Source organism: Ranitomeya variabilis, chromosome 4, assembly GCF_051348905.1.
Source record: "Ranitomeya variabilis isolate aRanVar5 chromosome 4, aRanVar5.hap1, whole genome shotgun sequence".
Taxonomy (NCBI): domain Eukaryota; kingdom Metazoa; phylum Chordata; class Amphibia; order Anura; family Dendrobatidae; genus Ranitomeya; species Ranitomeya variabilis.
Window position 1 is genome coordinate 247,968,109 of NC_135235.1, and position 72,089 is coordinate 248,040,197.

Below are 72,089 nucleotides of genomic sequence, written 5' to 3' on the forward strand. Positions count from 1 at the left end.
TCTCAATCTTCGAATGCAGAGGAGAAAACTGCTAAAATGTCATATAATGGCCGGTGGTTCCTCATGTACACAGACAAGGACGGGCTCTTACTCCTCATAGAATCTGTTGTGTGTTTCTCAATTTGTCACTCCCCATTTAGAAGAAAAAAAACAACACAAAATCCTGTGTTTTCCTGTGTCCTATCTTGTCCATTATCCTGGATGTCTTCATGCAGCTCCGAGGTTTATTTAAGAATATAACATTTACTGCTGATTATTCTTATTACTGTCATTAGTCATTTTTATAGCTAAAATGTGTAAATGGCGGCTCAGAGCTTAAACTTGCACGTTCCTGCAAAAGCAGCATAAAGCCCCCAACAAGTCTATGAAGCCCCCCTGGAGTTACGTCTCCGCGGTGCCGAGGCTCAGCAGCGTTTCTGCACCAATTCGCTCATTTACGTTACTTACCATTTTAATGCTTTTTCAGTTCCAATAAGTTTTATTAAATATATAGTATTGAAAATATACAACTGCTTAAAATTATTCCTCTGCACAGGAGAGCTGCAGAATTTCCATAGCAATTAACAAATATAAATTTGACAGGGGAAGACAAGACCTAGATAAAGGAAGGGTAATACAAAAGGAAGACAAATAGGTAATCCACAGTACATTATGTACACGGTATATAGAAAATAATCCACATTTGTCAATTATCTACAGTGTCAACTATATAATGTATTTGTGTCAGGACAAACATAAGATGCAATATTAAAATAATCAAAAGGATGATACAATATTACAAGTAGGACCACTCTATCGAAAATATGTATTTAAGTCCCCAGTTTCGTGTGTTGATCCACCTCCCATAGATCATTAGGCCTCGTTCCATCAAGGAGACCAATGTAGGAACTGAGTTAGTTGTGTGTTCGGATCTAGCTCCATCCATGGATTCCAAATCTTAAAAACGGAGTCCCACATGTCTGCTCTAGTAGCTTCAATACATCCATAAAGCATTATAGGATCCATCCTCTCTTACCAGGGGCATCAAAAGTGGAGGAGATTTCCATTTTGCCGCAATGTGGATCCTGGTGGCCATAAATAAAAAATTTACCAATTTATGAGAATTATTAAGGGAATCCCGAATGTTTCGCACCCAATAGAAAAATAGAGGGCTCTAAATAAATTGCTCCACCAAACATTGGTTCCACTTTTAATGCTTTTTTCAGCTGCTAGATTTTCCTTTTTGATAGGTCAAGTTTTAAATACAACTACCGTAGTTTGTTTTGTAACCGCAGGTTTATTCAGTTTCACAACTTTCATTACAACTTTAGTGATAGTCATGTGCGGATTACATTCGTTTAATCTGCATTTCCACAATGGGATGCAACAAAAATGCATTTTTATTTTTATCTGTCGAATTTCCGTATCTTATCTAAGTCTATGGTGAAAACTCACAATGTTATAATTGTACTGCAGCGATTGAATATTTCTCAGATTTTATTCCTATTCAGTGTGATATTTGCACGGAATTCTCGGTGATGTATGGTGTAGAATGAGGTCGGTGGTGATGTGTGAGGCGTCCAGGCCGCTCCTGTAGTCATAGACCGATCCCTGCTCCTAAATCTGTAATTGTGATCACCTTGTACTGAACGGAAGGTTAATATTGTGCCGCGCGGACTCTTGTTTAGTGTTCTTCTGCCTCTGGGGAAATGCTTACATGGAGTATAAGACTCACTAATTAGCTGGGAAAACAATAGCGCATTGTCCGCTTGTGTTCTTCTGTCTTGTCCTGTGCGGCTTGTGTTACATCGAGAGCCATAAAATAGTTTCAGAAATAAATGGCGCAGTTGTCACCATTGTTAAGGCCTCTATTTTTAAAACACAGAGATTAGTGAAAACCTCCTGATGAAAGCTTCGCTTCGCCAACCACTTCTATTTGGTTTTTATTTTCCTCTTCCAGGCTCAGCTAATCCATTAGGTTAGAGGTGATAAAAAGTGTCATTGCCGAGAAATGCAAATAGAAATTGCTGCTTATTGGCGTAATTATAGAAAATGGTGAACAAGTAATTTACCATATTGCTTACTCCGGGCCGATGTCATATCCTGCATCTCTGAATAATAGTGCTGACGCACGTATTCAAGACTGCTGCCAGATCTGGATTATCAGATATTCTGGATTATCAAGTCATGGGAGAAAAGCATTGATGGTGGGGAAGGGACCTGATGGGAAAACAACCAAAATATGTATTGAATACAACAGATACCCCTATAGGCACACACTCATATAGAATGGAATTAAAAATATAAATATATAACACACCAATATAGTGACTGCCCCAGGTGCTCAGTGATGGGGAGCGGTAACCACTCAAAAGAGGAGACTAATATATACTGGTAGCCTTGGGATAATCTGCCGCGTCGGTCACAACAGCACAGTCTCCGTTCTGGTGCCGTAGTCTTATGGTTCTGGCAACTTGTGACTTTCTAGATATTCTTGCAGCTTGAAGTAATTCTGTATTTTCTGTTTGCTGTATTGAATTTCAGACCTGGCATTGACGCCAAGTAATTTGTACGACAGCGACGTGCGATGTGTTATATAAAGAAGCGATTATGCCTGTATGTCGGGATGGTGCTGTCAGGCTCCTAAAAGTAGATAAGCGGAAAGCAATGGGGGAACGGAGTCTACCCTGCCCAATATCATATACAAAATCAGATTGCCAGCTCTACCCTCACCTAGTGTATCCTCACCCATCCCCTGTAGACTGTGAGCCCTCGTGGGCAGGGTCCTCTCTCCTTCTGTATCCTCACCTATCCCCTGCAGACTGTGAGCCCTCGCGGGCAGGGTCCTCTCCTCCTGTATCCTCACCCATCCCACTGTAGACTGTGAGCCCTCATGGGCAGGGTCCTCTCTCCTCCTGTATCCTCACCCATCCCCTGCAGACTGTGAGCCCACGTTTTCAGGGTCCTCTCTCCTACTGTATCCTCACCCATCCCCTGCAGACTGTGAGCCCTCGTGGGCAGGGTCCTCTCTCTTTCTGTATCCTCACCCCCATTCCTGCAGACTGTGAGCCCTCACGGGCAGGGTCCTCTCTCCTTCGGTATCTTCACCTATCCCCTGCAGACTGTGAGCCCACGTGGTCAGGGTCCTCTCTCCTTCTGTATCCTCACCCATCCACTGCAGACTGTGAGCCCTCGTGGGCAGGGTCCTCTCTCTTTCTGTATCCTCACCCATCCCCTGCAGACTGTGAGCCCTCACGGGCAGGGTCCTCTCTCCTTCGGTATCTTCACCTATCCCCTGCAGACTGTGAGCCCTCGCGGGCAGGGTCCTCTCTCCTTCTGTATCCTCACCCATCCCCTGCAGACTGTGAGCCCTTGCGGGCAGGGTCCTCTCTCCTTCTGTATCCTCACCCATTCCCTGCAGACTGTGAGCCCTCGCGGGCAGGGTCCTCTCTCCCTCTGTATCCTCACCCATCCCCTGCAGACTGAGCCCTCGCGGGCAGGGTCCTCTCTCCTCCTGTATCCTCACCCATCCCCTGCAGATTGTGAGCCCTCGCGGGCAGGGTCCCCTCTCCTCCTGTATCCTCAACCATCACCTGCAGACTGTGAGCCCTCGTGGGCAGGGTCCTCTCTCCTCCTGTATCCTCAACCATCCCCTGCAGATTGTGAGCCCTCGCGGGCAGGGTCCTCTCTCCTTCTGTATCCTCAACCGGCCCCTGCAGACTGTGAGCCCTCACGGGCAGGGTCCTCTCTCCTCCTGTATCCTCACCCTTCCCCTGCAGACTGTGAGCCCTCGCTGGCAGGGTCCTTTCTCCTCCTATATCCTCACCCATCCCACTGTAGACTGTGAGCCCTCATGGGCAGGGTCCTCTCTCCTCCTGTATCCTCAACCATCCCCTGCAGACTGTGAGCCCTCACAGGCAGGGTCCTCTCTCCTCCTGTATCCTCACCCATCCCCTGCAGACTGTGAGCCTTCACGGGCAGGGTCCTCTCTCCTCCTGTATCCTCACTCATCCCCTGCAGACTGTAAGCCCTCGTGGGCAGGGTCCTCCCTCCTCCTGTATCCTCACCTATCCCCTGCAGAATGTGAGCCTTCGCGGGCAGGGTCCTCTCTCCTCCTGTATCCTCACCCATCCCCTGCAGACTGTGAGCCCTCGCGGACAGAGTCCTCTCTCCTCCTGTGTCCTCACCCATCCCGTGTAGATTGTGAGCCTCACCCATCCCGTGTAGACTGTGATCCCTCGCGGGCAGGGTCCTCTCTCCTTCTGCATCCTCAACCGGCCCCTGCAGACTGTGAGCCCTCACGGGCAGGGTCCTCTCTCCTCCTGTATCCTCACCCTTCCCCTGCAGACTGTGAGCCCTCGCTGGCAGGGTCCTTTCTCCTCCTATATCCTCACCCATCCCACTGTAGACTGTGAGCCCTCATGGGCAGGGTCCTCTCTCCTCCTGTATCCTCACCCATCCCCTGCAGAATGTGAGCCTTCGCGGGCAGGGTCCTCTCTCCTCCTGTATCCTCACCCATCCCCTGCAGACTGTGAGCCCTCGCGGACAGAGTCCTCTCTCCTCCTGTGTCCTCACCCATCCCGTGTAGATTGTGAGCCTCACCCATCCCGTGTAGACTGTGATCCCTCGCGGGCAGGGTCCTCTCTCCTTCTGCATCCTCACCTATCCCTTGCAGACTGTGAGCCGTCGCGGGCAGGGTCATCTCTCCTCCTGTATCCTCACCCATCCCACTGTAGACTGTGAGCCCTCGTGGGCAGGGTCCTCTCTCCTTCTGTACTTGTGTGTGCCTTGTATTGTGTAAGATTATTGTACCTGTTTTTATTATGTATACCCCTCCTCACATGTAAAGCGCCATGGAGTAAATGGCGCTATAATAATAATAAATAATAATAATAATAACATATTCCGCACACAAACATATTAAGAGGAACCTGCCCCATAGACCATGTATGGGACAAGTCACAAGGACAAGTGTTCATGACAAAGCTGAAGTAGCAGGTCTCAGTCCCGATCTACCGACCAGACGGTGGAGCAGATTCATGCCAACTAATTCTTACCCACGTACCCTGGACGGCCTCAATCTGCCAGATTTATCCCTGTGCTTCATGCGCTGGACTTTATCCTTTTATTGTCTATTCTAAGGGGGACGTTGTTGTGGGAGGATTTTTGATGACTTTTTTTTACTTGTCTTTTGTTTTTTATCTTTAAAAACATTTATCAAACTATTGCAACATTTGTCGGAATTTTATTTTTCTGCTTGTTTTGAAGAAGTAACTGGAAAAAGCAAACCACACAAATGAGTGAACATTGCCTTTGTTCCAACTATTGTAAATTGTAGTATATAGTGCACAGTGTTACAGAATAAATGATCAAACTTCAAATTGCCTACATTTTATGTAAAATCATAAAAAAGTACAATGTAAGAAAGGCAATTGTAAAAAGATATCTATTCCCTCCTACTTGTATAATGCTAGATATTGTAAATCCCCAATATGATGGCATCTTGAACATTGCATGTAGTGGTCAGAGAAGCCCGGATATATGTAGTCTCATGGTTCAGGATGTTTCTGCTCTGGTTTTTGCACCACCTAGGGAGTGAAATTAAATAATTACCATTTTTTTAATTTTTTTTAGCATTTTACTGTCTCAATTGACATAAAATTGAAATCCGAAAAAACAGACAGAAAAATGCAAAACTGCACCCCCAAAATAATAATAAAATAAAAATGCAGAAATCAATAATACATGTCATTTAACCCCCTAGTGACAGAGCCAATTTGCTGCTTAATGACCGGGCCAATTTTTACAATTCTGAACAGTCGCTTTATGTGGTTATAACTCTGGAGCTTCTCTGGATCCTGCTGATTCTGAGACTGGTTTTTCGTGACATATTGTGCTTCATGTTAGTGGTAAAATTTCTTCAATATGACTTGCGTTTATGAAAACAAAAACGGAATATGGCAAAAATTTTGTAAACGTTGCAATTTTTGAAATTTTGAATTTTTCTGCCATAAATCAGAGTCATATCACATCAAATACTTAATAAGTAACATTTCCCACATGTCTACTTTACATCAGCACAATTTTGGAAACATTTTTTTTGTTAGGACGTTACAAGGGATAAAAGTTGACCAGAGATTTCTCATTTTTCCAACAAAATTTACAAAACCATTTTTTTAGGGACCACCTCACATTTGAAGTAAGTTTGGGGTGGTCAACATAACAGAAAATACCCAAAAGTGACACTATTCTAAAAACTACACCCATCAAGGTGCTCAAAACCACATTCAAGAAGTTTATTAACCCTTCAAGTGGTTCACGAGAACTAAAGCAATGTGGAAGGAAAAAATTAACATTTTAATTTTTCATAAAAAAATTACTTTGGAAACAATTTTTTTTTATTTTCACAATGGTATCAGGAGAAAATGGAACACAAAATTTGTTGTGCAATTTCTCCTGAGTACGCAGATACCCCATATGTGGGGAATATTACTGTTTGGGTGCATGGCAGGGCTCAGAGAAGGGAGGGAGCACGGTTTGACTTTTTGAACATAAAAATGGCTGGAATCAATGGTGGCGTCATGTCGCGTTTGGAGACCCCCTGATGTACCTAAACAGTGGAAACCCCCCAATTCTAACTGCAACCCTAACCCCAACACACCCCTAACCCTAACCACAAACCTAAACCTAACACACCCCTAACCCTAATCCCAACCATAACCCTAGCCCTAACCACAAACCTAACCCCAACACACCCCTAACCCCAATCCCCACCCAACCCTAACCCCAACACACCCCGAACCCCAACCCTCACCCAACTCACTTTAGCCCAACTCTAACCCGAATGGAAAAATGGACATTTATTTTTTTTATTTAATTATTTTTCCCTAACTAAGGGGGGTGATAAAAGGGGTTTTCATTTACTATATTTTTTTTTATTTTGATCACTGTGATAGTTTCTACCACTGTTAGGTGTCGAGTTCCCGCCGCTGCACAGGGGGAATCTCGCACCATGTCCTCTGCGGTCTTCCATTCTTGCCCAGCCACAGAGGAGCCTGCTCAGTGGAGACGTCGGTCCCAGCGTCTTGCTCAAGCTGTTGATGAGTGTCTGGTTATTGCCGAGCGCTAGTGGGTCTAGAGGGACTCTAACCCTGTGTCGTCCGGGCAGAGTCCTGTGACCAAACACTTGCGTTCACTCAGCGGTATTGCGGCCCTGTGACGCAACAGGGTTCGCCTCCATACATACCGGGTGAAGTTAACCTGAGTGTGTTCTCCTTATACCGCCATATACTGTCTGCAATTACCAAGCAGCAAGTGTCATCTCTGCACGGTGGACCCCGGGCTACGAACGCACCTTATATCTTCCTTTATATTATTTGGTGCATTCCGCCAGCCCTAACAATCACGTGATCAAAATTAACCAATAGGAAAAATTTCCTATCGTTGCCGGGTGCCGGCTGGCAGATCTCGGCAGACGCACTGCGCATGTGCCTGCCTTTTTTTCCCGAAAGAAGATGCCGGCAGCCTGGGGGACTTCACGGGGGGATGCCTGGACACCACAGGTACCGGGGGGATCGGGGGACCCCATTTCTCTCCTCTCATGTGCGATCACATCAGAGGAGAGAGAAATTAAATGCAAAATCTGATTTTTTTTGCGGTCACCATTATACAGTTAATAATGGCGAACGCAAAACACCGGGGTCGGTAACAACCAACCCGAATCATGTTCTCTGGGGTCTCAGCTACCCCCAGTAGCCGAGTCCTCAGAGAAATTCCGACTCTGGGGGGCGCTATACATTCATTAACAGCGCTGTGGTATAAGTACCCTTAACTGCCGCCGTTAAAAGGCGTATGGGTGGTTGTTAAGGGGTTAAACGTGACTTAACTTGCCTGACCTCTGCGCCATTAATTACTTATTGGGCTGTTTCCGATGGAGAACGAATAGTGTGGTGGTCCAACCTGCTCCATTTTGTATGGGGTAAAAGTCCCCATTCTGCCGATCAGTGGTCCCGTCCTTCAGACCCCTCTGATAAGCATGCTATCCCCTATCCTGAGGTTATTATTCTCAGTAGATAATGCTTTTAAAGTGCAGGGGGGAAACTTCAAAACTTGCAAATCACTCCAGAAAATGAGTGATTGCCTCTGAAAGGACATCCGTTAATGTCTATTTCCTAAATCAATAGTACACATGAAAGCAAGGAACTCTGTGGTAGATCTCATCAGAGAAGTCTGCTTCCTTCTCTGCCGGAAATGTTCAAAATTCTCAAATCTCGGGCAAATCCTGTATTCAGTGAAGACTTTTCCATTACTGAGCGGTGATGGCGGCAGGAGGAGGAGCTCTGCCTCTAGCCCCGCCTCTAGACACGCCTCTAGCTCCTCCCATCTACAGCCGCCATCTCCGCTCTGATGGGAAAGTCATTGCTGGATACAGATTTTACCTGGGAATTGAGGATTTTCATAGTGACTGACCAATTTAGGCAGCGAAAGGAGCAGATTGTTCTGATAACATTTATTACACAGTTGTTTTCATTTATTATTGGTAGCATTTTGGTGAGTTCTGTAGTGTCCGTCTGCACTGGCCGTTACGTGGCAGCGAGGGGTCCTGTAGATGGAGGCGCTGTGCTATGGGGGCGAGCAGAGATTAATGCACTAATGGTGTTTTGACGTATTGTTTCAGGAACAATTTGTGTGACTCAGGAGATTTAGGAAGCAGCTGCTGCACCTCATCTGCCAGGGAGCGGACATAGCTGGGCACCGGCAGATTTACAGCATTTCGGACGGCTTGTCATATTGCTCTTCACTCTTTGTTAAATTGTTAAGTGGAAAAAGGACAAATGGAAAGTGAACAACAGAAAGGTGTAAATGGACGAGTCAGACGAGTGGCCGGGTATATATAGAAGGCGAGCCGCGAGCGCGGAGAGGCTGCTCACTGTTCTATTGGGTCATGTAAGCGCTGCGGAATATGTTGGTTCTATATAAATAAGGATTATTATTATTATGTACAGTCAGGTGGCTTTATAGAATGTGGATGAAGGGTTATTCCCCAGCTCACCAAGGTGATAACGTGCTGGGGGTCCGGCCATGGGGTCCCCACAATCCTGTGAATGGGACCAGCAAGAAATAGCCGAGCGGAACCACGAAGGCTGGGCATCACAGATACAATCCATCGTAATGGCCGCTAACCGCCCCGTTCTTCCCAATCGTCAGGCTATCCCCTCTTCTGTGATCACTAAGAGCTTACTGGGGTGAAACAACCCTAATCATTGCATCATTATATCATTGTATCATGACTACATGCAATTTGCTATTAGGTTTTATCTTTCTGTCCGTCACCATTTTCACGATCTCTGCATACTGTCAGCGAACGAAAACATTGTTCACATCCAGAAGTAGAAATGCTGTTGTCACCCAATAGTCCTCGCAGATGAGGGTTTGTTACAATGTGTCCAGTTCAGGAAACATGAACCAGTGCCGACACATTGTAGCTGCGACCAGCAGAGATTTGTGGGTTGTGATGTGATCACCGGATGTTCACCTGCTCCACACACATCCACGAAAAAAAAAATCGTTATTTTGCACATGATGCCGTATGTGAAATATCTAATTTTGTCACAAATTTGCATTTTTTTTCAGACGTATCTTTGCATTTCCATGTACATCACTAAAGTCCATTTATTAAAAACAGAAACCGGAATATATTATAATGGAAGTAAATTGTAATTGGTAAATTTCTGGTTTTCTATCTGAGTTCTCTGGTCTGTAAACCAGCGGTGATGTCCTCTGTGAAATAGAAAATGTTAGGCTGCCGTCACACTAGCAGTATTTGGTCAGTATTTTACATCAGTATTTGTAGCCAAAACCAGGAGTGGGACAATTAGATGAAAAGTATAATAGAAACGTATGCACCACTTCTGTATTATCACCCACTCCTGGTTTTGGCTTCCAAATACTGATGTAAAATACTGACCAAATACTGCTAGTATGACGGCAGCCTTAGGGCACGTGCACACTTTGCGGCGTCCTCTGCGGGTTCTCCCACAGCGGAATTGATAAATCTGCAGGGTAAAACCGCTGCGGTTATCCCTGCAGATTTATCGCGGTTTGTTTTGCGGTTTCCGCTGCGGGTTTACTCCTATACTATTGATGCTGCATATGCAGCAATATGCAACATCAATAGTAATGGTAAAAATAATAAAAATTGGTTATACTCACCCTCTGATGTCCCGATCTCCTGGGCGCTGCACGCGGCGGTCCGGTTCCAAAGATGCTGTGCCGAGAAGGACCTTCATGACGTCACGGTCATGTGACTGCGACGTCACGGTCATGTGACCGCGACGTCATCTCAGGCCCTGCTCGCACAGCAACTGAGACCGGACGGCCACGTGCAGCGCTGAGAGGTGAGTATATCATTATTTTTTATTTTAATTCTTTTTTTTACACACAAATATGGTTCCCAGGGCCTGGAGGAGAGTCTCCTCTCCTCCACCCTGGGTACTATCTGCACATTATCCGCTTACTTCCCGCATCGTGGGCACAGCCCCATGCGGGAAGTAAGCGGTTCAATGCATTCCTATGTGTGCAGAATTGCAGCGATTCTGCACAAAGAAGTGACATGTTGCGGGCAGCGTTTCTGCGCGGTTTTTCCCGCAGCATGTGCACAGCGGTTTGCGGTTTCCATAGGGTTTACATGTAAATGTAAACGCAATGGAAACTGCTGCGGACCCGCAGCATCAAAATCGCCGCGGATCCGCGGTAAAAACCGCAAAGTGTGAACATGGCCTTAAAGTCGGATGTTCTCTGTGATGACACCTATGGGAACTACCAAATAACGAGACGTCACCACTCTGGGGCCAGAAAATAAAAAAGATAGATTTCTTGAAATAGATCAAAATAAAAGTGTTAGTGTCTGTTAGTGGAAACATAATAAAGCACGGGAATCTGAATAGCTGTAAATATATTTTTATAATCAGTATCTAGATAGATACAGTGCCTTGCGAAAGTATTCGGCCCCTGGAACTTTTCAACCTTTTCCCACATATCATGCTTCAAACATAAAGATACCAAATGTAATTTTCTGGTGAAGAATCAACAAGTGGAACACAATTGTGAAGTTGATCGAAATTTATTGGTTATTTAAAATTTTTGTGGAAATTCAAAAACTGAAAAGTGGGGAGTGCAATATTATTCGGCCCCTGTTACTTAATAATTTGTTGCACTTCCTTTTGCTGCGATTACAAGTCTCTTGGGGTATGTCTCTATCAGTTTTGTACATCGAGAGACTGAAATTCTTTCCCATTCTTCCTTGGCATACAGCTCGAGCTCAGTGAGGTTTGATGGAGATCGTTTGTGAACAGCAGTTTTCAGCTCTTTCCACAGATTCTCGATTGGATTGAGGTCTGGACTTTGACTTGGCCATTCTAACACCTAGATACGTTTATTTGTGAACCATTCCATTGTAGATTTTGCTTTATGTTTGGGATCATTGTCTTGTTGGAAGACAAATCTCCGTCCCAGTCTCAGGTCTTTTGCAGACTCCAACAGGTTTTCTTCAAGAATGGTCCTGTATTTGGCTCCATCCATCTTTCCATCAATTTTAACCCTCTTTCCTGTCCCTGCTGAAGAAAAGCAGGTCCAAACCATGATGCTGCCACCACCATGTTTGACAGTGGGGATGGTGTGTTCAGGGTGATGAGCTGTGTTGCCTTTACGCCAAACATATCTGTTATGGTTCTCAATGGCAAGAGAACATAGCCCAGCAAACATACGAACTAGCTCTTGGAAGGATGGAAACTAAACTGACCATGAACTAAACCTGCCGCACAACTAACAGTAGCCGGGTAGCGTAGCCTGCGTTTTATCCCTAGACGCCCAGCGCCGGCCGGAGGACTAACTAATCCTGGCAGAGGAAAATATAGTCCTGGCTCACCTCTAGAGAAATTTCCCCGAAAGGCAGACAGAGGCCCCCACAAATATTGGCGGTGATTTTAGATGAAATGACAAACGTAGTATGAAAATAGGTTTAGCAAAATTGAGGTCCGCTTACTAGATAGCAGGAAGACAGAAAGGGCACTTTCATGGTCAGCTGAAAACCCTATCAAAATACCATCCTGAAATTACTTTAAGACTCTAGTATTAACTCATAACATCAGAGTGGCAATTTCAGATCACAAGAGCTTTCCAGACACAGAAACGAAACTACAGCTGTGAACTGGAACAAAATGCAAAAACAAACAAGGACTAAGTCCAACTTAGCTGGGAGTTGTCTAGCAGCAGGAACATGCACAGAAAGACTTCTGATTACAATGTTGACCGGCATGGAAGTGACAGAGGAGCAAGGCTAAATAGCGACTCCCACATCCTGATGGAAACAGGTGAACAGAGAGGATGATGCACACCAGTTCAATTCCACCAGTGGCACCCGGGGGAGCCCAAAATCCAATTTCACAACAGTACCCCCCCCTCAAGGAGGGGGCACCGAACCCTCACCAGAACCACCAGGGCGATCAGGATGAGCCCTATGAAAGGCACGGACCAAATCGGAGGCATGAACATCAGAGGCAGTCACCCAAGAATTATCCTCCTGACCGTATCCCTTCCATTTGACCAGATACTGGAGTTTCCGTCTGGAAACACGGGAGTCCAAGATTTTTTCCACAACGTACTCCAACTCGCCCTCAACCAACACCGGAGCAGGAGGCTCAACGGAAGGCACAACCGGTACCTCATACCTGCGCAATAATGACCGATGAAAAACATTATGAATAGAAAAAGATGCAGGGAGGTCCAAACGGAAGGACACAGGGTTAAGAATCTCCAATATCTTGTACGGGCCGATGAACCGAGGCTTAAACTTGGGAGAAGAAACCCTCATAGGGACAAAACGAGAAGACAACCACACCAAGTCCCCAACACAAAGCCGAGGACCAACCCGACGCCGGCGGTTGGCAAAAAGCTGAGTCTTCTCCTGGGACAACTTCAAATTGTCCACTACCTGCCCCCAAATCTGATGCAACCTCTCCACCACAGCATCCACTCCAGGACAATCCGAAGATTCCACCTGACCAGAAGAAAATCGAGGATGAAACCCCGAATTACAGAAAAAGGGAGACACCAAGGTGGCAGAACTGGCCCGATTATTGAGGGCAAACTCCGCTAAAGGCAAAAAAGCAACCCAATCATCCTGATCTGCAGACACAAAACACCTCAAATATGTCTCCAAGGTCTGATTCGTCCGCTCGGTCTGGCCATTAGTCTGAGGATGGAAAGCAGACGAGAAAGACAAATCTATGCCCATCCTAGCACAGAATGCTCGCCAAAATCTAGACACGAATTGGGTACCTCTGTCAGAAACGATATTCTCCGGAATACCATGCAAACGGACCACATTTTGAAAAAACAGAGGAACCAACTCGGAAGAAGAAGGCAACTTAGGCAGGGGAACCAAATGGACCATCTTAGAGAAACGATCACACACCACCCAGATGACAGACATCTTCTGAGAAACAGGAAGATCCGAAATAAAATCCATCGAGATGTGCGTCCAGGGCCTCTTCGGGATAGGCAAGGGCAACAACAATCCACTAGCCCGAGAACAACAAGGCTTGGCCCGAGCACAAACGTCACAAGACTGCACGAAGCCTCGCACATCTCGAGACAGGGAAGGCCACCAGAAGGACCTTGCCACCAAATCCCTGGTACCAAAGATTCCAGGATGACCTGCCAACGCAGAAGAATGAACCTCAGAAATGACTTTACTGGTCCAATCATCAGGAACAAACAGTCTACCAGGTGGGCAACGATCAGGTCTATCCGCCTGAAACTCCTGCAAGGCCCGCCGCAGGTCTGGAGAAACGGCAGACAATATCACTCCATCCTTAAGGATACCTGTAGGTTCAGAATTACCAGGGGAGTCAGGCTCAAAACTCCTAGAAAGGGCATCCGCCTTAACATTCTTAGAACCCGGCAGGTAGGACACCACAAAATTAAACCGAGAGAAAAACAACGACCAGCGCGCCTGTCTAGGATTCAGGCGTCTGGCGGACTCAAGATAAATTAGATTTTTGTGGTCAGTCAATACCACCACCTGATGTCTAGCCCCCTCAAGCCAATGACGCCACTCCTCAAAAGCCCACTTCATGGCCAAAAGCTCCCGATTCCCAACATCATAATTCCGCTCGGCGGGCGAAAATTTACGCGAGAAAAAAGCACAAGGTCTCATCACGGAGCAATCGGAACTTCTCTGCGACAAAACCGCCCCAGCTCCGATTTCAGAAGCGTCGACCTCAACCTGAAAAGGAAGAGCAACATCAGGCTGACGCAACACAGGGGCGGAAGAAAAGCGGCGCTTAAGCTCCCGAAAGGCCTCCACAGCAGCAGGGGACCAATCAGCAACATCAGCACCCTTCTTAGTCAAATCAGTCAATGGTTTAACAACATCAGAAAAACCAGCAATAAATCGACGATAAAAGTTAGCAAAGCCCAAAAATTTCTGAAGACTCTTAAGAGAAGAGGGTTGCGTCCAATCACAAATAGCCTGAACCTTGACAGGATCCATCTCGATGGAAGAGGGGGAAAAAATATATCCCAAAAAGGAAATCTTTTGAACCCCAAAAACGCACTTAGAACCCTTCACACACAAGGAATTAGACCGCAAAACCTGAAAAACCCTCCTGACCTGCTGGACATGAGAGTCCCAGTCATCCGAAAAAATCAAAATATCATCCAGATACACAATCATAAATTTATCCAAATAATCACGGAAAATGTCATGCATAAAGGACTGAAAGACTGAAGGGGCATTTGAAAGACCAAAAGGCATCACCAAATACTCAAAGTGGCCCTCGGGCGTATTAAATGCGGTTTTCCACTCATCCCCCTGCTTAATTCGCACCAAATTATACGCCCCACGAAGATCTATCTTAGAGAACCACTTGGCCCCCTTTATGCGAGCAAACAAATCAGTCAGCAGTGGCAACGGATATTGATATTTAACCGTGATTTTATTCAAAAGCCGATAATCAATGCACGGCCTCAAAGAGCCATCTTTCTTAGCCACAAAGAAAAAACCGGCTCCTAAGGGAGATGACGAAGGACGAATATGTCCCTTTTCCAAGGACTCCTTTATATATTCTCGCATAGCAGCATGTTCAGGCACAGACAGATTAAATAAACGACCCTTAGGGTATTTACTACCCGGAATCAAATCTATGGCACAATCGCACTCCCGGTGCGGAGGTAATGAACCAAGCTTAGGTTCTTCAAAAACGTCACGATATTCAGTCAAGAATTCAGGAATCTCAGAGGGAATAGATGATGAAATGGAAACCACAGGTACGTCCCCATGCGTCCCCTTACATCCCCAGCTTAACACAGACATAGCTTTCCAGTCAAGGACTGGGTTATGAGATTGCAGCCATGGCAATCCAAGCACCAACACATCATGTAGGTTATACAGCACAAGAAAGCGAATAATCTCCTGGTGATCCGGATTAATCCGCATAGTTACTTGTGTCCAGTATTGTGGTTTATTGCTAGCCAATGGGGTGGAGTCAATCCCCTTCAGGGGTATAGGAGTTTCAAGAGGCTCCAAATCATACCCACAGCGTTTGGCAAAGGACCAATCCATAAGACTCAAAGCGGCGCCAGAGTCGACATAGGCATCCGCGGTAATAGATGATAAAGAACAAATCAGGGTCACAGATAGAATAAACTTAGACTGTAAAGTGCCAATTGAAACAGACTTATCAAGCTTCTTAGTACGCTTAGAGCATGCTGATATAACATGAGTTGAATCACCGCAATAGAAGCACAACCCATTTTTTCGTCTAAAATTCTGCCGTTCACTTCTGGACAGAATTCTATCACATTGCATATTCTCTGGCGTCTTCTCAGTAGACACCGCCAAATGGTGCACAGGTTTGCGCTCCCGCAGACGCCTATCGATCTGGATAGCCATTGTCATGGACTCATTCAGACCCGCAGGCACAGGGAACCCCACCATAACATCCTTAATGGCATCAGAGAGACCCTCTCTGAAATTCGCCGCCAGGGCGCACTCATTCCACTGAGTAAGCACAGCCCATTTACGGAATTTCTGGCAGTATATTTCAGCTTCGTCTTGCCCCTGAGATAGGGACATCAAGGCCTTTTCCGCCTGAAGTTCTAACTGAGGTTCCTCATAAAGCAACCCCAAGGCCAGAAAAAACGCATCCACATTGAGCAACGCAGGATCCCCTGGAGCCAATGCAAAAGCCCAATCCTGAGGGTCGCCCCGGAGCAGAGAAATCACAATCCTGACCTGCTGAGCAGGATCTCCAGCAGAGCGAGATTTCAGGGACAAAAACAACTTGCAATTATTTTTGAAATTTTGAAAGCAAGATCTATTCCCCGAGAAAAATTCAGGCAAAGGAATTCTAGGTTCAGATATAGGAACATGAACAACAAAATCTTGTAAGTTTTGAACTTTCGTGGTGAGATTATTCAAACCTGCAGCTAAACTCTGAATATCCATTTTAAACAGGTGAACACAGAGCCATTCCAGGATTAGAAGGAGAGAAAGGCTGCAATATAGGCAGACTTGCAAGAGATTCAATTACAAGCACACTCAGAACTGAGAAAAAAAAAAAAAAAAAAAAATCTTCAGCAGACTTCTCTTTTCTCTCCTTTCTCTGTCAATTAATTTAACCCTTTTAGGCCGGTCAAACTGTTATGGTTCTCAATGGCAAGAGAACATAGCCCAGCAAACATACGAACTAGCTCTTGGAAGGATGGAAACTAAACTGACCATGAACTAAACCTGCCGCACAACTAACAGTAGCCGGGTAGCGTAGCCTGCGTTTTATCCCTAGACGCCCAGCGCCGGCCGGAGGACTAACTAATCCTGGCAGAGGAAAATATAGTCCTGGCTCACCTCTAGAGAAATTTCCCCGAAAGGCAGACAGAGGCCCCCACAAATATTGGCGGTGATTTTAGATGAAATGACAAACGTAGTATGAAAATAGGTTTAGCAAAATTGAGGTCCGCTTACTAGATAGCAGGAAGACAGAAAGGGCACTTTCATGGTCAGCTGAAAACCCTATCAAAATACCATCCTGAAATTACTTTAAGACTCTAGTATTAACTCATAACATCAGAGTGGCAATTTCAGATCACAAGAGCTTTCCAGACACAGAAACGAAACTACAGCTGTGAACTGGAACAAAATGCAAAAACAAACAAGGACTAAGTCCAACTTAGCTGGGAGTTGTCTAGCAGCAGGAACATGCACAGAAAGGCTTCTGATTACAATGTTGACCGGCATGGAAGTGACAGAGGAGCAAGGCTAAATAGCGACTCCCACATCCTGATGGAAACAGGTGAACAGAGAGGATGATGCACACCAGTTCAATTCCACCAGTGGCCACCGGGGGAGCCCAAAATCCAATTTCACAACACATATCGTTTGGCTTGTTGCAGACTTTAAACAACACTTTTTATAGATATCTTTGAGAAATGGCTTTCTTTATGCCACTCTTCCATAAAGGCCAGATTTGTGCAGTGTACGACTGATTGTTGTCCTATGGACAGACTGTCCTATGGACAGACTGTCCCACCTCAGCTGTAGATCTCTGCAGTTCATCCAGAGTGATCATGGGCCTCTTGGCTGCATCTCTGATCAGTCTTCTCCTTGTTTGAGATGATAGTTTAGAGGGACGGCCGGGTCTTGGTAGATTTGCAGTGGTATGATACTCCTTCCATTTCAATATGATCGCTTGCACAGTGCTCCTTGGGATGTTTAAAGTTTTGGAAATCATTTTGTATCCAAATCCGGCTTTAAACGTCTCCACAACAGTATCACGGACCTGCCTGTTGTGTTCCTTGGTCTTCATGATGCTCTCTGTGCTTCAAACAGAACCCTGAGACTATCACAGAGCAGGTGCATTTATACGGAGACTTGATTACACATAGGTGGATTATGTCTATCATCATTAGGCATTTAGGACAACATTGGATTATTCAGAGATCCACAATGAACTTCTGGAGGGAGTTTGCTGCACTGAAAGTAAAGGGGCCGAATAATATTGCACGCCCCACTTTTCAGTTTTTGAATTTCCACAAAAATTTAAAGGAAACCTGTCACCCCCCAGGCGTTTGAAACTAAAAGAGCCACCTTGTGCAGCAGTAATGCTGCATTCTGACAAGGAGGCTCTTTTAGTTATTGGTGCTGTAACTGCAGAAATAATCTGTTTTGTAATTTGTCCTAAATACCTTTCTTCAGTCCTGGAGGCAGGCCTTTCCCCCCCTGCTGCAGACGCCACACAGCCGGCACTCAAGTCTTCTTGGCGCCGAGCGCCGCCTCCTCGCCGCCTCCTCGCCGCTATTTTGAAATGAGCCGGCGACTGCACTCTTTTCTCCTGCCTTGGGCAGGCGCAGTGAGCGCTGCCCGTCCTCTGTCCTCATATGCAGTCTAGCTGACTGCGCCTGTGCGGCCGCCCTGCCTGTGAATCCCTGCCCCGTAGTGAGAATAAAGAAGAAGACACTGCGGGGCGGGGATTCACAGGCAGGGCGGCCGCACAGGCACAGTCAGCTAGACTGCATATGAGGACAGACGGGCAGCGCTCACTGCGCCTGCCCAAGGCAGGAGAAAAGAGCGCAGGCGCCGGCTCATTTTAAAACAGCGGCGAGGAGGCGGCGCCCGGCGCCAAGAAGATGTGAGTGACGGCTGTGTGGCGTCTGCAGCAGGGGGAAAACGCCTGCCTCCAGGACTGAAGACAAGGTATTTGGAACTAATTACAAAACGGATTATTTCTGCAGTTACAGCACCAATAACTAAAAGAGCCACCTTGTCATAATGCAGCATTACTGCTGCACAAGTTGGCTCTTTTAGTTTCAAACGCCTGGGGGGGGGGGGGGTGACAGGTTCCCTTTAAAATAACCAATACATTTCATTCAACTTCACAATTGTGTTCCACTTGTTGTCGATTCTTCACCAAAAATTTACATTTGGAATCTTTATGTTTGAAGCATGATATGTGGGAAAAGGTTGAAAAGTTCCAGGGGCCGAATACTTTTCAACCTTTTCTATAATACTTTTATATAATACTTGTATATACAGTATATATCTATATATCTATCCCAAATACCTGGGTGAGAGATATAACTCGGCCTACAAAGCACAAACCCTCATATGACTATGATGACTTAAAACATTTCATTTCTTGTAAATGCAAATCTAAATAAAGTATTTCATTACTAAGGCCCAATAGAGCTTGGTTCTTAAATAGATAAGGAAAATATTTACCCAAAATCTTAAAATGGCCAAATATTGAGTCGAGTCCGAGCTGAATCCAAAGGTTTATGTAAAGTTTTCTTCCTTTCATGCTGTCGGCCTTATTCCAGAAGTGGCCATGAGACGTCCGTGACATGTATCTCTGTAAGTGATAAGAACCATGATCCCCACAGTGACCGCTCTAATGTCCGATCATTCGATTAGTCCACATCCCCAGGAGGGGATGAGCTGTGTCAGGGGCTCGTGTTTGTCCGCACTGGATGATATTGTATAGAGCCTATGTGGAATACGAGGAATAGTTCTGCGGATCTCTGCTTACTGTGAATATTTCTTTTTACAGCCGCAGACTGGAATCCTGTGCAGACCCGATGCTTCTACAGCTGAGTGTTTGCTACTGTTGCATGCAGTCTAGATAGAATATGTATGTACTCAGAGGGGCAGTGATGAGATCCTACATCCATCCCCCTGGCACGTGAAGGGTTACTTTCCACTCATAGCCGGCGTAGCCTCCTGACCGTGCACCTGTGCGGCTCTGTGCCATTATATACAGCCGGTGCCATTATAGAGCGCATAGCTTCAGGACCTTTAATGACGGCTTGCTCAGCACGGCGGCTCTTGGCCATTAGTATATTTTAGGTATCACATTTACTCACGGATCCTTTGTAGTTTTGCGCCTTGAAAGAAGGATCACACTTGATACCAAAGGGGTTCGGAAGTGGAGGCTGAAAATAAACCACCGCGATAAATATAGAAAACCATTGATTGGATTCCAAACTGGGAAGTCTCCAGTAATCTTTGGGAAGGTGACTCCAGACATAATTGCTATTGTTTGTTCCTCTTTGTCAGGGTTGCACGTGTTACCATATTGTGTATTTTCTTGAGTGTTTGTCACTACTTATTTCCACAGTTTTTATAAGGGTCACACGTCCTCGACATCTCTCTAAAAGCTGCTGGACTGTGAACGCTTTGTTACCTGCTTGTGGAGTGACGCCCGCGTGCTGGTTCTGTTCATTTCACTAGTCGTGTGTAGGTGGTCGCAGCAGGGGATACCAGAGACAACGCCGGCTAATCCCACAGCTCGTGCTTTAACGTGCACAGTCTGAGAAGACCAGAAATGAATGTCTCTAGAGTGGAGAACTGGTGGTGGGAGTATGGCGCCAAGTATTGCCTTCTTCAGGGGACATCATTGAGTCTATTCTGCTACTTCGCCGTCCAACGTTGATACTCCAGGTGCTCTGACTTCCACTCTGCTCCTTCAGTTGCTTTCCTGCCGCTTCTGTCTATACTGTTCCACATGAGCGCCACCTTTCTGTGCTCTACTAGAACCACCCATGTGCACTAGGAGCACTGAGGACCAACCTCACCTGCTGAGATGCAGCAATTTCTGATCTGGTTATGAAGGCCGGACGTCTGCAAAAAGTGATCAACTTCTCCCCAGAGCAGTTAAGGTGTTTAAAAAAATGTATATGACTGATCTCGGCTCGGATTATGCCATTTGTATATGGATTCTCACGTTTTTGGTGTGCTTGAAACCAATTGTGGAACTAGAGGCAGACGTTTTCTGTGTGCCTTTACTCTTACATTCTTTGCATGGAACATTGAGATTTTTTTTGCATCTTCAGTGTTTTCTTTTTGTCACAATCCGAATATATTCTGTTATCAGTTTTCTATGGAATCCAATATGATCATCACAGCTACAAATACATAAGGAAAGTGGTGTAAGCCTCGGACGGCTCCACAGCTGGCAGACAGTGATGTGAAGCAACAATCTTCACTTTCTCCGCATACTTCTCGGCCTACGTGTGAAGTCTTTCTCCCCTTGTATGAGCAGACGCTTCTCACTGTTTCACCCCAAGGGACCTGCACTTTAAAGAAGGACTTAAGGAAAAGTTCCTATGTTACAGATCCAGGCAGCGCTTGGCCGCCGCTTCCATTCCTCATTCTTCTGAATACAGGGAATCCTCATCTACATATAGACTAATTTATGGCAGCGGGGCCCTTGGGGTTAGGGCCCTTACTGTACAGACTGCAGACACTGCTCCTACCTAGCTAATGTGAGGGATTATGACGGTGCCAAGATAAGGGTTCACATCACCACATTTTAGATTTACTTCAATATCTTCTAAGCTTGAGCTCCATGGATTGGACACAAGACCCCGTCCAGCAGCTATGTAAGGCGGCCGCCCCAATGACCTTGTATTATTATTCTGTGTGTATATTTTGTGTAGATCCAAGAGCTCCTGGCTGATTTTCTGGCTGACTACCTGTCGGTGTAAATGTGCTCCGTCCACATCAGCTGCTAGTCTCAGGTGGCTCTATCCGTGTCGGGTATCTGGATGTGGAAGTCCTGAGGGATCATGAAATTGGAAATGACTCTCCAGTTATGACAGTTGGCAGCTTTACGCTAATGACCTTTGATGACCCCTCTCCTCGCTGCCCCCACGCTGGTCACCTGCTGCAGAGGTGATGTTTGCATGCGACCACTGAGGACCGTGATTGGCTGTGGCAGTCACATGCTACAGATGAGACATCACCGCTGCCGCTGGCCAACATAAGGACCGAGGCAGGGCTGAACCTGCAGGGGTTAAGTAAGGTTCATTCACAGCAAGCCTGTAGGGTACTTCTGGGTGACAATGCAGCGGCGTGGTCAAGGAGCTGGCGGTCAGACACAGCCGCTGCCTGTAGAGAAGGCGGGGACGGTTTATTACCAGGCCTGTCTTCCTGATTGCTGCATACACATGGCTGACCAAGCACAGAACATCTAGGAAGCACTAACGGTGCTCCTACACCTCACAGTACGGGCAGGCGATCTCCGAGTCTCCTGGGCCCGTGGAGACACAGCTCTACTAGGCCGCCAGGAGACTGCATTTCTACTGCAACTAGGGTAATATACCAGTTACATGGGAAATCGGGTAAAAAAAGATTTAAATATTGAGGCACCCACAAAGATCTTTTATGACCACCTGGGGGGCACAATATTTGAAACGTATGAAAAAAATACACAAGTAGATTAAAATGCATGTAAAGGATAATGATTAAAAAAGCCACTGCAAATTAGCTCCTAAAAAATATTATAGAAGGGAGAATAAATTTTAGAATGTATTTAGTGGTCCTCAGATTTAAAGAAAAAAAAAAGTAAAAAACAGACATCAGCAAAAAAATTGAGTATGCAAATGAAGTCCCACATATCATGGAAAAAAGGTGCAAAAGTGTGACTATCTTAACTAGAAAAAATTCCAGCGCTTTAACCCAAATGTAGAAAATACCCAAAATGTCCCGAGTCAGGAATGGAAGCAAAATCAGTGCAAAATGAATGATTGAACCCAATGCAGCGTCGCTTAATGTGAAGGTACCTTAAGTCTTATATTTTGTGTATACGGTGGTGCATTACAGTTTGTAAACCTTTTTAAGAATTTTCTTTTTTTAACATAAATTTGGCATTTTTAAAGGGAACTGGTCAGGTCCCACATGCTCTCCAACTCATCAGCATTCACTTATTTATGAGCACATGCCCTGCCTGACCAGCCCTGTGTAACTTTTTTCTGTGAAAATGAAGATTAAAAAAAGCATTTACATTGCCCCTGTTTGCTATGCTAATGAGGGCCTTGGCTAGTGGATGGGCGTTAGTTGCCCCAGACTAGTCAGCCATGTGATCACACCCCTATGGGTGTGATGACATAATTTGGACATTTGGACATGCGTAGTGCGCGCCTCTGAGACCGGGAAACATGCACTCAGAGATGTGGTGACGCTGAGTGAGCGGACGGAAAGATGCCCCTTAGGCATCATAAATAAGTGAATGTTGCTGGGTAGCAGGGCACGGGGGACCTGACATGTTCCCTTTAAACTGCCTCACTAGTCTCAAAAATAACAAAGAACCAAATCAAACAAATACAGTTATATGAAAAAGTTTGGGCACCCCTATTAATCTTAAACTTAATGTTTTATAAAATTGTTTTTTTTCAACAGCTATTTCAGTTTCATATATCTAATAACTGTTGGACACAGTAATGTTTCTGCCTTGAAATTAGGTTTATTGTACTAACAGAAAATGTGCAATCTGCATTCAAACAAAATTTGACAGGTGCATAAGTATGGGCACCCTTATCATTTTCTTGTTTTAAATACTCCTACCTACTTTTTACTGACTTACTAAAGCACTTTTTTTGGTTTTGTAACCTCATTGAGCCTTGAACTTCATAGCCAGGTGTATGCAATCATGAGAAAAGCTACTTAAAGTGGCCACTTGCAAGTTGTTCTCCTGTTTGAATCTCCTCTGAAGAGTGGCATCATGGGCTCCTCAAAACAACTGTCAAATGACCGGAAAACAAAGATTATTCAACATATTTGTACAGGGGAAGGATACAAAAAGCTGTCTCAGAGATTTAACCTGTCAATTTCCACTGTGAGGAACATAGTAAGGAAATGGAAGAACATAGGTACAGTTCTTGTTAAGGCCAGAAGTGGCAGGCCAAGAAAAACACCAGAAAGGCAGAGAAGAAGAATGGTGAGATCAGTCAAGGACAATCCTCAGACCACCTCCAGAGAGCTGCAGCATCAACTTGCTGCAGATGGTGTCACTGTGCATCGGTCAACTATACAACGCACTTTGCACAAGGAGACGCTGTATGGGAGAGTGATGCGAAAGAAGCCGTTTCTGCAAGCACGCCACAAATAGAGTCGGCTGAGGTATGCAAAAGCACATTTGGAGAAGCCAATTTCTTTTTGGAAGAAGGTCCTGTGGACTGATGAAACCAAGATTGAGTTGTTTGGTCATACAAAAAGGCGTTAATCATGGCGGCAAAAAAACACAGCATTCCAAGAAAAACACTTGCTACCCAGAGTAAAATTTGGTGGAGGTTCCATCATGCTTTGGGGCTGTGTGGCCAATGCCGGCACCGGGAATCTTGTTAAAGTTGAGGGACGTGTGGATTCCTCTCAGGATCAGCAGATTCTTGACAATAATGTTCATGAATCAGTGACAAAGTTGAAGTTACGCAGGGGATGGATCTTTCAGCAAGACAATGATCCAAAACACTGCTCCAAATCTACTCAGGCATTCATGCAGAGGAACAATTACACTGTTCTGGAATGACCATCCCAGTCCCCAGACCTGAATATCATTGAACATCTGTGGCATCATTTGAAGAGGGCTGTCCATGCTCGGCGACCATCAAACTTAACTGAACTGGAATTGTTTTGTAAAGAGGAATGGTCAAAAATACCTTCATCTAGGATCCAGGAACTCATTAAAAGCTACAGGAAGCGACTAGAGGCTGTTAATTTTGCAAAAGGAGGATCTACTAAATATTAATGTCACTTTTCTGGTGAGGTGCCCATACTTATGCACCTGTCAAATTTTGTTTGAATGCAGATTGCACATTTTCTGTTAGTACAATAAACCTCATTTCAAGGCAGAAACATTACTGTGTCCAACAGTTATTAGATATATGAAACTGAAATAGCTGTTGAAAAAAAACAATTTTTATAAAACATTAAGCTTAAGATTAATAGGGGTGCCCAAACTTTTTCATATAACTGTAGGTCGCAGTTATTTATACTTGCATGGTTTTTCTCAATGACTTTCTCTTTTCAGCTCTGCTATGTTCACCTTTCTTGTTCAGTGTCCTCAAGAAGGACTCGTGAGCATTAATGTCAGCTAATGTGAGAGAAACCTTTAGTTGCTTAGGGATTACCTTGAGTTCCTTTGTGACCTCGTATGCCTTGCTCTTGGAGTGACCTTTGTTGGATGACCATACCTGGGGAAAGTAATGATGATTTTGAGTTTCCTCCATTTACATACAACCTGTCTGATTGTGTGCTGGTGAATCCAAACTCTATAGAGATGGTTTTCTAACCCTTTCCAGCCTGATGGGCATCAACAACTCTACTTCTGCAGGCCTCAGAAATCTTTGTTTGACCAATTACACACTTCCACAAATGTGTTGTGAAGATCAGACCTTCATAGTTCTCTAAATAAAACAGGTCGCCCACTCACACCTGATTGTTATTCCATTGATTGAAAATACCAGACTTTAATTTTACGTTCACATTATTTGCTAGTCCTAAATCATCACGTACTTTTGCCATTCACAGATGTGACATTGACAAGTGATTTTCCTTAATAAAAATGAAAGGCAATCTAATATTTCTTGCTTCAGTTTGATTCTTATCTACTTTTAGGATTTGTGTGAACATCTGATGTCATTTTCAGTCCAATTCTTTGCAGATAAATGGAAAATTCTGAAAGGTTCACAAACGTTCACCTTTTTGTTATGTTCAATAGCCCCCCAGTTCTCATAACAAAGAACCATTGTAATAGGTGGCAGGCAAAGAAGTATGTGAGCCCACGTGGCCCCTTCTCTGCAGAGGCTGAAGACCCTTTTTCTGGAATTGTTTGGTGTCGGCAGTCGGCCTCCACTGATCACATGTATAGCATTGATCATTGATGTCCGTCTCACGCAGGGATTACATTCGCCCTTGTAAAAATAATAATTTAAAAAATGTAATATTTCCTACCTGTAATTAAAGGTAAGTGATCAGATGACAGCATTTCCACATTCCTCCATATCCACGTTTGTAACCGCTATGAGGGACATGCAGATCACACGTTGTGAAAGGAATGTAAATCTGAGCCAAGATTTTCCTTCGTTATGACTTTGATTGATAAATGCCCGGAGGTGCGTTCTGTGTACAGCATTTTCTGACATCTCAGGACCAGTGTGCACAGCGGCCATATAGAACGGAGATAGTCCGTATAGGATGGGGGTCATCCAGGAAATGGGGGAAAAAAGCAGACAAAAGTAACGGAAAGCTTTATAACAAGGAGACCACCATTGTGGAGCTTTCCTATTGTGTAACTGGTGACTTTCCTTACACTATCAGAGAGACAGCAAACTGTGGACTGGTAAGGCCGGATTCACATCACGCCTTAGCCTTGCCTCAGTGGCTCCATCCTGAATCCCTGAAAAGCAGAGTTTGGACATAAGGAGCCAATGGGACAAAAATATGGGTGACTTCATTTTTGCCCCAACTGGAAAAGCTGGACATAGGTAAAAATTAGTTCAGAAAGGGCTCTGACTGCTCCATTACAGTCAATGGCCCCATCAGCAGATGTGCCTGAATCGTTTTTCAGGGGTTCAGACTGAAGCCCTGACGGAGCCACTGACATGCGGCTAAATTGGAATCTGAACCTGGACAATGACTATTGGTAGACATCAGTGGAGTCCATGCTCGCTGCAGTAATGCCACTCATGGGGTCCGTGCCGTGACCGATGTGCTGCACACTGGAGTCAAGAAATATGTTCATGAGAAAAAAGCTCTAATAGTTACTAAACTTTGTTTTTAATAATTTTGTCCAGTGTGGAAAGATTGGAAAGTTTCTTATTCACTTCATCAGCTGTCAGCTTTTTTCCTCGTCAAATAGAGGCGTGAAATGGCCTTGAGACCCCTGGAGCCGGCAGTCACAGAAGATGTCTACTGTAGGTGACCGCGGACAGCTTCAGCTCCATGGAACCTGCTGAACAACAACACATCGGGCAGAGAGTTTCAGTAATCACCTGTGAATCACCAGGAATTACAGCTGGATATGCCAGAAGAAATGATGTGTGATCTGTCCTTCATTGTGAGCCGGTGTGGTGGGGGAGGCCATTATCTGCCCTGAGTAATAGGACCTGAGCTTGGTGCTCATCAATAGCTTATTTATGGTTTAGTCCTAAATGGAAGCACAGCGCTGAGTAACGAACAATCAAAACTGCCCAAGCCCAGTCACCGGTGACGATTTGTGCCGAGAATCCGGTGATGATCCAAACTGAAATGGATTCTGAGAAGCTAATTCTATTTTATGAAGATTAGGGGATCGATAATCCTCTGCTCAGAGGGAATGAAGGAACCTCGGAAGCCACACGTCAATAAGACAATGTGCACACAGGGGCTTTAGTGGTCCACTCCCCATCCCCCAAGAAAAGACGCCTGAACAACGGATCCAAACACATAAATTCTTTCATAGATTTCAAGTATTTTCAGCATCTTTTAGCCACTTAGGTCTCCAAACACGTGTAGTGGTTACAAGAAGCGACCATTCTTCAGGCGGCGTCTGCTTGTTAACCGCTCTTTATTTTATTCATACAAGTTAACGAAAAAAAGACGTCATCGGCAAAGCAGCTGCAAAAACATCCGAGCAGCCGCTAACCGAAAAACTCTGCCGACGTTTTCTTCCAGCACAGTATTAAGACGTTGTGTGCAAATACCCACCGGATTTATTCTGTTCTGGGTTATTTGTGATTAAGAAAAAAGTGTTTTAAATTAGCAGCAAAATAAAACGTCATTCACATTTTCACATATTGCGTTTTTTCAGCTGCGGGGCATTTTTTTTTTTAATCCCAGCTTGTCAATTCTTTCAGTATTTTTGCATTTTATCCATTCAAATGACGGAAAAAAATAATCACTCAAATTCACATAAAAATGTGCATTATTTGCAGCTTTCTGCCTTCCAAAATAGTTTTATTGCTGCGGCAAAAATGCTACATGTGAACACACCTTACAGCGTTTGCTCTGAGTTTATTCCACTCTCTGACAACCTGCCATTGATGACCACTAAATACAATGTGGTTGCCACCAGCAATAGATTAAAAATCACAAATTAAGTGAACTAGAACTGCTGGTTTCGTGAAACCCATCATCCCCCCGTCCTGTTCACACCGCTGCAGGGTCTTCGGGACTGTCTGCAGTCACTTTGTCCTGTCCTGTGATATATGATTGAAAGATGCTTTTCACCATGATTCTGACTATAAGGGCTTATTCACACACTGCACTTTGGGTACATTTTTTCATCCAGAAAATTGCCTGATATTTCTAAAGTCTCATACACAGCAGGTCCATCCCTTCAGCGTTCTTACTGCAATCTTCCCACATTTAGAACAAAGTAGCTTAGTGCCGAAAAGACTCATTAGAAGCACTTGTAATTTTAGCTGCAGTTTTCTAGCAATAGACTGCGTATTTCCTGCTGAAAAAATGAAGATATTATAGCCGTGATGTGGTTTTCTACTGTTCAAAATTCCCGAGTAGCTGACAGCACAACTGGTAATGAGATGCCTGTCCTCATTCCACGGACCAAAGTGGAGATGTACATACCCAAAAGAAATGAAGGACAGCATCCAATCCAGGTGAAAAAACCATAGCCAATTCCTATTTAAAGCTGCCATTTTAACTGTTTTGTATGCTTGAGAAAAACCTCTGATGGTTGAAACGTCGCATTTGGCACAATAAAAGAAGCGCTTTTTCACCTGGATTGGATGCTGTCCTTCATTTCTTTTGGGTGGTTTTCTACTGTGTCTTGCCATGATTGTTTTTAAAGTCGTTTCAAAACCATTGTGGTTCTACCGCGATTGTGGGAAAAGAAATAACGCAACACAAGCGAGATGAGTGAACACACCCTAACACTCAACTATTCGGAACCTCTTTCTGGACCACTTGTACACAGTTGTGAGCACAGCCTAACACTAAACTATTGGGAACCTCTTTCTGGACCACTTGTGCACAGTTATGAGCACAGCCTAACACTCAACTATTCTGAACCTCTTTCTGGACCACTTGTGCACAGTTGTGAGCACAGCCTAACACTCAACTATTCGGAACCTGTTTCTGGACCACTTGTGCACAGTTGTGAACACAGTCTAACACTCAACTATTTGGAACCTCTTTCTGGACCACTTGTGCACAGTTGTGAATACAGTCTAACACTCAACTATTTGGAACCTCTTTATGGACCACTTGTGCACAGTTGTGAGCACAGCCTAACACTCAACTATTCGGAGCCTCTTTCTGGACCACTTGTGCACAGTTGTGAGCACAGCCTAACACTCAACTATTCAGAACCTCTTTCTGGACCACTTGTGCACAGTTGTGAGCACAGCCTAACACTCAACTATTCAGAAACTCTTTCTGGACCACTTGTGCACAGTTGTGAGCACAGACTAACACTCAACTATTCAGAACCTCTTTCTGGACCACTTGTGCACAGTTATGAGCACAGCCTAACACTCAACTATTCTGAACCTCTTTCTGGACCACTTGTGCACAGTTGTGAGCACAGCCTAACACTCAACTATTCAGAACGTCTTTCTGGACCACTTGTGCACAGTTGTGAGCACAGTCTAACACTCAACTATTCAGAACCTCTTTCTGGACCACTTGTGCACAGTTGTGAGCACAGCCTAACACTCAACTATTCAGAACCTCTTTCTGGACCACTTGTGCACAGTTGTGAGCACAGTCTAACACTCAACTATTCAGAACCTCTTTCTGGACCACTTGTGCACAGTTGTGAGCACAGCCTAAAACTCAACTGTTCAGAGCCTCTTTCTGGACCACTTGTGCACAGTTGTGAACAGAGCCTAACACTCAACTATTAGGAACCTCTTTCTGGACCACTTGTGCACAATTGTGAACACAGTCTAACACTCAACTATTCGGAACCTCTTTCTGGACCACTTGTGCACAGTTGTGAGCACAGTCTAACACTCAACAATTCGGAACCTCTTTCTGGACCACTTGTGCACAGTGATGAACACAGCCTAACACTCAACTATTCGGAAGCTCTTTCTGGACCACTTGTGCACAGTTGTGAACACAGCCTAACACTCAATTATTCTGAACCTCTTTCTGGACCACTTGTGCACAGTTGTGAGCACAGTCTAACGCTCAACTATTCGGAACCTCTTTCTGGACCACTTGGGCACAGTGGTGAACACAGCCTAACACTCAGCTATCACAGTAATTCATATTTTCATTGTAATCGTCGTTGTTTCCGACACCTGCATTCCTCTGCGTCTCTTAGACTTGTCATTCCATCATGACTTGGGAGAACAGTTGCTGAACGTCACGTCTTGCTACAGGGTGGTCCTCACTTCTGAGTGGGATATTTAGTGAAGCTCGTAGCTGCTGCAGACAAAGCAAACTCAAGTGCTCTAATTACAATAGATGGTGTTCTTGTATTTTTACTTCTTTTCCTTTAGTGCAGCCAGAGGTCAGAGCAAGTTCTCACACAGCCAGGTGGCATGGCAGCAAAGCTATGGCTGAGAGCTATCCACAGAATGCGACACCCTGGCGTCGGCCCAGTCTGTCTGATCGTGAGGCCGTCTGCAGATGCCACATCAGCTTGGATGTGAGATTTAAGAGGAACATTTTCCTGTTTGGTGCCCAAGACTTGGGGTGATGATATAAGGCAGCGACATAGAGTGTGAAGTCTGATGGGCTGTAAGAGATCACTTGTGACCCCATCCTTCATCATTTACCGGCCCAGTGCGCCCCAGACCTCTGCCCCCACAAACACATAGTGTATGGTAAATGGAGCCGAGTCATGGCCGCATGCAGTGCACTATGGCCCCAGTCATCACTGGCGTCTTTTCACCATTTTCTCTGTTGCGTCTCCTTTTTGTGTTTCTCCACAGCTTTATGGTTTTAGTTATCTCGATAATTTAGCCTATTTCATCTCTTTTTTGTTGTTTCACAAAACCTTTGGCCATTGTTCTCCTGTGCCATAGTGCAGTGCGAAATGTGGCTAAAATTCCTTTTGTGCAGTTGAAGAGTAAAGCGTGATAATTTCAGCAATGCGGCAACTTTTGTCACTTAAAAGGCATAAAAAGCTAAAAAATCTTCCTGGTGTGAAATCGCTTGGAACCCCACCAGATGATGAATTGGACCCTTTGTGATTTTAGGGCCGTATCATATTTTACAGGGGTTGTCCACTATTTGGATAACCACTTTTTAACTAATTAGTCCCTCTTGTAAATTAAAAATAGCAGATCCTCCCCTCCCACTTCAACGCCGTTCCAGCGCTGTCGGTGCCGGATCTGCCAGGGTGATGCCACGGGAGCCCTGCAACCATTGAGCGTCGCCGTCAGATTACTGCGCTCTTAATTTACCCGAGAAACTGAATATTGTAAATCCAGATGGGAGAAATGTATTCAAGGCACTAATGACTCTAAACTGATACCAATAGGGGGTGGGGAGTGTGCCAGGACAAATTAACTAAACTGATACCAATAATGGGGGGAAGTGTACCAGGGCAAATTAACTAAACTGATACAAATAGGGGGGTGGGGAGTGTGCCAGGACAAATTAACTAAACTGATACCAATAATGGGGGGAAGTGTGCCAGGACAAATTAACTAAACTGATACCAATGGGGAGGTGGAGAATGTGCCAGGACAAATTAACTAAACTGATACCAATAGGGGAAGGGGAGTGTGCCAGGACAAATTAACTAAACTGATACCAATAGGGGAAGGGGAGTGTGCCAGGACAAATTAACTAAACTGATACCAATAGGGGGTGGGGAGTGTGCCAGGACAAATTAAATTAACTAAACTGATAACAATAGGGAAAGGGGAGTGTGCCAGGACAAATTAAATAAATCAAATCTTTATTTAATTAAAAGATAATTTTATTGATACAAATATTAAAAAACACATCACCTGACACTTCCAGCAGCTTTAGGTTCACAGGTGATGAATTGTGCCTTTGTGCTCGTACACATTAGCTGCCACTTTGGGCAGGATGGGTCAGCCATCTTTTCTGCATGGTGGCCTCCCAGAAACCCTGGACGCCTGACGTGGGGGAGAATTAGCCACGCTGAGCCCAGATAATCCTGCATACCTGTAGGGAGCTTGGGGGAATTTCAGCTCAACTTTTCATTGCACTTCTACATTTTGGTGACACAAAAAAAATGTTTTCAGAACATTCTCCTGAACTTAATTTATTGCTAAGTTCAGTACTAAGGGCTCGTTAGTCGCAGTTGTGACTTGTATTGTTTAAAAATAAATACTGTAATGGTGCTTTATTCGTTACAAATACTGTAGAATTGCAAAGTGTAAAATCCGCGTGTAAATTAATATAGTAAAAGTTGGGAATGTTTTCTGCTTGAAGGAAACCTGTTTTCTGCCTGTCTAAGCTCCGCCATAATAAAGCACATGGTGTCTAATGATTGTGAGCACCATAAGGTGAATGGGACAACGGCTAGAACGTGTTTGGCGAGGTCAATGGCATATTAGGCTGCAGGCAGTTGTGGAGACCAGTGCAGCTGGGAAGATATCAGACATTGCCGTCTGTGCTTGGTGCATAGACCAACGCCAGCAATTCTGTAATGTGCCCGTGTAAACGTATCATTACTAAGCTCAGGTTCTGTGCACAGATCGTGTATGCATAGATGTACCGCTGCTGACGATCATGTCCTGCTCCCAATCTCTGTATGAAATATTGCACAGAAGATGCAGTGCTGTGCGTGCTGTGACGCTGCATATTTCGGTGTAATTGCAGTGTTCTTCCTAGCTGAGCAGTGCTCTCCCCACTGCAGTGGTAATTGTCGGCGTGCGCCCTTCTGCAGGACACATAGCTTAGTGAGGTGTGTACAGGTGAACTCAGGTGCATTTCCCTCCTTCACTGTATCGTTTGTGAGATAAAACTGTCAGATGAGTACGTCCCAAGTCCTCACTTATAACGTGTTATTTCGGGAGCGCGGCATGACCTCAGCCTTCAGGTGTGCATGGATTTGGCACATTTCTCAAACATGTTTTGTTGATGTAAAGCCAAAAGGGAGCAGCAGCCCCCATGGAAGATTTACTGTCAGTTCCCTTACCGCTTGTCAGACAGGTTGTCACCGTGACCTTGTAAATCCTAAAGTGTTTATTAGGTGTTTTCACAGGTCACAACCCAAACTGCACTGTTCCCCCTCAATTGTTAAAGGTGTTGTCTCCATCATTATGAAGCATCTTCATTGTATCAGTTCTGCCGCTTTCCGATGTAGTCGTGATAGGTTCCTGGAGATATAAAGACCTTTGTTTTCTGCCAGTGAAAGGTAAACTGTTTCTCTTTTACATCCATAGATTAAAGCGTAATCTTACTGCAACACATGAGTGTCTATATGTTGTAGGAAAAATTTATTGTTTCTGCATTTGGTTGACTTCAAGACCTAGAATAGGACCTGGTTCTTCAGTTGGGTTGAAATTGAGGTCTCCAGCTCCACCCAAACAGCACTGGTATAATCCCTGCCCAATAATAATAATAATAATAATAATAATAATAATAATAAAAATAATAATAATAATAATAATAATAATAATAATAATAAAGCTGAATGATCCGGCTGTAAGCGCCTTTTCAATAAGCCATGTATGACTGTGAGGAACAGGACGTGTCAGGGTTTGTGGGGCTCATTGTCACCATGAGGAATGGCATGGACACGGTTATGTTTCAGGCGGCAGGTGATGGGCCATACACTTGTGTAGCTAGAGAATAGTTTGTGTTTGGTTGGTGGCCAGAAGGCAAAAGCATTGGAGTAACAGTTCATCTAGCTGTCTTACCAGATGGCGATCCCACAAGCTAATTTGCAACCAAATTATCACTCCACTTTACGTTAATTCAGATTGCATCTTACGGTCCCTTGACTAGTTTAGAATTGCAATTTGGCTGCAAACAAAAACGGCCAAGTCACAGATATACGAGGGCGTTCATTAAACATTTCCCCTGACCCACTACCTGTGGACTGAGGGCACAGTTATTAGTCCTTCTCTACATAGGTGCCACCTAGGGACACACACGTCTCCCATCTCTTTAAGACGCTGTAAACTCCTTTCTTGTAAAAGTCGACTTTGTAAATCAGAGTCTCATCATTTATAAAATGCTTTCCCTTCACAAATAACTTCATAGTTGGAAAGAGGTGGAGATCCAATGGTGGGAGGTCGGGTGAATAAGGGGGATGCAGTAGAATTTCAAAGCCACAGGAGCATGCTTCCATTTGGGCAACATGTGAGTTGTGAACTGTGAATTGCCTTGCAGAAGGCGGACACCTTTGGTGAGCATGCCACGTCTCTTGGCTTTAATGGCCTCCCGCAATTTCCGCAGTGAAGCATAGTATGTCCCAGTAATCATAGAATCATTTGCTAGGAAATCAATCAACACTACTCAATTCTGGCCCCAAAATACTGTGAGCATGACCTTGGCTGCCGAGGGTTGGGCACGTGCCTTCTTTGGAGGCTGTGAGTCATGATGCTTCCATTTCATCGACTGGATTTAGTCTCAGGTTCGTAGTGATGGACACATGTTTTATCCTGTGTGATCGGTCTGTTGTCTCCTCCTGGTCTATATCGTCAATAGATCCTGAGAGCATTCGCCTTGTTCCAGCTTCTGGAAAGGTGTGAGCAGCCAGGGAACCCAGCGAGCAAATACCTTATGCATGTGAAGATGGTCTTGGATGATTTTTCCCACGGACCCCACACTAATCTTGACATATTGGGCTAGGTGGCGAATGGTTACGTGGTGATTTTCCAAAATGGCGACCTCCACTTGCTGGATGGTGTGTTCATCAATAGCAGACTGGGTCGCCCTGGAATTGGAGCTGTTTGCACCCCAGTCCGACCACAATTGAATTGACGATGCCAGTTCTTGACTACATCATATGATGGGGAATCGTCACCATAAACTTTTCATCTCATCGAACGTCTCCTTTGGTGTGCAGCTTTTCAAGTAAATGAACTTGATGACTGCTTTGTATTCCACTGGGACCATTATCAAACCTCACATCACTTCAGCACCTGTAAAATCAACAGTCATCAGAAGAAAACCCCTCCTGTGTCCTCACCTTAAAATTCAGTGTCAGAAGTATGCAAAAGAACACCTAAACAAGCCTGATGAATTTTGGAAACAAGTCCTGAGGACCGATGAGGTTAAAATAGATCTCTATGGCCACAATGACCAGAGGTAAGTGTGGAGAAAAAAGGGCACAGAATTTCAGGAAAAGAACATCTCACCAACCATGAAGCATGGGGGTGGATCAATCATTATTTGGGGTTGTCTTGCAACCAATGGCACTGGGAACATTTTACAGATAGAGGGAAAAATGGATTCAATTACATTTTAACAAATTCTTGATGCAAACATAACACCATCTGTAAAAAAAAAAAGCTGAAGGTGGAAAGAGGAAGAGGATGGCTTCTATAAATAGATAATGATCCTAAACACGTCAGAATCCACAATAGACGACCTGAAAAGGCACAAGCTGAAGGTTTTACAATGGCCCTCACAGTCCCCTGATCTGAACATCATTGCTATTTTGAGGTCTAGCCACAGAATTTCAGAGGATGCAAAACGACCCAGGAATCTCACAGAACTGGAGGAATTCTCCTTCAAGGAAGAATGAATGAAAATCCCTCAAACAAGAATTGAAAGACTCTTGTCTAGCTACAAAGTGTTTACAAGCTGTGATGCTTGCAAAAGGGGATTCTACCAGGTACTGACCATGCAAGGTGCCCAAACTGTTGAACGCCGCTGTAAAAATAAGACATTCAAACTATACATGCTAAGGACAGACGAAAATTGGATTGCATTCCTCATCTGCATCTTTAAACATGGACAGAATTTAGCTATAGCAGTAAAAGTGTTGTATGTTCCCAGCCTAGAAGGAGTGCGGTGCTCCATATAGTGTGTGCCAGCTGAAGGACTCGCTGGAAAATCTCTGGATAAGCAATTATATCTTCTCAACGCCATAATGGAACAGGCAAGACCTTGCACCCATGGGCCCAATAACAACATCCACACATGGAATAAACATGTGGATCACACCTAGATTCTAGAACATTATGGAATTGCAAGAACAGAACCTGACAAAGGATTCAAATGTTGATAACTGAAAATAACACGAGAGAAAACAGCGAACAGATTAGTCCCTTACAAATGAAGGCAGCACAAGCCCAAACACCACAAGAAGGCAGATGTAACTGAAACCAGATACAGAGCAAAGTGTCTAACAAGAGAAAATAAAGGTAAACCACCTGTGTGTCTCTCGTCCAAGGCATTCACAATCAGAGGGGTTCACTGAAGGAAGAATTAACTCCAGAAAAGTAGCGTTTGGCGCACAGATGTGACACTTGAAGTAACAGACAATATCATTGAAGGAAAACCTCCACTAATCATATATCATAAGGAAGGGTTACATGTACTAGCATCTACATCTTCTCCTATGGACTACAATAGAAGCCAACTGCAACCATAATGTGCAAAACAAGCCAAGAAACAAAACAGCAGTTCTAGAGCCCATAAATAGTAGCAAAATCTAAATCTTTATTGATAACATAGAAACAGGAAAAGGACTAGTGGGACTAAACATGAGTAAAATCAGGTGTTAACAGCATCCAGAAGGAACGCTAAGGGCGGGCATGCCACAGGCACTAGATATGTAGCAGCGGTACAGATTCAGAATCTATAGTAAAATTCAATCCAAAAACAGTGACGAATATTAGTAATTACAAATACCTCGAAGGATTGTACTAACAAAAGATGCCGTGGCGCGCCCGTCCACCCCGACGCGCGTTTCGGTCAGAAAGACCTTCCTCAAGACCCTTGCATGTCCTATGTTTCCTTCTCCACCATGTCTGGGTGGTGAGTGATTCTGCTGAAGGCTGAAATCCACAGCAGTTTTTGTGGTTCAGAGAACTTAAAATATACACATCCAAGTTCTTATGATTAAACGGGGTGGGCTCATTGTGTGGACCCCGCCTCATCGCTGCTTCATGGGCAGGATCTACCTTCTCTGATATGTGAGTGTCCCCTACAAACCTTTTACTCCATCTCTATGCAGCACCCCTTGGTCTCCAACATGAATTATAGGGGGCAATTTTTTTTATTTTTTTTTTCCTAGTGACCTTTTCAGTTTTCCAAAACAAAAAGAATTTCTGGTAATTTATGAGCACAAGTTGTGATTTCACTCCTGTCCGTATCTGCTGCCATAAATCATTGACATTATCTATAACAGGACAAAGAGATCTTTCTTTGAAGACACAAGTCATCGCTTTCTCTGGGGATTGACAGGAAAGTTTACATATTTGAAGACATTTCATTGAATGTGTTTATTGTTTTTAAGAATGATAAGTGTTTCCCCTGAGCGCTAGGTGACATTTCTATGAGCCGCCCAATGGAGAGACCCGTCTAATCATCAAGTCAACCGAGCTGCAATGTATGGGAAGGCAGTTGTCAGTAATAACCCAGGGGCTTGTGCTCACTGCTACCTCCTGTCCTTGTAACATCACAGTACATGATGGGAACACAGAAAAGATCCACCTGAACAATCAGATTCACAGACGAGCTGACAGGATATCAACAGGCTGGAATGTGGCCCTCATGGTACTTATAATGGGGGAGGGGTTCTGTGCGTGTGTGTATATACAGTATATATACAGTTGTGCTCAAAATGTTACATACATACATACATTTTGGCTCTCGTGGCCTTTTTTTCAGAGAAAATTAATAACACCAACACTCTTTCTCCACTCATGGTTAGTGGTTGGGTGAAGCCATTTATTACCTGACCTCTGACAAATGCCAGGAAAATTGTTCGGGATGCAAAGAAAAACCCACAAAAAAAACCCAGCTGAAATATTGGACTCTCAGAAAACTAGTGGTGTGGCTGTTTCAAGATGCACAATCAGGAGGCACTTGAAGAAAAAGTCTGTCTGTCATGGGTTTACCGCAACAGAGAGGAGCGAGAAGACTGCAGAGTCTGATTTCTCCTGCTCCTGCACTGATTAGAAGCACTACACCTTCATATTAAATGATGCAGGTTTCTATTAGCAGTGCAGAAGTTAATCTGCTCAGTTGAGAGCTCCTGGAAGCTTTCCTGCATTAAGGCTCTCAGCTGTTCACTGTTAGCCACTCCCATCTACTATATAATCTGGGTCCTAGCTAGCACTCTGACTTGTCCTTCAAACCGCACATCCAAGCTCTCACCACCTCCTGCCATCTACAACTCAAAAATATTTCCAGAATCCGTCCTTTCCTCAACTCTGAATCCACTAAAATTCTTGTGCATGCCCTCATCATCTCCTGCTTGGACTACTGCAACATCCTCCTCTGTGGCATCCCTTCTAACACTCTTGCAACTCTGCAGTCTGTCCTTAATTCTGCTGCCCGACAAATTAATCTCACCTTGCTACTCCTTTGCTCTCCCCTCTGCAAATCTCTTCATTGGCTCCCAATTGGGTGCGAGAAGATATTGAAAAAACCTTGTTTGTTTTTATGAATGGGAAAAACATGTCACATAGCAAATTAAAAAAGAAATGGATAAAAATTGAACCAGCAGATAAATCCATGTGTGAATATGTCCTAATAATCCTGCTTAGAGATCTCTATAGAAAATCCCGATCTTCCTTCAGGTACTCTAACCATCAAACAAGGTTATATAGGGAAATAACATTTTTTCCTGTGTAGACTGAATACGATCTAGAACTACAGAAATATCTGACCAGCGAGGATTTTACCGGTTTTCATCTGCTGTTTTCTCTTGATATTTTGTTCTGCTCCGCAGAGAGCATTACCGCCTGATGTATATAAATTCTACATTTAGCATGGATGCTTTCGATGTGAAGGATTGGAGATTTTCATGAGCAGTTAATGAACTGTCTCCTAATCTAGAGCTATGTGCCCGGCTCTTTATTACGCCATACTTGTCAGTTATCATTGCTTTACTGTGACTGCAGAAGAATATATAGAGTCTCATATAACACACAGTCCACATAACAGCTGAAGAAATACTCCATGTGGAATCGCGTATAGACAGAGGGGCTTATTATTGCCTTAATGGTATAAAATCTTATATTTAATCACCTTGTTCTCTGTCTCTAAGCATCTACACAGCAGAGTCCAGGGTCCCGTGCCGGATCGCATTAACCCTCTTCAAAGGACTGAAAATCACATGAACCTTTAATCAAACCAGTAGGAGCATGAGGAGTTTTTGGGAAGGGTCCCATGGGAGGCTCCTTTAACAGCTTGCCCATAATCCTCCAAAAATCTCCTGTACACTACAGCTGTTGGTTACCCAGATAAACTATTTGTTCAATTATTCTTGGAGTACAGTAAGCGGCCTTCCTCAAAGAGACCCCGTTTTATGGCCTTTCCAACTTCAATCAGTCTGACGGCACAAGCAAAGTGGTTGCCGAGTCAACTTCATCTCCAGCGGCCATTAAAGCTTCCAGGCGGTCAATTCTCTAAATAGCTTTGAAAGAAGGCTTCTCTAATGCTAAGTAACGGGCAACGCAAAAATTACAAATTGGAGATTAGAGGAAGCCGGTGAGGAACAATTGCCTTTAATTGATGTCTGGCGGCTCGAATGAAGTCAGCTACAGCTGCTGCCGCAGAGCGGCTCCACCACGGCACCATGAGCTGAATTCACCTTATTGTGTTAGTAAAGGGTCGTTATTAGGGTTGAGCGACTTTTGCTTTTTTAGGATCGAGTTGGGTTTTGTGAAACCCGACCTTCTCGAAAGTCGGATCGCGTGAAATCGGCCGATTCTACTGTAAAGTCGGGTTCCGGACCGGAACACGAAACCCAATGCAAGTCAATGTGGATCTCTCTCTCTCTCTCTCTCTCTCTCTCTCTCTCTCTCTCTCTCCTCCGTGCAAAGCATATGTTGTGTTTGACTGCGGAAATCACTGCAGCCCAAACGGTAATATGGCTCTATGACGCCGCAGAAACCAGGCCGGAACCTATGTCATCACGCTGCCCACACTCCTTAATTGGCTGAAAAAATGTCGGGGAAGGCGTCATACAAAACGCGACTTTGGTGCCAAGATTGCCGACCACGTGGCCGATCCCACGCTGGAGTCGGGTCGGGTTTCACGAATCCCGACTTTGCCAAAAGTCGGCGACTTTTGAAAATGAACGATCCGTTTCGCTCAACCCTAGTCGTTATAAGAAAACAATTGTTATCAATTATATCACTATATGCCATCTCAATGCTGACGACACCCAATTATACACCTCTTCTCCTGCTTTCACGCCGACCTTCTTAGAAAACACCAGTGATTGTCTTACCGCTGTCTCTAACATCATGTCCTCCCTCTATCTGAAACTGAACCTGTCAAAAACTGAACTCCTCGTGTTCTCTCCCTCTACTAACCTACCTTTGCCTGACATTGCCATCTCCGTGTGCGGTTCAATCATTACTCCAAAGCAACATGCCCGCTGCCTTGGGGTCATCCTTGATTCCGAGCTTTCATTCACCCCCCACATCCGATCACTGGCTCGCTCTTCTTATCTGCATCTCAAAAACATTTCTAGAATTCGCCCTTTTCTTACTTTCGACTCTGCAAAAACTCTTACTGTTTCTCTTATTCATTCCCGTCTGGACTATTGTAACTCTCTACTAATCGGCCTCCCTCTTACCAAACTCTCCCCGCTCCAATCTGTCCTGAATGCTGCTGCCAGGATCATATTCCTCACCAACCGTTACACCGATGCCTCTACCTTGTGCCAGTCATTACACTGGCTACCCATCCACTCCAGAATCCAGTACAAAACTACTACCCTCATCCACAAAGCACTCCATGGCTCAGCACCACCCTACATCTCCTCTCTGGTCTCAGTCTACCACCCTACCCGTGCCCTCCGCTCCGCTAATGACCTCAGGTTAGCATCCTCAATAATCAGAACCTCCCACTCCCGTCTCCAAGACTTTACACGTGCTGCGCCGATTCTTTGGAATGCACTACCTAGGTTAATACGATTAATCCCCAATCCCCACAGTTTTAAGCGTGCCCTAAAAACGCATTTGTTCAGACTGGCCTACCGCCTCAACGCATTAACCTATCCCTGTGTGGCCTATTCAAAATAGAAAAAAAACAAAACACATAATCAGGTTCCTTGCATCGTGTTCTCATACACTTTATGCAGTTAATAGCCCTCTGTGTCTGTACTGCTACATACTTAGGCTGTTAACTGGTTCATGCAGCTTTACATGAACACCCGAGCCTTACACTATGGCTGGTCCAAATAACTAAAGCAATTGTTACCATCCACCTCTCGTGTCTCCCCTTTTCCTCATAGTTTGTAAGCTTGCGAGCAGGGCCCTCATTCCTCCTGGTATCTATTTTGAACTGTGATTTCTGTTATGCTGTAATGTCTATTGTCTGTACAAGTCCCCTCTATAAGTTGTAAAGCGCTGCGGAATATGTTGGCGCTATATAAATAAAAATTATTATTATTATTATTATATATTGCGTTTTATTTCTTTTCTCTATGTCAAAAAGATAAAAAAGTAAATCCCTCCTGACATGATGACATGTTCTCCCAGTGAAATGACTATTCTGGAGCATCTTTTCTCAGAGGTCTGCATCGTCCTGGTCTTCTGTTATCCCTCCTGACATGATGACATGTTCTCCCAGTGAAATAGACTATTCTGGAGCACCTTTTCTCAGAGGTCTGTATCGTCCTGGTCCTCCATGATCCCTCCTGACATGATGACATGTTCTCCCAGTGAAATTACTATTCTGGGGCATCTTTTCTCAGAAGTCTGCTTCGTCCCGGTCCTCCATTATCCCTCCTGACATGATGACATGTTCTCCCAGTGAAATGACTATTCTGAAGCATCTTTTCTCAGAGGTCTGCATCATTCTGGTCCTCCATTATCCCTCCTGACATGATGACATGTTCTCCCAGTGAAATTACTATTCTGGAGCATCTTTTCTCAGAGGTCTGCAACATCCTGGTCCGCCATTATCCCTCCTGACATGATGACATGTTCTCCCAGTGAAATGACTATTCTGGAGCATCTTTTCTCAGAGGTCTGCTTCGTCCCGATCGTCCGTTATCCCTCCTGGATGTGTAGGAGTAAATCCACATTTGGGAGTTACCACTTTCCTTGTGGATAGGATTAATCCTGGTAAAATCTTAACATTGTCAGCACTAAATAACCAACCTAATAAAATTGAGTGGCTACAGTTCACTATATATACACCTAAGACCCACAATATTCCAAAAAATACATTAAAATGAGGGAAAATGTAGTTATCTGCATGGATGCATTGTAGATGAATGAACTAGCAGGACTGTGGAGATGTTGCGGATATAGTGTAGGAAGTGAACTAAATACTTGGGGTACCCATGGCACTTGAGGGGTTTAATATCCAGGATCGGGGAGACATTGGCTGTGCCTGTTCCTACTGTTGTTAGTGGGGGTGCAGCTCTGATCCTGTCCCATCCAGTGAACAGTAAATGTACTGTTAAAATGGATGGACAATCACGTTCACTTTCAAGGGGAGGCATGAAAAAAACCTCACAATAAGGGCCACTGACAGCAGCCAGCCTGCTTGCAGATGGTTTCTGTAAAGTAACAGAACATTTTCTTACACATAGTGGAAACAAATGAAAAATAAAGAAGAATTTAATAGAAATATACTAGGTAAAGAGCAGAGCTTTCCATAGGTGCAGATATTTGTCTCGTGAGGCTGCTGTAAACCAGACGTGTGCACAACCTACTGAATATTGTCCATAGCAATCAAGGAGATGGCCGTATATTGATTGGCATTCTCCAAGGAGTAGGAAAGGTAGAATACCTGATCGTATTGGTGAAAATAACGAGATGAAGGGTGAAGATGGGCAGGAAAATTAAAGAAACATTATAGAGGCTCAAGCCATGACGAGAACAAAATGTGTGAAGATCTGCTGTTGTCAGGGCCCAGAGAATGTTGGTTTCCCGATCACTCATAAATTCTGGCAATTTGCCTTTGGACTAATCTGAAGACTTCAAATACTCACCGAAACGTAGAGAGCTTAATGTATATCTTGCCGCTTTTTATTTGTAGCGACACCGTAAACAATTACCAGGCGTTGTTAGAGGTGACAATCTCCAGTCTCCGGTGTGACTGGCCAATGGAGCATATTTAGGGGTTAAATTTAGCATCTAATGTTTTTTTGGATTATCTAGTGGAATGAGAGAAATGCGGGCAAGTGGCTTTTATGATGCACTAATGCTAGTGCAAGTCTAATGTAGAGGTCACATTAAAGCTAATCCACAGCACAGAACTGTCAATGAAGGGACATAAAGGGAGAATTAACAGCACACAAGTATTGGGGAACCCGGACATGAAAAGCCACGGATCTAAGGAGTCATCGTCCCTGAGACCATCAAAGCAGAAGGACTGTCATCACCCCTTATTTATGATGGTCACGATTGAACCTAATATGTAATGAAAGTGCCCACGTATAATGTTTCTATAAACCTATTCAATGGCCAGTCCTAGAATTAGGAGATTCTGCCATTCATCTCAATTGTTGGTAGAGCTCCATGCAGCAGATGCCGTACCCGACCCGTTCATGTGAACGAGGGGACTTATAGTGGCAGAAATGTCTGCAGGAAATTGGTAGGCTAACACATTACCTTGTCTCTCTCCGTGATATTGCCGGCTGTTTTCTTATTCTTTTTCCATTGGACTCCGTTTTCATCAGCCTTACATGAGCCTTCAGTATTTATCATCTACAAACTGCAGGAAAGGGTTCAAAGACAAAGAGCGAGAAAGTGGACCTGTTCTATGGGCAAACAGCCGCCCCGAAGGTTTACAAATTGTCAATCCACATTTGATGAAAGGAAGCAGTGAAAGAGCAGATGGCACATGGCAGTTCCCACCACAGAGAAGTATAGAGTCAGGTATAGCATCCACTCCTAAGGTGTTTCCAATATGGCGACAGAAGATCCTTGAGTCCCAAAGACGGTGAAACTTTGGGCAAGATTCTCCCTCCTGTCCGATGGGAGGAGGTTGGAGCATCTTATTTCCGGACTCTCTGGAGGACTTTACCTTGATTTCTACCATCAGATCAAGTAGAAAATGAAGCCAGACAAACCTTCTGATTATTTTCCTATAGAATTATTTGTGTTTCTTTAATTCCTCACAGTGACTGAAGTGATGAAAGATTTGATGGTCTTTGGCGCAATTATACTTCAGCTGACGCATCAGATTTCAGTCATGTCTGACATTATTCTACTTAATAAGAAATAACCATAACATTGAATTGAAATCCCTTTTCTTTTACGTTTTAATAGGCGGAAACATTTCAGTACTTCTTTTATATGATTTCAGTCCATATGGAGGTCCCACAAAGAGGTTATACCCAAGATATGGCTGACCAGATGTCCTCACATGGAGTTAATGGCGCTATAATAATAAATAATAATAATTGTATTTCTTCACGCAGTCACAGCACAGCGTCCTCAGATGATTATTTATCCACTAAATTGTATTATGTCACTATGTATAAGGTTATAGATAAAATGTGATGGGACACACTTTATGATTTATTGTGTTCTGTCACGAATCTTCGTGATTTCAGCTCTGCAGGCCACTATTTTGCAATTGAAGTGGAGACTATCAGGTTTAATTAACCCCTTAACGTCCAATGATGGACACAGTCCGTCATTGGACGCCTCACCCTGTTTAGTGCAGGCTCCGGCGATGAGCCCGCACTTTTTCTGGCACATGACAGCTGATCTGATCACTTGACATGTGCCCGGAGCAGCCGCAGGTGGAATTGCGATTCACCCGCAGCTGTTAACATGTTAAATGCCGCTGTCGAACTCTGACAGCAGCATTTAAAATGCACACGCAAGAAGAGCGTCATTACCTCCTCCCATTGGCGCCCATGTCACATGACTGCGGGTCACTGATGGGTTGGCATGACAACTCGGGGTCAGCAGGAGACTCCTGTAGCAGAGCCGATCAGACAAGTGCAACTTCTAGTCTCCCATGGACACTATTGAAGCAAGTAAAAAGTAAAAAAAAAAAAGTTTTTAAAAAATATTTAAAAAATTTAAAAGATCAAATCATCCCCCTTTCACCCCATTCAAAATAAAACAATAAAAAAAAATTGAATATACACATATTTGGTATCACCGCGTTCAAAATCACCCGATCTACCAATCTAAAAAAAGAATTAAAATCGGTAAACGGCATAGCGAGAAAAAAATCAAAACACCAGAATCACACTTTTTGGTCACTGCAACATTGCAATAAAATGCAATAACAGGCGATAAAAAGATCGTATCTGCACCAAAATGGTATCAATAAAAACGTCAACTCGACACACAACAATAAGCCCTCACCCGACCCCAGATCACGAAAAATGGAGATGCTACGGGTATCGGAAAATTTTATCTTTTTTTTTTTTTTTACAAACTTTGGAATTTTTTTCACTACTTAGATAAAAAAAGAACCTAGACATGTTTGGTGTCTATGAACTCGTAATGACCTGGAGAATCATAATGGGCAGGGCAGTTTTAGCATTTAGTGAACCTAGTAAAAAAGCCAAGCAAAAAACAAGTGTGGAATTGCAATTTTTTTGACATGGTAAAACCAATGGTGTCATTCAAAAGTACAACTTGTTCTGCAAAAAACAAGCCCTCACATTGCCATATTGACAGAAAAATAAAAAAGTTATGTCTCTGGGAAGGAGGAGAGCGAAAAATGAAAATGCAAAAACCCCAAAAAACCTGGTCGTTAAGGGGTTTAACCCCTACGCGACATGCGCCGTACTAGTACGGCGCTGCCGGCACTGCATTAGTGCCAGCCGCAGTACTAGTACGGCGCCCCGATCACCGCGGTCTCGCGCTGAGCGCCGCGGTGATCGGGTGCGGGTGTCAGCTGTATATGACAGCTGACACCCCGCAGCAATGCCCACGATCGGCCGATCGCGGGCATTTAACCCATCTGATGCCGCTGTCAATAGTGACAGCGGCATAGAGGGGGATCGCGCAGGGACGGGGGCTCCCTGCGCTCTCCCACCAGAGCAACGCGATGAGATCGCGCTGCTCCGGTGACCTGGAAGGAGTCCCCGGATCCAAGATGGCCGCGGGACTCCTTCCGGGTCATGAGATGACCCTGCTTGCCGGCGTCTGTGAGAATTCCTCATAGCAGGCGCCGGCAAGCCTCTGCAATGTGCCTGTCACATCGGTGTGCTGTGCACACTGTCAGATCACCGATCTGTGATGTCCCCCCCTGGGACAAAGTAAAAAAGTTAAAAAAAATTTTTTCCACATGTGTAAAAAAAAAAAAAAAATCCTAAATAAAGAAAAAAAAATAATAATATTCCCATAAATACATTTCTTTATCTAAATAAAAAAAAAATCACACAATAAAAGTACACATATTTAGTATCGCCGCGTCCGTAACGACCCCACCTATAAAACTATATCACTAGTTAACCCCTTCAGTGAACACCGTAAAAAAAAAAAAAAAAAACGAGGCAAAAAACAACGCTTTATTCTCATACCGCCAAACAAAAAGTGGAATAACACGCGATCAAAAAGACGGATATAAATAACCATGGTACTGCTGAAAACATCATCTTGTCCCGCAAAAAAAAGCCGCCATACAGCATCATCAGCAGAAAAATAAAAAAGTTATAGTCCTCAGAATAAAGCGCTGCAAAAACAATTATTTTTTTTATATAAAATAGTTTTTATTGTGTAAAAGCGCCAAAACATAAAAAAATTACATAAATGAGGTATCACTGTAATCGTACTGACCCGAAGAATAAAACTGCTTTATCCTTTTTACCAAACGCGGAACGGTATAAACGCCCCCCCTAAAAGAATTTCAGGAATTGCTGGTTTTTGTTCATTCCGCCTCCCAAAAATCGGAATAAAAAGCGATCAAAAAATGTCATGTACCCGAAAATGGTACCAATAAAAACGTCAACTCGTCCCGCAAAAAACAAGATCTCACATGACTCTGTGGACCAAAATATGGAAAAATTATAGCTCTCAAAATGTGGTGATGCAAAAACTATTTTTTGCAATAAAAAGCGTCTTTTAGTGTGTGATGGCTGCCAACCATAAAAATCCGCCCAAAAAACGCTATAAAAGTAAATCAAATCCCCCTTCATCACCCCCTTAGTTAGGGAAAAATAATAAAATTTAAAAAAATATATTTATTTCCATTTTCCTGTTAGGCTACTTTCACACTAGCGTCGGTACGGGGCCGTCGCGCTGCGTCGGCCCGACATACCGACGCATACTGTGCAAGCGCCGCACAACGGGGGCAGCGGATGCTGTTTTTCCACGCATCCGCTGCCCCATTGTGAGGTGCGGGGAGATGGGAGCGGAGTTCCAGCCGCGCATGCGCGCTCGGAAATGGTGGACCGTCGGCACAAAAAAAGTTACATGTAACGTTTTTTGCTGCCGGCGGTCCGCCACAATACGACGCAACCGTCGCACGACGCTTGCGACGTGTGTCAATACGTCGCTAATGTTAGTCTATGGGGAAAAAACGCATCCTGCAGATGACTTTGCAGGATGCGTTTTTCGCCAAAACAACGCATTGCGACGTATGCAAAAAGACGCTAGTGTGAAAGTAGCGCTAGGATTAGGACTAGGGTTAGGGCTAGGGTTAGGGTTGGGGTTAGGGTTAGGGCTGGGGTTAGGGTTGGGGTTAGGGTTTCAGTTAGAATTGGGGAGTTTTCACTGTTTAGGCACATCAGGGGCTCTCCAAACGCGACATGGCGTCCGATCTCAACGCGTTTGTTTGCGTTAAAAACGCATGCGTTTTTATAGAAAAAAAACAGAACACACACTGAAAAGTCACCCACCACCATCAAGGTGATAAAGGGATCCAAACCCTAAACCTACCCCTAAACTCACCCCTAACCGTTTAATGAACATTTTCTGAGTCATAGTGCCACGTATTTCAGTGCCACGTATTTCAGTGCCACGATATTTCAGTGCCACGTCTTTCAGTGCCACGATATTTCAGTGCCACGTATTTCAGTGCCACGTATTTAAGTGCCACGATATTTCAGTGAAATATGTGGCACTGAAATATCGTGGCATTTACGTGAAATACGTGGCACTTATATACGTGGCACATATATATGTGGCACTTATATACGTGGCACTTATATACGTGGCACTTATATATGTGGCACTTATATACGTGGCCACTGAAATATCGTGGCACTTATATACGTATATAAACGTATTTCAGTGCCACGTATTTCAGTGCCACGTATTTCAGGTTAGGGTTAGGGGTAGGGTTAGGGGTAGGAGTAGGGGTAGGGTTAGTGGTAGGGTTAGGGGTAGGGTTAGGGTTTTTCGTTTTTTTCTTGTTTTCTTGTGTTTTTCTATAAAAACGCATGCGTCTAAAAAACGCATGCGTTTTACCGCGTTTACATGCGTTTTTTTACACATGCGTTTTTTTAAAAAACGCATGCAGATAAAAACGCAAGTGTGAAACCAGCCTTACCCTTGGGAAAATAAAAACATGGGGGCTAAAATATAATTTTCGTGGAAAAAAATATATTTTTTATTTTCGCGGCTCTGCGTTATAAACTGTAGTGAAGCACTTGGGGGTTCAAAGTTCTCACAACACATCTAGATAAGTTCCGTGGGGGGTCTAGTTTCCAATATGGGGTCACTTGTGGGGGGTTTCTACTGTTTAGGTACATCAGGGGCTCTGCAAATGCAACATGACACCTGCAGACCAATCCATCTAAGTCTGCATTTCAAACAGCGCTCCTTCCCTTCCGAGCTCTGCCGTGTGCACAAACAGTGGTTCCCCCCCATATATGGGGTATCAGCGTACTCAGGACAAATTGGACAACAACTTTTGTTGTCCAATTTCTCCTGTTACCCTTGGGAAAATAAAAACGTGGGGGCTAAAATATAATTTTCGTGGAAAAAAAAATATTTTTTATTTTCACGGCTCTGCGTGATAAACTGTAGTGAAACACTTGTTGGTTCAAAGTTCTCACAACACATCTAGATAAGTTCCGTGGGGGGTCTAGTTTCCAATATGGGGTCACTTGTGGGGGGTTTCTACTGTTTAGGTACATCAGGGGCTCTGCAAATGCAACATGACACCTGCAGACCAATCCATCTAAGTCTGCATTTCAAACGGCGCTCCTTCCCTTCTGAGCTCTGCCGTGCGCCCAAACAGTGGTTTCCCCCAATGTATGGGGTATCAGCGTACTCAGGACAAATTGGACAATAACTTTTGTGGTCCAATTTCTCCTGTTACCCTTGGGGAAAAAAAAATTGCGGGCTAAAACATCATTTTGTGGAAAGAAAAAATGATTTTTTAATTTTCACAGCGCTACATTCTAAACTTTAGTGAAACAACTGGGGTTAAAAGTGCTCACCACACATCTAGATAAGTTCCTTAGGGGGTCTTCTTTCCAAAATGGTGTCACTTGTGGGGGTTTCCACTGTTTAGGCACGTCAGGGGCTCTCCAAACACGACATGGGTTCCGATCTCAATTCCAGCCAATTTTGCATTGAAAAGTCAAATGGCGCTCCTTCCCTTCCGAGCTCTGCCATGGGCCCAAACAGTGGTTTATCCCTATATATGAAGTATCAGCGTACTCAGGAGAAATTGCACAACAACTTTTGGGGTCCAATTTATCCTGCTACCCTTGGGAAAATAAAAAATTTGGGGCAAAAAGATCATTTTTTGTGAAAATTAATATTAATTTTTTTTTTATGGCTCTACATTATAAACTTCTGTGAAGCACTTGGAGGTTCAAAGTGCTCACCACACATCTAGATTAGTTCCTTAGAGGGTCTACTTTCCAAAATGGTGTCACTTGTGGGGGTTTCCACTGTTTAGGCACGTCAGGGGCTCTCCAAACACGACATGGGTTCCGATCTCAATTCCAGCCAATTTTGCATTGAAAAGTCAAATGGCGCTCCTTCCCTTCCGAGCTCTGCCATGTGCCCAATCAATGGTTTACCCCAACATGTGGGGTATCGGCGTACTCAGGACAAATTGTACAACAACTTTTGGGGTCCAATTTATCCTGTTACCCTTGGTAAAATAAAACAAATTGGATCTGAAGTAAAAATTTTGTGAAAAAAAAGTTAAATGTTCAATTTTTTTTAAACATTCCAAAAATTCCTGTGAAGTACCTGAAGGGTTAATAAACTTTTTGAATGTGGTTTTGAGTACCTTGATGGGTGCAGTTTTTAGAATGGTGTCACTTTTGGGCATTTTCTGTCATATAGACCCCTCAAAGTCACTTCAAGTGTGAGGTGGTCCGTAAAAAAAATGGTTTTGCAAATTTTGTTGCAAAAATCAGAAATCGCTGGTCAACTTTTAACCCTTATAACTCCCTAACAAAAAAAAATTATGTTTCCAAAATTCTGCTGATGTAAAGCAGACATGTGGGAAATGTTGTTTATTAACTATATTATGTGATATAACTCTCTAATTTAAGGGCATAAAAACGAAAAATTTGAAAATTGCTAAATTTTCATGATTTTCGACAAATTTCTTTTTTTTTCACAAATAAATGCAAGTCATATCGAAGAAGTTTTACCACTATCATAAAGTACAATATGTCACGAGAAAACAATCTCAGAATCACCAGGATCCGTTGAAGCGTTTCAGAGTTATGACCTCATAAAGTGACAGTGGTCAGAATTGTAAAAATTGGCCGTGTCACTTAGGTGAAAACAGGCTTTGGGGTGAAGGGGTTAAAGAGTGGAATAAAAATGTCCTGTGAAACGTTTAGGAATTGCAGCCATTTTCCTACAAATGCTCCTCATTTCAGGGGCTCAAAAGTAATTGGACAATATAACTTTCCCATAAATAAAATGTCCATGTTTAACCCTTTGTAGAGAATCCTTTGCAGCAATGATGGCCTGGAGTCTGGAGGCCATGGACGTCACCATCGCTGATCTCCTCCGGTGTGAGGCTTTGCAGCAATGATGGCCTGGAGTCTGGAGGTCATGGACGTCACCATGGCTGATATCCTCCGGTGTGAGGCTTTGCAGCAATTACGGCCTGGAGTCTGGAGGTCATGGACGTCACCATTGCTGATCTCCGGTGTGAGGCTTTGCAGCAATGATGGCCTGGAGTCTGGAGGTCATGGACGTCACCATGGCTGATATCCTCCGGTGTGAGGCTTTGCAGCAATGATGGCCTGGAGTCTGGAGGTCATGGACGTCACCATCGCTGATCTCCTCCAGTGTGAGGCTTTGCAGCAATGATGGCCTGGAGTCTGGAGGTCATGGACGTCACCATCGCTGATCTCCTCCAGTGTGAGGCTTTGCAGTAATGATGGCCTGGAGTCTGGAGGCCATGGACGTCACCATCGCTGATCTCCTCCAGTGTGAGGCTTTGAAGCAATGATGGCCTGGAGTCTGGAGGTCATGGACGTCACCATCGCTGATCTCCTCCGGTGTGAGGCTTTGCAGCAATGATGGCCTGGAGTCTGGAGGTCATGGACGTCACCATCGCTGATCTCCTCCGGTGTGAGGCTTTGCAGCAATGATGGCCTGGAGTCTGGAGGTCATGGACGTCACCATCGCTGATCTCCTTCAGTGTGAGGCTTTGTAGCAATGATGGCCTGGATTCTGGAGGCCATGGACGTCACCATCGCTGGTCTCCTTCAGTGTGAGGCTTTGCAGTACTGATGGCCTGGAGTCTGGAGGTCATGCACGTCACCATCGCTGATCTCCTCCGTTGTGAGGCTTTGCAGCAATGACTGCCTGAAGTCTGGAGGCCATGGACGTCACCATGGCTGATCTCCTCCGGTGTGAGGCTTTGCAGCAATGATAGCCTGGAGTCTGGAGGCCATGGACATCACCATCGCTGATCTCCAGTGTGAGTCTTTGCAGCAATGATGGCCTGGAATATGGAGGTCATGGACGTCACCATCGCTGATCTCCTCCAGTGTGAGGCTTTGAAGCAATGACGGCCTGGAGTCTGGAGGTCATGGAAGTCACCATCGCTGATCTCCGGTGTGAGGCTTTGCAGCAATGATGGCCTGGAGTCTGGAGGTCATGGATGTCACCATCGCTGATCTCCTCCGGTGTGAGGCTTTGCAGCAATGATGGCCTGGAGTCTGGAGGTCATGGATGTCACCATCGCTGATCTCCTTCAGTGTGAGGCTTTGCAGCAATGATGGCCTGGATTCTGGAGGCCATGGATGTCACCATCGCTGGTTTCCTTCAGTGTGAGGCTTTGCAGTACTGATGGCCTGGAGTCTGGAGGTCATGGACATCACCATCGCTGATCTCCTCATGTGTGAGGTTTTGCAGCAATGACTGCCTGAAGTCTGGAGGCCATGGACGTCACCATGGCTGATCTCCTCCGGTGTGAGGCTTTGCAGCAATGATGGCCTGCAGTCTGGAGGCCATGGACGTCACCATCGCTGATCTCCGGTGTGAGGCTTTGCCGCCTTACTGCGGTTACTTTAGTTCTCGCTTGTTTGTGGCTCTTTCAACCTGCAGTTTTGTCTTCATCATGTGAAATGCGGCTCAATGGGCTAAGATCTGGTGATGACTCGGCCTTTACAGAAATGTCCACTTCTTTGCTTTTGCAGGATGTTTTGGTTCAGTGTTCATCTGTCCTGTGAAGAGCCGTCCAATCAACCTTGCTGCATTTGGGTGAATCTGAGCTAAACGGTTTGCCCTGTACACACAGGATTCATCTTTCTTTGGAGAATGTAGCAAACTGTTGATTTGGCAGCTCCTAACATTTCTTCTTTCTTATGGATTTATTTTTTTCAGCCTAATGATGCTCTGTGTCTCTTCCCTTTAGAGCTCCTCTGAACGCATCTTGTGGGTTCACAGCAGCAGCTTCCAAATACAAATGCTGTGCCTGGAATCAGCTCCAGACCTTTAACCTGCTTAATTTATGAAGAATTAATGAGGGATAAGCCCATGCAGCCCACTAAAGAGCTTCCGAGGTAATTGTCCAATTATGTTTGGTCCCTTAAAAAAGAGGCATCTTCTCATTATAGAGATGTAATTACTAAACCCTTCCTCCAGTTACAATGTGAATCCCCTCAAATTAAAGCTGAGAGTCGGCACTTTACGCCCAGCTTGATTATAGAACTGGATCTGGAATATGTTTTGGTAAATGGCTAAAATGCCAAAACCTGTGTCACTGTCCAAATATTTCTGGACCTACAGTGGGGAAATAAGTATTTGATCCCTTGCTGATTTTGTAAGTTTGCCCAATGACAAATACTTGAACAGTCTATAATTTTAAGGGTAGGTTAATTTTAACATTTAGAGATAGAATATAAAAAATAAAATCCAGAAATCACATTGTATAAATTATATAAATATATTTGCATTTTGCAGAGAGAAATAAGTATTTGATCCCTCTGGTAAACAAGACTTAATACTTGGTGGCAAAACCCTTGTTGGCAAGCACAGCAGTCAGACGTTTTTGTAGTTGATGATGAGGTTTGTGCACATGTCAGGAGGAATTTTTGTCCACTCCTCTTTGCAGATCATCTCTAAATCATTAACATTTTGATGCTGTCGCTTGGCAACTCAGAGCTTAAACTCCCTCCATAAGTTTTCTATGGGATTAAGGTCTGGAGACTGGCTAGGCCACTCCTTGACCTTAAGGTGCTTCTTTTTGAGCCACTCCTTTGTTGCCTTGGCTGTATGTTTTGGGTCATTGACTTGCTGGAAGACCCAGCCACGACCTGTTTGTAATGTCCTGGTGGAGGGAAGGAGGTTGTCACTCAGGATTTTATGGTACATGGCTCCATCCATTCTCCCATTGATGCGGTGAAGTAGTCCTGTGCCCTTGGCAGAGAAACACCCACAAAACCTAATGTTTCCACCTCCATGCTTGACAGTGGGGATGGTGTTCTTTGGATCATAGGCAGCATTTCTTTTCCTCCAAACATGGCGAGTTGAGTTAATGCCAAAGACCTCAATTTTTGTCTCATCTGACCACAGCACCTTCTCCCAATCACTCACAGAATCATCCAGGTGTTCATTGGTAAACTTCAGACGGGCCGCCTGCACATGTGCCTTCTTGAGCAGGGGGACCTTGCGGGCACTGCAGGATGTTAAACCTTTATGGCGTAATGTGTTACCAATGGTTTTCTTGGTGACTGTGGTCCCAGCTGCCTTGAGATCATTAGCAAGTTCCCCCGTGTAGTTTTAGGCTGATCTCTCACCTTCCTCATGACCAAGGATACCCCACGAGGTGAGATTTTTCATGGAGCCCCAGATCGATGTCGATTGACAGTCATTTTGTATTTCTTCCATTTTCTTACTATTGCACCAACAGTTGTCTCCATCTCACCCAGGGTCTTATGGGTTTGTAGCCCATTCCAGCTTTGTGCAGGTCTATGATCTTGTCCCTGACATCCTTATAAAGCTCTTTGGTCTTGCCCATGTTGTAGAGGTTAGAGTCTGACTGATTTATTGAGTCTGTGGACAGGAGTCTTTTATCAAGGTGACTATGTAAGACAGCAACTTATTCTTTGCTAGTCTACATTGTAGCTGACCAAATGCTTCAGAGGGTAACAGCCTATGAAGATTTCTGCTTATCCTGATTTTTATGAAAGATGGCTGAAACATGGTACATAGAGATTAATAATCATGTCAGTGTGACAGTAGCACTGTAAATAGTTTGGAACAATAATGATATGTAGTAAAGGGTTAATGCAGTATGTGTCCATTTGGGCAGTATGGTGGCTCAGTGGTTAGCTCTGTACGGTGGCTCAGTGATTAGCACTGTACGGTGGCTCAGTGGTTAACATTGTACGGTGTTCAGTGGTTAACATTGTACGGTAGCTCAGTGGTTAGCTCTATAGCATTGCAGCGCTGGAGTCCTGGGTTTAAATCCTGCAAGGACAACATCTACAAGGAGTTTGTATGTTCTCCCCGTGTTTGGGTGGGTTTCCTCCGGGTTCTCCAGTTTCCTCCCACATTCCAAAGACAGACTGATAGGGAATCTAGATTGTGAGCACCATCGGGGACAGCGATGATAATGTCTGTAAAGCGCTGCGGAATATGTTGGCACTATATATATATAAAATAAAGATAGATTAGTGGTATCCAGCAGATACTATATGTGACTAGTGGGGTCACAGCCCTCAAATATCACATAGGAGCACAATGTCAGGAACTGAAAGACACAACAGTTTAGCAATCAGCAATGTCAATTAGTTCAAACCTCACAGTTAATTCCTCACGAACGCCACATTCATAGCACTGACTCTGGTACAAAGCAGAGGATTACCGTATGTGGGGAAACGGGCACAAAAGAGGGCTGAGAATAACTTGTCAGTGCGCACACGGTGCTGCTCTTGACAGACAGAATTCGGTGTGCTGTGCATTAAATATAACAGCAGTGTGACCGCATCATGTGCTGGGATTCCAGGCCGATCTGTGCGATGGATAAGATGTGTCATGAGAAAACCGACCAGCTCACCACGGCTCGGAAGAAAACACCAACCTTTATGTCATAAAGCAGAACATGCACATGGGCTGAATATATTACTTTTTTAGCAGGCACAATGACCATTGTTCTCACTACTAATGGTTAGATGACAGTTTTTATTGAAATGCTTGATAACAACGTATCGTATCGTTTAGCTGACAATGAATAAGAACTCTATTTCTCCATATCACAGGGGATAGAGACTTGTTGGAGTTCTTGCATCCTGTGGACCATCCTTGGTGCAGGCACTGATCACACGGCCAGGTTGGATGTCTATGTGATGTCCGTGTCCCCTGACCACACACAAGCATATGTTATGGTGCTTTTCACATCAATATATGGCTCTTATTTTTTCTACTATGGTCGGCATGTAACCTATCTCCTACACAGGTTTGATTTTGTGACTGATTGGTAGAAGCTTCACAAGGTTAAACAAGGTTGTTTTTGTCTTTTCTTGCATATGGAGCAATGCAGATATCACGCAAATGATAAAAAATTAACACCTGGAGCAAAAGCTGCTGAAATGGGTGCATCATAGTAACTAAACAGATCAGTTTAGTTTGTGGAGGAGAAAAAAAATTCTGAATATCGGTCACATAAAATTGTTAAAATTTGTTTCATCTTTTTTATTTGGTAAAGACTAAGGCCCCCCTTCATGAATGGCGCTTGGTATTTCTGTAGAATGTAAGCCCCCGAGGCTGGGTCCTCGCCCCTCTGTACCAGTCTGTCATTGTTAGTTTGCTGTAAGTGATATTTATAAGGCTGGCCTCACACTAGCGAGTTTTACGGACGTATGAGCGCATAAACTACGTCCGTAAAATACGCATTACACACGGCCCAATGATTCTCTATGGCCCAGCTCCTATCTGCCGTATATTACGCATCCGTAATATACAGTCTTGTACGGCCGTAGAAAATCGCAGCATGCTGCGTTTGTCACCGTATTGCGCAAAAAAATCACCAATGAAAGTCTATGGGGGCGAGAAAAATACGGATTCCACACGGACCAGCAGTGTGACTTGCGAGAAATACGCAGCGGTGTTAGTGAAAAGCCGGTAATTCAATTGCCGGCTTTTCATTTCTCCTTCACAAACCCGACATGATATGAGACATGGTTTACATACAGTAAACCACCTCATATCCCTTTTTTTTTTTGCATATTCCACACTACTAATGTTAGTAGTGTGTATGTGCAAAATTTGGCCGCTGTAGCTGCTAAAATAAAGGGTTAAATGGCGGAAAAAAATGGCGTGGGCTCCCGCGCAATTTTCTCCGCCAGAGTGGTAAAGCCAGTGACTGAGGGCAGATATTAATAGCCTAGAGAGGGTCCATGGTTATTGGCCCCCCCTGGCTACAAACATCTGCCCCCAACCACCCCAGAAAAGGCACATCTGGAAGATGCGCCTATTCTGGCACTTGGCCACTCTCTTCCCATTCCCGTGTAGTGGTGGGATATGGGGTAATGAAGGGTTAATGTCACCTTGCTATTGGAAGGTGACATTAAGCCAGGTTAATAATGGAGAGGCGTCAATTATGACACCTATCCGTTATTAATCCAATTGTATGAAAGGGTTAAAAAAACACACACATATTATTAAAAAGTATTTTAATGAAATAAACACACAGGTTGTTTTAATATTTTATTGCTCTCTCAATCCACCTGAAGACCCTCGCTCTGAAAAATAATAAACCAACAATATACATACCTTCAGATGATCTGTCACGTCCCACGAAGTAAATCCATCTGAAGGGGTTAAATCATTTTACAGCCAGGAGCTGTGCTAAAGCACTCGCTCGTGCCTGTAAACCCCGGGTACTGAAAGGAAAGCAGGATGATCTGTACTTACCTTGAGTTGCGGTGAGGCACCCCCTGCTGGATGTCCTCATATGAATTCGAGCGTGGGAACTTTTCCAAGGCTCCAGTTCATGAGGACATCCAGCAGAGGGCGCATCACCGCAACTCAAGGTAAGTACAGATCATCCTGCTTTCCTTTCAGTACCCGGGGTTTACAGGCACGAGCGAGTGCTTTAGCACAGCTCCTGGCTGTAAAATGATTTAACCCCTTCAGATGGATTTACTTCGTGGGACGTGACAGATCATCTGAAGGTATGTATATTGTTGGTTTATTATTTTTCAGAGCGAAGGTCTTCAGGTGGATTGAGAGAGCAATAAAATATTAAAACAACCTTTTACTTTTTAATAATGTGTGTGGGTTTTTTTAACCCTTTCATACAATTGGATTAATAATGGATAGGTGTCATAATTGACGCCTCTCCATTATTAATCTGGCTTAATGTCACCTTACAATAGCAAGGTGACATTAACCCTTCATTGCCCCATATCCCACCGCTACACGGGAGTGGGAAGAGAGAGGCCAAGTGCCAGAATAGGCGCATCTTCCAGATGTGCCTTTTCTGGGGTGGCTGGGGGCAGATGTTTGTAGCCAGGGGGGCCAATAACCATGGACCCTCTCTAGGCTATTAATATCTGCCCTCAGTCACTGGCTTTACCACTCTGGCGGAGAAAATTGCGCGGGAGCCCACGCCAATTTTTTCCGCCATTTAACCCTTTATTTTAGCAGCTACAGCGGCCAAATTTTGCACATACACACTACTAACATTAGTAGTGTGGAATATGCAAAAAAAAAGGGGATATGAGATGGTTTACTGTATGTGAACCATGTCTCATATCCTGTCGGGTTTGGGAAGGAGAAATGAAAAGCCGGCAATTGAATTACCGGCTTTTCACATATATCGCGCTGAATTAAATATAAATACAGAATATATATATATATATGTGTCTCAATGACATACATATATATATATATATATATATATATATATATATATATATATATATACTGTATATATGTTTGAACGAACATTTGAGCACATAAATCCATTAGATGTCGGTTTTGCAAGCCTGCGAGAAAATATCGCAGTACGGGTGCCATACGGATTACATACGGAGGATGCCATGTGCAAAATACGCTGACACACCCTGCCTACGGATGACATACGGATCACTATTTTGGGGACTTTTCTGCGTATTATGGCCGTAAAAAACGGACCGTATTTACATACGCTGAGTGTGAGGCCGGCCTAACCCTGTATGTAACCCCTTCTCATGTACAGCACCATAGAATCAATGGGGCAATATAAATAATAATATTTATGAAGAGACGTGCTGGAGTCGGACGCTCCGCATTCATGAAGAGGTTATGCAACTTTTCAAAACTTTGACACCAAACTACTCATTGTTTTGCAGCTGGGCAGAGCATCACACCTTTGTGCACTTTACAATATTCCGGGCATCGGATAATCCACAGTCTGATGATTTCGAGTGGTTTACTTTTCAGAAATCTATTGTGACATTTTTCATCCTGAGCACTGAGTAGATCGTCAGCCGTTTTATATGTGTATTCTGCCCTTGTAGATTCTGTATTTTCATATCTGGTAACCCAGAGTTTTTATATTGATTTAACAATAGAAATCAGATTGATTTGGTTTATAGGAATGTTACACTAATAATTCTGTAACCAAAACTTAGGAGGTCCGACACTGATTTCTCTTGCTACAGGAGTAGATCTCTTTGTCAGCTGTCGCTAAGTAACATGCAATCTGTCATTTTATATTGTGACCAGTGGATACAAGAATGAAAAAAATGATGATACCTGGAATTAAATGAACAATTACAGTATGTCAATTAGATAAAAAAGCGTTTACACAGAGGCGTTAGCAAATATCTGACAATTACAATTTATTATTACAGTACGGCACAGAATGATCAGTCTTCCTCTTATCCAAGAACTATACCGGAGGCCGGGACGAGGTTTTTAGCTTTTCCTTCATCACAGTCCTTCAGTCTCTTCTGTTCACTTGCAACAGATATGGAGCAGGAAGTTTGGAAACTATCAGTTTAATTAACCCCTTAATGACCGCCGATATGCGGCAATTAAGGGTACTTATGCCTCAGTGTCACTTTTTAACGGCGCTTAGAAATAAGTGTATAGCGCCCCCTAGAGTTGGAATTTCTCTGGGGTCTCTGAGACCCCAGAGAATATGATTTTTACCAACCCCAGTGTTGTGATCGCCGTTACTAACAGTATAACAGCGACCACAAAAAAAAGTCAGATTTTCCATTTAATTTCCCTCTCCCCTGATGTGATCGCACATCTACATCGAGCCAGGCGGCTGGTGGATCTCATTCCCGGGTTTCACAAATGTATCCATGTATCAGTGATGGTCAATGGAGCAAATCTGTATTGTTGAGGCCGTGGCCCCCTAAGCTGGCATTCTGTAGAATGACAAATCTGTGTCTCTCGTGATGGAGCCATGATGTCTTGGCTGCTGTCCTGTAAAGAGTCTCTGGTCCTTTGAATGTTTGGATGTCTTTGCTGAATCTCTGTCTCATCATCTTTTTATAGTTAACAAGTGTCCTTCAAACCAGCATTCTCAGGTAAATGGGAAGAATAGTGATCTATTTGTATAGTTTTTCCTCCTCTATTTTAAAACTCAACAAACTAGCTGGCCTGGACAATGTGTAATCAACATATCAGCAAACAGCATTGTTCCATGACCCTGCATGAAAGAAGAGTCAACGTTTCAGACTCTTGACCAACTGAAGAAAAAAATGCATAAATTCAAAAGTCAACATGTAGATAATAGTCTATTCTTCCTGGCTTGCTTAAATAGACATCTGGTTGATTAAGATACAATGCTGTGTCCTCACACTGTGTGTGAAACATCCTGAGAAAACTGACAAAATATCCCTGTGTATGCACACGAAGCTGTCAGACACTGATGGAGCCCAAAAATCCCAGAATGAGCAAAGGTTTAAATCCTAAAAATCCAGCTTGTAGTGATTCTGTTCTCACCCAAGTATACAGTATATCGTCTGCTCCATGCCATATTATTGCACATGGCTTCTCTTTACAAGTGTTTGTGTGTGCATGGACTTTCATTAGTTCGAGGGATGTAGGTTTGTCCCCTCCAGACCCTTCCTGCAGAACAAATCATAGGGAATGGTGAAATCCTTCTCTCCCCCAACATCATCTGGTTAGGGAATGTCTGCACCCCCCATCCATATGAGGTGGTCACCTGGTTCCACCAACTGTATGCCACGCCAACGTATATTCGATGTGTTTGGCAACCTTTCACATTTACAGTCCTCCTGCATTAACTCATTAAGGAGAACCTGTTCACCCCACAGTGACGTGTATGACCTGTTAATATGGGCATACAGGTGATAGAAATGTTACACTAGTCCTACCTGTCTGCCTGAGAAATGTTATATTTGTTCCTTATGCTAATGATTTCTTCCAGGCTCCGGGGTGTGTGGTGCTGTAAGAAATCCCTGCCTCCTGTCCTCATTATAACACTACCCCCGCTCTGATACACATCAGTTATGGCCCCCTAGAATCCCGCGCCTGCACCCTGTACTCCCTCAGAAATACACACCTCATCCTCCCTTCTATGGGGGCTGCATTCAGGGATATTCTACACCAGTGACCGCCGGTGTGCGCGCCGATAAGGTGCTCTCCACACTTTGTCCCTGCACAGTCATCACTGGGAACCATGTGCACATCACTATGCAGGGAGGAAAGTGAGGAGAGCATCTTATCGGCGCGCACACCGGAGGTCACTGGCGCGGATGTCACCGACACAGAAGATCCCAGAATGCAGATGTGAGGATGAGGTGTGTATTTCTGAGGGGGCCATAACTGACCTGTATGAGAGGGGTAGTGTTATACTGAGGAGGCAGGGATTTCTTACAGCACCGAACACCCCGGAGCCTGGAAGAAATCATTCACAAAAAGAAAGAATATAACGTTTCTCAGCGACAAGACCAATAATAAGAGGCAGACAGGTAGGACCAGTGTAACATTTCTATCACCTGTATGCCCATATTAACAGGTCATACACGTCCCGGGGGGGGGGGCGGAATCCCTTTAATCTAGTCTCTATTATATCTTGTCTCTATGGTGATAGGAAGCATTTTGCACTGATGCTTGAGTCCCATAACACTGTGCGTTGGTAACTGATTTCCCCCGAGTCACCGAAGTCTGGTGTGGCGATGGTGCCTGGATGAATCGTCACGTTATGTCCAGCAGTGAGCGCCACTAGAGGCCCAGAGCTGGGGCCCCATCACCGTGTATTGGGCTCGGATCGGGGCAGCGGTCTCCATTCCTGTTGTCTCATCTCCTGTCATGTTGATAGGCAGCCAGGCCCCGGGCAGCCGCACCGACATGTCACCAGTTATCTGTTACTTCTATTCATAAAGCTATTACAATAATTGGAGGGAAGTGAGTCACACTCTGGTTTATTCCTTTGTTTTTACTTCTACATAATTTATAGTTTTGACATATTTCTAGTGAAGTTCAGAGACTGAATTATACATGAGCGCTGGTGAATCCGGTTTAGTGTCAGGTGAAGAGGGCAGGATCCGCTGGATCTCTCACAGTCATTCATGCAAATAGACAAATCATCTGCTCCTGTTTCATGGCTATGGATGTGGTGGCAGCAGTTCCTGGCAGGAGACCAGTGACGGCAGATTTGGGGGCGCCATTGTGGTCTATGGGGGCATTAACTCTCTTACATCATAGTGAACAATTAGCACATAATCGAGCGCTGCGTGCTTCAGCAAACGTTTCCTGTTCTGCTACAATGTGTCAGTGCAGACAATGTATCAGCCTTGGCTGCAGCGTTTGGAGCACAGAGCATTGTCTACACTGGATACAATTGGACAATCTGTCCCATTCACACACAGCAAGCAGAGATCCTGACAATGATGAAGAATGGAAGCCGTTTCTGTCAGGAACATATCACACAGGAGCAGTGCAAGGATTTCCTACCAGAAGCCCCCACACATGGGCGACATGAGACCTGTGGACACAGCAGCCACACGTGGCGTCACTCACCGATTTCATTGCTGCGCCACTTTCCTACGTTAGATTCCCCGGAGCGCAGCGGGGCCATTACTAACCCCACTACTGTCATCACTCCTAATATTGGGGAGACTGCCGCGACCCAGGAACCTCTTCTCCCACAAAGTGACGCCACACATGACTATTTAAATATAACTTGTTTATTTTATGAAACAACTTATTCATATAACTTCCATCTTTTTCTTTTGGCTTAAAATTATGGTCGCAGCTTAAAACCGGCAAAATTTGCCAACCAATCGGGTGTAGGGAGATTGTCTGCCTTCCGGTCTCCCGGTGCAGGTATCTTCACCACCAGAATCTCCACCCATTCCACAGCTGCGACTGGAAAAAACAAACCAACCAAAACACAAGGGAGAGAGGGTGGGAACTAGGTCCGGTTCAAGTGAGGGGTCCGGAAGCCCACGGGAAGCGCGCCCGCCTCCTTTCAAATGAGGCCACGCCCCTCCGGCGGCGCGGCTTCCAATCAGCAGCGCCGTCACCCTGTGGGAGACCGGGGGTAGCCATGTAGAGGCCCGGCAGTCAGGGGACAGCGGAAAATGCCGCAGTGTCCCTCAGACTGCCGCGACCCAGGAAACTCTTCTCCCACAAAGTGACGCCACACATGACTATTTAAATATAACTTGTTTATTTTATGAAACAACTTATTCATATAACTTCCATCTTTTTCTTTTGGCTTAAAATTATGGTCGCAGCTTAAAACCGGCAAAATTTGCCAACCAATCGGGTATAGGGAGATTGTCTGCCTTCCGGTCTCCCGGTGCAGGTATCTTCACCACCAGAATCTCCACCCATTCCGCCACGGAGTAGCCCGTGACTCGAGCTACGACCCCCCCAAAGAATGGAGCGCCTTAACCACCCCTTCCCGAAGACCATCCAGAAAAATATCCAGACCCGCGTCATTAAGATGGACCCCATCTGGTAGGAGAATTATCCCCCTCTAATCTGTGGTGCCTCACCACAACACCATTCTTAAACCTGATGAAGCGAGAAATTCGTTGGTTTAAAGTGCGTCTAGATCTTTCCATGGCGCTCAGCTCCCTGGCGCCCCGCCAAACCAATCTAGGAATCAACTCCGACCAAACCAAACGCATCACTGGAAAGAAACCAGGAAATTTGTCCAAATCAGCTCTCATCAGGGTCAATAGTTCAGCGAGAGGAAAAGAAGCCAGGTCGTTCCCTCCTGCATGAATAACCACCACTGTCAGGAAGACGCAACTCTTGCGATACGCACGACCTCCGGAAGGACTTGAGACCAGGTAAGACCCCTCGTGCCACGCCAGATAACGTCCATTCCTGTAAAACCGAGCGATCGACCTCCTGGGCATAATTCAGCACGCGGGGCTGCCCAATATATGTACGAATGACCCACCAGCCATATGCTGGGCCGCATACCATCTGAAACAAATCAAAGGAAGTTATTAAGCAAAACGAAATGCGAGCCAGGGAACAAAAGCATCAGAAAAAACTAACATAAAAGTGTATCCCTGAAAAATTCTTACAGGACTAATTCGGGCCTGATATACCTGGTGAAACAACGGGACCTCCATCTACCAACTCTCTGGATATCCAATTCGAAAAGACCCGCCCTAGAGGCCTCTGTAGCCGCGCCAATCCTAAAAGAATGGGTACCGAAATCTGCCACAGTTAGACCTAAGAATGACAGCGCGTGCCTGTGGACCGCCAAAAACTGGCACGAAAAAAGGGGAGAGCCGTTTTCGTGAACGAACAATTGAGGCCCGCTGCTCCTGACCTGCATGTAGCTGTTGATTAACGCTAGTGGGCAAATCGCCCCTTTTATGGCAAACAGAGGGAACCAAGTGCCCCTGCCTTCCTGGTCGGTTTTGGATCTGCGCACTCTAACCCTCAAACCGTCGTCGCAAATCACTATGTCGTCCAGCTGCAGTCCGCCTGCCCTGCGGCGGGACGAGGGGAGCAACTCGCTGACCCTCATGGCCCCGAAAAACGCCAGACCGAAAACCGCCGAGATCAAAGTGGCTTCATAAACGGAGTCGCAAACATTGCCCGAAGCCTTGACCAGACTGGACAGGAGCGGGAAGGAAATAGGCCTCCTTTGATCGTTCCTCGCGCTTGCCCGACGCCAGCCTTTCAGGACTTGCCCAATCAAAAAATGCTTGGTTGAATCGGACCACCCGCGTAATTTAAAATGGAACGCCACGCCCGATATGCGGTTACGAGCCACCGCTCCTGAAACCCCAGAGGCCTGCAATCGGGCCAGGAAAGCCAGAGTGACCTGAACCCTCAGGGAGTCCGAATGACCTACCGGTTTATCTGCTGCCAAGCTGCACCACTCATCCCATGCCTTACCGTATGCTCTCCAGGTGGATGGAGCGATGGATGACCTTATCAGGGGGATTAATTCTCCAGGACATCCCAAACCGAAAGAGGGCATTCCAGAATTCGCTGCTGTTCCCTCGGCTGCCAACCACACCGTACCTGTGAATCAGACCGATGTTTGACATTCGTAAGACTGTCATTAACACTGGTACCAGCGCTCGCTTTTATCCACACGTTAAACTCCAAACATTTCAAAACAATGAAACCGATGACCTTTATGACAGGTAAAGAGGAAGATGACAGGCAATTAATGGCATGTGTAGCGCTGCCCGTTCCGAACTGTAGTCGGATACACTTGTTGCGGAAAAACTGGCCCCAAAGTTCCATGGCGGCCGCCAGAGGAAACAACTCCGTTAAAATCGGGTCCCGGGGCCATGCTCTGCCAACCCAAGATTCAGGCCATGTTCCAATGCACTTCTGGTCCCTAAAACTAACGCTGAAACCTGCCGGACCCGTTGGTGCGAACGTTAGGCCCAGACTGACGCTGTCGCATTCCTCCTCCTGAAAACACGTTTTGCCGTTGTAGGTATTAAGAAATCGCTGCCATATGATCAGATCACTGCGCAGTTGGGTAGTGATCCTGATCCTGTGGTGAGGTTGCCTCGCGCCTTTCGTGGCCAGAATCAACCTGCGAGAAAAGATTCTGCCCATCGGCATTATCTTACAAGCAAAATTCAGGGAGCCGAGCAGGGATTGCATTTGTACTAGGGAAACCTTGCCGACCGATAAGCACCCCGCGATTAGGTCCAACAGCTTTGCAATCTTGTCCAGTGGCAACCTAAATTCCATGGCAATCGAATCAATTTTGATCCCGAGGAAGGTGATTACAGGGACAGGACCGACCGTTTTTCCAGAGACAGGGGAACACCGAAATGGGACATGAACTCCTTAAATTGGGCCAGGGCTTGGGAACACGAATTCGAATTCGCCGGGCCCACGAGCAAAAAGTCATCAAGGTAGTGCGTAATAGATGACAAACGCGTCACTTTACGGGCGATCCATTCCAGAAATGTGGTAAACATTTCGAAATAATGGCAGGAAATTGAGCAACCCATAGGGAGGCATGTGTCGTAGTAGTATCGGCCTTCGAACATGGCACCCAACAAGTGATAGCAGTCCGGGTGAACCGGGAGCAGCCGGAATGTGGATTCGATATCCGATTTTGCCATAAGGGCCCCTGGCCCAGCTTTTCTGACCATTTCAACGGCTCTGTCAAAGGGTATATACGTCACCGCGGTGTCGTCTGCCGGGATGCCGTCGTTCACCGATCTGCCTTTTGGGTAAGACAAATGGTGAATTAGCCTGTATTTTCCCGGCTCTTTCTTGGGAACTATGCCCAAAGGGGAGACCCGTAAATTATAAAAGGGAGGGGCGTCGAATGGGCCCCGAAAGCGTCCTGCTTGAATTTCGTTATTCAATTTTTCGAACAAAATAACCGGGAAGTCCCTGGCAGATTTTAAATTGGGGGACAACTGGGGTTTATCCGAAAAAACGAAAGGGATGAAAAAACCGAAAGCAAAACCAAAACTGAGTTGTGCCGCAGCCGGTTTATTGGGGTACCTGCCCAGCCACGGTTCCGTGTTTTTTACGCTCACCGGTGTCAAATGGTTCAACCCCTGTGGGTGTCTTGTTGCTATTTGCTTTTTGAGGGGGTCTTGTGCATTTTGATGCAAAATGGGTTCCTCCGCACCCGGAACATTCATGCTTGTGCAGCGCCCCAGAGTCCTGGTCGTTGCAGTACTGTGGCTCCGCCACTAAGGGGAGCTATGGTACGTCTGATGGCACTGAAGGAGTTCATCTGACCAGGTATCACAGACACCAATATATTTCACAGCCGGGCCTCCAGGGGGAGCTAAGGGTTCTATTCATTAGGCCACTCCTCACATACTGGTAAAACTGGGGGTCAGGCAGGAAGTTAGGAAGAAAGCTGACTGGGTTGGAACCAGGCAACACCTTGTGGCAGAGGGTGTTGTGGGGGAAGATTCGGTAGGGTCCCTGTCAGGGGTGGGATCCTGACAGAGGCTTGGCAACTGGAGAGAACGTTACGGGACCGTGCCTGCTCAGCATAGCGGCGGTGCCCAAAGAAGGATTAGAAGCGAGATAGACTGTGCTGAGTGAGAAACGAGATCAAGGCAACAAGGAGAATACCAGTAGGAGTCGTGCTGTGAGACCGAGGCAACATCCTACTGAGGCGCATAACCGGCGGCCGGAACGCCGAGGAAGTATTCATATATCTAGCTCCAAGCAATACTTCAAACCAACGGCAGGACAGTCAGTCATAGGCGGGCTGTCTCACCTAAATCACCTACGAAGACATAGGGGGCAACCTGTGGAGAGGGGCGACTCTAGGGTCCCGGAAGAGCTCCGAGCCTACCCGTCATACGGGTGCCGTCCTAACCGTAACATCAGGGAGGGACGGAAGATTAGCAGAACATCATCTAATCGAGTTGTGAGGGAACTTAAGAAACAGACACAACAGTTGTGGGGACTTTCCGTAAGCACAGCAGGGAAGGATCACAACACATAGCGCTAGCAGGAAGGCACAGATTTCCACCTGCAAAGAGAACTCTGGAGGTGCCATTGGACCGGCCGGACTTGCGCAGCCTGGTTAACCGTATTCCGGATTGAGGACCCAGAGATCTTCAGTAAAGAGGTAAAGAGACTGCAACCTGGTGTCCTCGTTATTTACTGCACCGCACCACCACCACTATCCATCATATCTATCACTGTACGCCCCTCAGCAGGGTCACGGACCGGGCCTAGCCACCGTGACAACCCCAGAGCAGAGACTCAGAGGCCCGGTACCGGGTACCCCTCGGCCCTGCGGCAGTGGGGGCGCTACACTTGTATTTGCATAAACCGTAGAATTTGCAGTGGCCCTCGTTGAACAGCCAACAAGTGCCAGGTCTCCGTATAACCGCCGACCCAGCACTGTTGGCCGGGCCGGCGGGCGACCCGGGAAAGGGCTTCAGGGTTTTCTGGGCCATCATTAATCGCAACCAGGAATCAGTGGCTTTGACCCCCCCACCCCAAGTATGGGTTAACGGCTAGCCGGTGGCGGAAATCCTCGTCATATTTCCACCATGCCGAACCGCCGTGGGACTTGTACGAACTGTAGATGCTGTCTAAATAAATGAACAGCTCGGAACAGCGTTCCGGGTGCTTTTCCCCCATCACGCAACCTAATACCGCGAAAGCCTGCAGCCAATTGTTGATAGTTTTGGCTACTTTCGGCTTCCTGTTGTATACTTTTTAGCCCACCCGTCTCTCCTTATCCACCGAGTGCTGCTCGGTGGATACGAGGGACCAAATGTCGATGAACTCGTTAGCCCAAGTCTGTTCCTTCACGCTAATGTCTAGATGTGACCCAAGGGGTGGAACACCGCAAAAAAGTCCGTCTTTGTAAATGTCCGGGCAAGGAGGGGGGAGGGATGGTTTAGGCGGCGCCGCCGGTTGCAGCAACCTGGGATTTACAAAAAATCCTGCCGCCGCCCGCGCTCAACGGGACTGCGTCCGCTAAATTCACGGTATTACCCCTATCACCGCCCCAAGCCCCAGTAAAGGCGTACTCATTGAGTTGCATACTAGGTTCCGGACGACTCTACTCTTGAGTTTCGTGGTTGGTATCACGTCGTCGTTCCACTCGGGACGTGGACCTGTGTCGTGATGAAACGTGTCGACGAGACTGGCTGGAAGAACTATCCGACGAGGATGGAGAACGCTACCTTGACGCCCTAGACCGCCTGCTGCGACGGCTGGATCTGGATCTATGGGCATGCCTCCTACTACCGTAATGCTCCGCACGCCTTTTACGGCGTCGGCAATAGTGTCCGGACGACGATGAAGAGGAGAGGCTGCGCGCGGAGCGGTTACCCGCTCTCTGACCGCTAACCAGAGCCGGGGTGCCAGCACCCTGTGCGGGAGGTCCAACATCGGTTTCCACCAGCGATGCGACTGCTGGGGCTTTCTGATGTTCTCCTGTTGCCAATTGTGATGGAACTACTTGCCCCCCAGGAATTTGTGAAGGAGGTGTTGTAAAAATCAAAGGGCATGAGGGGAAAGGGGATTCCACTCTAACCCCCGCATGGCCAGCTACAGTTTGCTGCCCGAATACTGAGGCAGAGCGTATCTGCTGTTGGGCCGCTATTAAAGCCTCCCACCCCCTCCCCGTATTATTGCTATTTTCCCCCATTGGTTGTGGAGTCGGGGAAACCATCTCCTGTGACTCTCCTACTCCCTCAGCCTCCTGCGACGACGCAGATGACCCTTGAACTCCTTCCATGCCAGCCGCAGGTATCGGCCCTGACCCAGCTATAGTGCCCAGCGGCTGTTGCTGTGAACCCCCTCCCCAAGAAAAATACCCGCCGGGAGAGCAGCGCTGGTAGGTTTCAGAAAAGCCCCCTCCTGTGCCTGCCCGACCGCCGCTGCTGAGACGCACTGTCTGCCTACCACGTGTGAGGAAGCGCGCGCGCTTGAACTGCGCGCGCTCCTCTTCAAATGGATTGGCGGGCTCAGGCGAGCCGGCGGCCGGGAAGCTCTGCAAGATCGCCGCCCGCCCGACGGCATCGCCTGGCCCGTCGCAGGGAGGGAGCCGCTCCCGGCCAGTAAAGCCGTCAGCCATTCGCTGTCCTCCCTGCTAATTTTATCTCTCACTGCCTCCTGGAGCGGGTCCATGTTGCCGGCAGCCCCAACCAGGTCCGGGTTCAAGTGAGGGGTCCGGAAGCCCGCCTCCTTTCAAATGAGGCCACGCCCCCCCGGCGGTGCGGCCTCCAATCAGCAGCGCCGTTGCAGTCACCGTGCAGAGAAGTGCCGCACAATAACAGAACACCGTCTGATTTATGTCCACGTTTCGGCTGATTGTCTCTGATTGTCTCCTCACCTACTGTATTCTCACCCATCCCTTGTAGATTGTGAGCCTTTGCGGGCAGGGTCCTCTCTCCTACTGTACCAGTTATGACTTGTATTGTTCAAGATTATTGTACTTGTTTTTATTATGTATACCCCTCCTCACTTGTAAAGCGCCATGGAATAAATGGCGCTATAACAATAAATAATAATAATAATAATAATTGTCACCAGGTGCTAATACTGGAGATCTAGATGGACCTTTGCTGCGTGACTAGGAGACTTTTACAGACAAACGTGGCAGTGAAGGCCGCGTTCGGCCTCCATGTTATTATCATGGAGCCACCAATGAAGCAGAGATCGGTGGATGTCACTTGTGCGCGGTCGACGTCTTCTCATTTCTGTGATTGTAGTAAATATCAGAATCGTTGTCCTCCTCGTCCAAGCGCTGCAGGTGAATTGGCGCCATGTCCCCATCAGAAGGCTTGTGTGTGTGTCTGTGAGAACAGAGATGATTTATTATGTCACAGACGGAGCCGCCATCTCTGCGCTTCTTGCTGCCACGTGACTGCGGCTCGGTGACGGATCACATTGTTATCAGCTTCGCAGCATAGATGCAGAATGTCGCACTGAGGGGAAGGGGCGGCACATGTAGATTTCTTTTCTTTTGAAGTTTTAGTTTTTTTTAATCTTTTTAGCTGAAAGCCGATATATAACTAGTACATAATGATTTTTTTCCATTCAGTTTTGCATCATTTTTTCCAAGGTGCAATTTTCGGGGGTGGCTTCCCACAGGGTTCTCTATATGATATGAAAAACACCAAAAAAAGGAAGGTTAAAATAAGAGAATAAAAAAGCCACCAAAAGCATGAATTATTTTTTGCAGAAATCACTTTAGACAAACTTGATTTTCTTCACAAAAGAAAAAAATCGAGAAAAAAAACAATGGAGGGGAAAGTCTACAAATAACCCTATCTGGAGCAAACTGTAAGAAAGTGCGGTGTGTGTAATCGGCTCCTTATTTCACCACTGGCTGTCGACTGTAAAATCACCGCATTCATGGACACGCAGTGCTGCTTTATGTGGCAGGCTTTCCTTGCAGCATGTGCTTGACATTTTACGAAACCTTAGGCGATGTTCACACGTTGCTTTTTTTCCGCAGACAAAACCTGCTCTCTTGGCAGTAAAGAAGCAGCGTCAAAAAATGCGTATTTGCTGTGTTTTTGTTGTCTTTTGTACATGCTGATAAAGTTTAGTGCCTCTCCAAAAAAAGATGATGCAACTTCCTTAAGGTTTTGCCACCAAAAACACAGCAAAATCTGATACCTGCATTTTTTGTTACATTTTTGCTGTGTTTGTGCACTTACCCATTGCTTTCTATGGGTGAAAAAATGCTGAAAAAAGTGGCACACTGCAATTTGGAAAAACCAGGGCTGTGGAGTCGGTAAGCCAAACCTCTGACTTCCAACTCCAAGGCTATGTGCACATGTTTTGCGGATTGACCGCAGTGGATCTGCAGCAGTTTTCCACGAGTTTACAGTACTATGTAAACGTATGGAAAACAAAATCCGCAGTGCCCATGTCAATTCTTTGTGCGGATTCCGCAGCGGTTTACACCTGCTCCATAATAGGAATCTGCAGGTGTAAAACCGCAGGTGGAATCCGCACAAAAAACGCGAAAAAACCGCTGTAAATTTGCGGTAATTCCGCAGTAAATCTGCAGTGCGGTTTTCATGCGGATTTACCAAAATCAGTGCGGAAAAGTCCACACACCATTCCTCAACGTGTGCACGTACCTTTTGGCCGGCCTCAGACTCAGCGTATAAAAATACGGTCCGTTTTTTACGGCCGTAATACTCAGAAAAGTCCCCAAAACAGTGGTCCGTATGTCATCCGTAGGCAGGGTGTGTCAGCGTATTTTGCGCATGGCATCCTCCGTATGTAATCCGTATGGCATCCGTACTGCGATATTTTCTCGCAGGCTTGCAAAACCGACATCTAATGGATTTATGGGCTCAAATGTTCGGAAAAACATATATACAGTATGTATATATATATATGTCATTGAGACACATATATATATATTCTGTATTTATATTTAATTCAGCGCGATATATGTGAAAAGCCGGTAGTTCAATTGCCGGCTTTTCATTTCTCCTTCCCAAACCCGACAGGATATGAGACATGGTTTACATACAGTACACCATCTCATATCCCCCTTTTTTTTGCATATTCCACACTGCTAATGTTAGTAGTGTGTATGTGCAAAATTTGGGCGCTGTAGCTGCTAAAATAAAGGGTTAAATGGCGGAAAAAATTGGCGTGGGCTCCCGCGCAATTTTCTCCGCCAGAGTGGTAAAGCCAGTGACTGAGGGCAGATATTAATAGCCTAGAGAGGGTCCGTGGTTAAAGGCCCCCCCTGGCTACAAACATCTGCCCCCAGCCACCCCAGAAAAGGCACATCTGGAAGATATGCCTATTCTGGCACTTGGCCACTCTCTTCCCACTCCCGTGTAGCGGTGGGATATGGGGTAATGAAGGGTTAATGCCACCTTGCTATTGTAAGGTGACATTAAGCCAGATTAATAATGGAGAGGCGTCAATTATGACACCTATCCATTATTAATCCAATTGTCTGAAAGGGTTAAAAACACACACACGCATTATTACAAAGTACTTTAATGAAA

At 45.2% G+C, this 72,089-nt stretch overlaps 1 long non-coding RNA gene across 1 annotated transcript; it reads right to left on the reverse strand.

Moving 5' to 3' along the window:
- Nucleotides 1-5,283: 5,283 nt before the first annotated feature.
- LOC143768772 (uncharacterized) lies at nt 5,284-25,812 on the reverse strand. The gene is made up of 3 exons (XR_013214019.1): nt 25,766-25,812; nt 24,943-25,005; nt 5,284-5,567 (listed from the first exon to the last, which is right to left on the reverse strand). It is a non-coding gene; the product is annotated as an uncharacterized LOC143768772 (long non-coding RNA).
- Between the last annotated feature and the right edge of the window lie 46,277 nt (nt 25,813-72,089).